The sequence below is a fragment of the Salmo salar genome, chromosome 27, assembly GCF_965601325.2.
Source record: "Salmo salar chromosome 27, fSalSal1, whole genome shotgun sequence".
NCBI lineage: Eukaryota > Metazoa > Chordata > Actinopteri > Salmoniformes > Salmonidae > Salmo > Salmo salar.
This window is the reverse complement of record NC_138317.1, coordinates 30,529,723-30,601,811: the sequence shown is the minus strand read 5'-3', so window position 1 is coordinate 30,601,811 and position 72,089 is coordinate 30,529,723. Positions and strand designations below refer to the sequence as shown.

General features: G+C 42.8%; 3 protein-coding genes across 5 annotated transcripts in view; all 3 read right to left on the bottom strand.

The window, feature by feature from the left end:
- LOC106588844 (sorting nexin-10B) overlaps nucleotides 1-6,001 on the bottom strand; it is an 18,766-nt gene extending 12,765 nt beyond the window's left edge. Inside the window, exon 1 of the mRNA XM_014178324.3 lies at nucleotides 5,664-6,001. The gene's annotated coding sequence lies outside the window, so the exon portion shown is untranslated. The remainder of the gene's footprint in view (nucleotides 1-5,663) is intronic.
- A 12,762-nt stretch (nucleotides 6,002-18,763) lies between these two features.
- LOC106588845 (chromobox protein homolog 3) lies at nucleotides 18,764-22,624 on the bottom strand. 2 transcript variants are annotated; one of them, XM_014178326.3, is made up of 5 exons: nucleotides 22,445-22,624; nucleotides 20,320-20,498; nucleotides 19,921-20,089; nucleotides 19,663-19,757; nucleotides 18,764-19,370 (listed from the first exon to the last, which is right to left on the bottom strand). In XM_014178326.3, the coding sequence occupies exons 2-5, from the start codon at nucleotides 20,496-20,498 to the stop codon at nucleotides 19,244-19,246; spliced, it is 570 nt and encodes a 189-aa protein (XP_014033801.1). In that variant the 5' UTR covers nucleotides 22,445-22,624; the 3' UTR covers nucleotides 18,764-19,243. The 2 variants fall into 2 exon arrangements, with proteins under 2 accessions (XP_014033801.1, XP_014033802.1); XM_014178327.3 differs by having other exon boundaries at nucleotides 20,320-20,468; nucleotides 22,445-22,574.
- An 8,906-nt stretch (nucleotides 22,625-31,530) lies between these two features.
- LOC106588843 (endoplasmic reticulum membrane sensor NFE2L1) lies at nucleotides 31,531-43,120 on the bottom strand. 2 transcript variants are annotated; one of them, XM_014178321.3, is made up of 5 exons: nucleotides 42,229-43,120; nucleotides 39,256-39,360; nucleotides 38,906-39,013; nucleotides 38,186-38,642; nucleotides 31,531-34,063 (listed from the first exon to the last, which is right to left on the bottom strand). In XM_014178321.3, the coding sequence occupies exons 1-5, from the start codon at nucleotides 42,742-42,744 to the stop codon at nucleotides 33,291-33,293; spliced, it is 1,959 nt and encodes a 652-aa protein (XP_014033796.1). In that variant the 5' UTR covers nucleotides 42,745-43,120; the 3' UTR covers nucleotides 31,531-33,290. The 2 variants fall into 2 exon arrangements, with proteins under 2 accessions (XP_014033796.1, XP_014033798.1); XM_014178323.3 differs by having other exon boundaries at nucleotides 38,186-38,639.
- Nucleotides 43,121-72,089: the final 28,969 nt, after the last annotated feature.

Below are 72,089 nucleotides of genomic sequence, written 5' to 3'. Positions count from 1 at the left end.
AGACAGACCTGGCAGTGTTGACAACCTCTCCCTCAATGTCAGCAAGACAAAGCAGCTGATCGTGGTCTAGAGGAATTTTATTAGTCACATGTGCTAGGGCTGGGCGATATGTCGATATAAAAAATATCGATATATTTTAAATGTGATATGAAATTTGACCATTTCGCATATATCGATATAGTTCAAATTTGCGCTTTGATCCTTGCTCCAAGCAAGCTGCAGACCCGGAGCTCTCTGCGCTGCTCCCCGCCCCTCCTCTTTCATGCACAGAGGGGGGAGGGGCAGGAACAGACACTTCAACAAACATGGAGGAAGCAACAGCGTCTGCGGAGCGTTTTGAGGAGGAATTGGTTAGTAAAAGAAAAAGCATTGGCTCAGTAATTTGGAGAGGGTTCGGATTCAAAGTATCAGATGAGCAACAAAATCACGTTATATGTAGGCAGTGCCATAAAAAAAAAGTTACAGCCAGGGGTGGAAGCACTACAAATATTTTTCACCACCTAAAACAGTGGCACAAACTGCAATACGAAGAGTGTGTGAAACTGCGCGCTGCAGAAGCCCCAGCCGCAAGCCGTCGACAACCCGAAAAAGCTCCAGCCCCGAAACAAAGCTCACGGCAAACTTCATTTTCCCGCAGTGTGCCTAATGTCTACCTCAAGACAGCATTACTGTTTATCAAAGTAAAAAAAGAGGGGGAAAATCTTTGAGTTGATAGTCTGTTTCTTGTGCAACATGTTGAGGCTGTTCAGATAAGAAATTGAGTTAACAAAAAGCAAATGGTAATCTCAGGCTGATGTTTAAAAAACATTCTCAAACTGAGCACTTTATTTATATATAATTGCTGCCCTTACTAGGGTTTGTCAAATTTTATAATGTTCGTTATTTGCATCTGTGGATTTGTTAGAAAGGAGAAGAAATCTGTAATTTGATTTTAATAAGCCATTTAAAGTTGTCAAACTAAAAAAAAGTTGACTTCTCATACATTTTTATTTAAATGTGCACCTATTGGAGCTTTGATTTCAAAAAAGGTACTCCTGTTAGAACAGTGTTTATGTTTACATGTTATTGGTATTTGAACAGCTGAGCATTTAATCTGAACCAGGTGAAGAGCCCTGTTTATCATTTATTCATTTGATTTTTCAACTGTTCACTGAAATAGCTGCTTTCAATAAAACTACTTGAGACATGTCATATCTGGCTTTGACTGAACATTTGCTCTCACTTTGCGGAAAAAAAAAAATAGGGATATATATATATATATATATATATCTTATATCGATCTTCAGCCTAAATATAGTCGGGATATGACTTTTGGTCCATATCGCCCAGCCCTAACATGTGCCAAACACTACAGTGAAATACATACTTACGAGCCCCTAACCAACAGTGCAGTTTCCAAAAAAATAGGGAGAAGAATAAGAGATAAAACTACTAAAGAGCAGCAGTAAAAAAAACGTTTTTTAAATACATACACAGGGGGTGCCGGTACAGAGTCAATGTGTGGGGGCACCGGTTAGTTGAGGTACATGTAGGTAGAGTTATTAAAGTGACTATGCATAGAAGACAACAGTGGAGAGGGGAGGGGCAATGTAAATAGTCTGGGAAGCCATTTGACTAGATGGTCAGGAGTCTTATGGCTTGGGGGTAGAAGCTGTTTAGAAGCCTCTTGGACCTAGACTTGGCGCTCCGGTACCGCTTGCCGTGCAGTAGCAGAGAGAACAGTCTATGACTAGGGTGGCTGGAGTCGATTTAGGGCCTTCCTCTGACACCGCCTGGTATAGAAATCCTGGATGGCAGGGAACTTGGCCCCAGTATGTACTGGGCTGTACGCACTACCCTCTGTAGTGCCTTGCGGTCAGAGGCTGAGCAGTTGCCATACCAGGCAGTGATGCAACCAGTTAGGATGCTCTCGATGGTGCAGCTGTAGAACCTTTTGAGGATCTGAGGATTCATGCTAAATCTTTTATGTCTCCTGAGGGGGAGCGGCTGGTAGACAGTGTCCTTTGCCCCAGCCTGTCAGGCACCATTTTCCCACAGTTCTGTAAATGACATTGAGGGCAAAGTATAACACTTATTCCCCTTTGACACATGCAAAAGAGCCACAAGTATGACTACGTCACAGTCGGCAGGAGGGGGGGGGGCAGTTCATGCAGGAACCAATGGGATGCTCAGGGGGGCTCGAATTGTGGGCTGCATTTGCACAAATTAATCCTGATCCCATAACCCTCACAGCTATGCTCCAATCACAAGGATTAACCAAATATTGGAACTAATTCTCACCACCAAACACGTAAATATCCAGTTGCTAAGCAAGTTTGTCTAGAGGAAACCAGTGTCAAAAGAAGCTAGCTCACGTCTAAATTCTCTAATTAAATATACTGCAATTCCAACCTCTGCTTTGATTTTAAGCCTCAAATCTTGCCTAGCTAACTGTTTACTTTGTTAGAATTCTAATTAAATTTGAGGCTACATGTCACGGAACATTTTATTTCCAACAGTCAACTCCACAATAAATCCAGCTGCATATCCATGGTTTGCACCCGTCACAACGTTGCCCTTGTTATCAATGCCGCAGCCATATTGATGCGCAAAAGTAGAACATGGGCTAATGACTCATTTAAATGACACTATAGAGGCTTGGGAATACGATGACATTACTAAAGTAGGCACATATTTGGTAAGAAACAACTTCGCCATCATGTTGTGAAATTGACTTTAGATGGCAATGTTTTCATTAGCTAGCAAAGTTAATCAAATAGCTAGCAATGCTTGTATTGTAAGCATTTCACCATAAATCCACACCAGTTGTTTACAAAGCATGTGACAAAGATTGTTATTTCATCCCAAGTATACCAAACCGCCAGACCCCAGAAATCGTTCACCCCCACCATAAATCTGAACTATATGAAATGTAAATTTATCCGATCCACAGTTTGTGAAACTGCTCATGATTTACATTGTTGAATGTATACTGCTCAAAAAAATAAAGGGAACACTTAAACAACACATCCTAGATCTGAATGAAATAAATAATTTTATTAAATACTTTTTTCTTTACATAGTTGAATGTGCTGACAACAAAAATCACAAAAAGAATCAATGGAAATCCAATTAATCAACCCATGGAGGTCTGGATTTGGAGTCACACTCAAAATTAAAGAGGAAAACCACACTACAGGCTGATCCAACTTTGATGTAATGTCCTTAAAACAAGTCAAAATGAGGCTCAGTAGTGTGTGGCCTCCACGTGCCTGTATGACCTCCCTACAACACCTGGGCATGCTCCTGATGAGGTGGCGGATGATCTCCTGAGGGATCTCCTCCCAGGCCTGGACTAAAGCATCCGCCAACTCCTGGACAGTCTGTGGTGCAACGTGGCGTTGGTGGATGGAGCGAGACATGATGTCCCAGATGTGCTCAATTGGATTCAGGTCTAGGGAACGGGCGGGCCAGTCCATAGCATCAATGCCTTCTTCTTGCAGGAACTGCTGACACACTCCAGCCACATGAGGTCTAGCATTGTCTTGCATTAGGAGGAACCCAGGGCCAACCGCACCAGAATATTGTCTCACAAGGGGTCTGAGGATCTCACCTTGGTACCTAATGGCAGTCAGGCTACCTCTGGCGAGCACATGGAGGGCTGTGCGGCCCCCCAAAGAAATTCCACCCCATGACTGACCCACCGCCAAACCGGTCATGCTGGAGGATGTTGCAGGCAGCAGAACGTTCTCCACGGCGTCTCCAGACTCTGTCAGACTGTCACATATGCTCAGTGTGAACCTGCTTTCATCTGTGAAGAGCACAGGGCGCCAGTGGCGAATTTGCCAATCTTGGTATTCTCTGGCAAATGCCAAACGTCCTGCACGGTGTTGGGCTGTAAGCACAACCCCCACCTGTGGACGTCGGGCCCTCATACCACCCTCATGGAGTCTGTTTCTGACCGTTTGAGCAGACACATGCACATTTGTGGCCTGCTGGAGGTCCTTTTTCAGGGCTCTGGCAGTGCTTCTCCTGCTCCTCCTTGCACAAAGGCGGAGGTAGCGGTCCTGCTGCTGGGTTGTTGCCCTCCTACGGCCTCCTCCACGTCTCCTGATGTACTCGCCTGTCTCCTGGTAGCGCCTCCATGCTCTGGACACTACGCTGACAGACACAGCAAACCTTCGCCACAGCTCGCATTGATGTGCCATCCTGGATGAGCTGCACTACCTGAGCCACTTGTGTGGGTTGTAGACTCCGTCTCATGCTACCACTAGAGTGAAAGCACCGCCAGCATTCAAAAGTGACCAAAACATCAGCTAGGAAGCATAGGAACTGAGAAGTGGTCTGTGGTCCCCACCTGCAGAACCACTCCTTTATTGGGGGTGTCTTGCTAATTGCCTATAATTTCCACCTGTTGTCTATTCCATTCGCACAACAGCATGTGAAATGTATTGTCAATCAGTGTTGCTTCCTAAGTGGACAGTTTGATTTCACAGAAGTGTGATTGACTTGGAGTTACATTGTGTTGTTTAAGTGTTCCCTTTATTTTTTTGAGCAGTGTATTTATGCACTATATGTGGGGATGTTGTGTTATGTTTGAGATTGGAGAAAAATTTCCCAAAAGGGACAGTGTTCAACCAAAGACACCCAACAGCGCAGACCAGGCATATTTTGTCACAACAGCAAACCTCAACTGCTTAGAGAAGAACCTAAAAAGTAAACGCTCATGTGGCACCCTACTAAAGTGACCCTACTACACATTGCAAAATATACCAGCACGCCTCTCCACAGGTAAACAATGGGGGGAGCTCAGCGGTCCAAGTGCAGAGGGTATTTCAGAGCTAGCGTTTGACAACGGAGTACACTGCCCAGCCTTACATAATTAGGAGATAGTCATGATTAAAATGGTGTCCAATTTAAAAAAAATCTACACACAGCGAGATTTGGCAAAATACAGACATACTTATATTTTCCTATAGGAAACAATGAGACAACCTCAGAGTTCCATGAGTAATTGTTGTTTACATTTCAGCTAGCAGCAACGTGGGCAGGTCTCATTTCCAACAATAGCAAAGCAGGCATTGTGACGTAGAACAATAGGCTGGGAATAGAAAGTTCAGAAGGCGAGATGGTGCCACAGTGACCAATAGCACTAATAGCTGGCAGGGAGGGGGGAATTCCCTAAGGCCTGTTTTTTCATTATCACTTAAACTACATCAAGCAGCTGGGATATAACATATTAGGAAACTGGGCTACATGCCAGATGAAATGAACTACCTTTTATCAGAAATAAACATTTTTAAAAATGTAATGTGTTCAGCCTAGCTTAGGTTGACCCCAAAAGGCTAGGGCCAGCTCTGACTACATGTGTGGGTATGGATTTGAAGATCCTTGAACCACTGCAGCCCCTCATGAGTTCCTTTTGAGGCCCCTAGGCTGAAACGAAATTGAGGAAGCCGAGAGATTAGACCGCCTGCAATAAATACATTTTGCAAACAGAGACAAAATGGTCACGCTCTTGAAATACAGAACAATACTGAGAAATGGTGATTGCATTCCACAGGTTTGTTTGGCATTTGAACCGTTGCAAACGCACCAGAGTCAATATAGTAAACTTTACTTTTTCACAACATTAAAAGCATGTTTATCTCTAATAAAAGGCATAGTAAGTCTACGTGTTTTACCTTTGGTATCGCTTTATTTATCCTTTCGGCTGGTAATTCGTTAGTGCCGCATGAGCAGGATATTCTTCGCTGACTGCTCTGTTTCGTGGGTCTGACGACTGCAGTTTGATTGAATATGATAATGATGCGCGCGCTCTGTTTCCTTTGGTACGTGCACGCTCCTGGTCTGAAATCGTGTGATTTTTTTGGACCTGTTAAAACTGGTGTACAACCAAACCTCGCATTAAAAATAATAAATGAAACAATTATTTGACTGCGCTATAGGAGCGGATGTGTCTTTCTTTGCTGACTTCCCCCCACAGACAGCATGTATTGTTTACTGGTAAAATAACCGCTGAATAGCTGACTTTAGTCAGTTTTAGTTCCAGTGCACACCTGCCCCTAATCGCAATTAGCGGCTAGTACCTGGCAAGGCGATTGGCAATATTGGGTGCATCTCAATAGTCAGCTTGCTTCCCCCCTTGTATTATTTTCCATCATTAAGGACAACTTTTCTGTTAAAATAACGATTTATCAACGATCATATGCAGACAAAAATAAGAAAATGGATGAGAGCAAATCCCCCTCATAAATTTCTGTCATATCGCTGCAATCTATCTGTCCTGTATTTTCAGATCAGTGCAGCTGAAGAAAACACATTAAAGGAAAGGAGCCAGGAAGAGGAAGCCATTTAGACTATTGAGGCCTCTTATGACAACCACAAGACTTGGATGTAGGCTATAGAAGTACATGTTGACTCTGATCCGTATAACTTAATCTATGGCTGTCCCATGGAGATCCTATTAAATTACGAGAGGGGCTACTCTCTTGCCGGACAGTCTTTATTTCGCCCGGTGGGCGGTGCCATACGTCGCAGTGGGCGTGGGATTCTAAGTGAACTACTGTCCAATGCGCGTCCTCGTTCAACCAAGAACCTCAGCCTGGGACATTTTCATAACTTCTTCGTCGACATCACTATGGTATGTTTATCATTGTCAGCTTCATATTATTACATCATTTTGCTTTAGGCTATTTGAACTAAGGATAGCTAGCTGGCAAGTGTCTGGAGCAGTTTTCCCAAAAGTAAACGATGTGTAACGTCAAGTTTTGCTTGCTAGCCAATCAACAACGTCAATGCCGCTGTCAAACCAATCTAGTAAATGTACATGATTGGAATATATGAAACTGATCATGACTATATTTAATCTAATTTCACTGCGATTGGTTAGTCAACATGCAATAATACCTGTAAACTTTGAATCACAGAGATACATTATTTGGGTTTAGATGAACAAAATCAAATTAACTGAGTCTACCCTTTCCCCCGTGACTGTGATGCAAACCAATACTAAAGGTCAGTATGATCAGTGATTATGCCTATATACATTGATATTCATGTTATGTGTGTGAGTTGTACAGTAGTAGAACTAGCTGCATAAGCTGTATGTGAGTGGGCATCTCTCTCTCTCTCTTTCACACAGTCCTCTCAATTCAATTCAAGCGGCTTTATTGGCATGGGAAACATATGTTAACATTAGCCAAAGCAAGTGAGGTAGATAATATACAAAAGTTAAATAAACAATAAATATAAACAGTAAACATTCCACTCACTGAAGTTCCAAAATAATAAAGACATTACAAATGTCATTATGTATAAATACAGTATTGTAATGATGTACAAATGGTTAAAGTACAAAAGGGAAAATAAATAAGCATAAATATGGGTTGTATTTACAATGGTGTTTGTTCTTCACTGATTGACCTCCCACTCTCTCTTTCACACGTCCCTCTCTCTCTTTCACACGTCTCTCTCTCTCTTTCACACGTCCCTCTCTCTCTTTCACACGTCTCTCCTCTCTCTTTCACACGTCCCTCTCTCTCTTTCACACGTCCCTCTCTCTCTTTCACACGTCCCTCTCTCTCTTTCATACGTCTCTCTCTCTCTTTCACACGCCCCTCTCTCTCTTTCACACGTCTCTCTCTCTCTTTCACACGTCCCTCTCTCTCTTTCACACGTCCCTCTCTCTCTTTCACACGTCTCTCTCTCTCTTTCACACGTCTCTCTCTTTCACACGTCTCTCTCTCTCTCTTTCACACGTCTCTCTCTCTCTTTCACACGTCTCTCTCTCTTTCACATGTCTCTCTCTCTCTTTCACATGTCTCTCTCTCTTTCACACGTCTCTCTCTCTCTTTCACACGTCTCTCTCTCTCTTTCACACGTCTCTCTTTCACATGTCTCTCTCCCTCTCTCTCTTTCACACGTCTCTCTCCCTCTCTCTCTCTTTCACACGTCTCTCTCCCTCTCTCTCTCTTTCACACAGTCTCTCTCTCCCAATGTGCTAACATTACATTTTTTTATGAATTTGGTATCAGCTTTGCAGGTTTAATAAAAAATTGTTTATCTGATGGATTTTGGATGACCTTGGACTTATTTATTTGTTTGAGGGCTTATACTATCTTGTTGATAAACAAGGACAACTTTACCATATTATTCTGGAGGCATACTTACAGTCTCATTACTTTGTGGAAATATCTCTCAACTTTAAAAAAATGCAAAATTAGAATACGACATTATTTGTTTAGCGACTAATTCAGCAGTGACATGTGTTTACTTAATCTCTGTGGCTCCCTGATGAAACATTAGGCCTAACATCCATTACTGTAGTTAGGCATAACCTGTCATTCAGGACACCTGTTTTGAGCCCTACATTTTTAGCAAAAATGTGTTTTTTTTGGGGGGGGGGGGCTTGCCTGTTTTGCATGTTATTTTGGCATTAATACATGTCACATATCAGTTTGCAAACAATGTAAAAAATATATACACTACCGGTCAAAAGTTTTAGAACACCTACTCATTCAAGGGTTTTTCTTTATTTTTTACTATTTTCTACATTGTAGTATAATAGTGAAGACATCAAAACTATGAAATTACACCTATGGAATCATGTAGTAACCAAAAAAGTGTTAAACAAATCAAAATATATTTTAGATTTGAGATTATTCAAATAGGCACCCTTTGCCTTGATGACAGCTTTGCACACTCTAGGTGTTCTAAAACTTTTGACCGGTAGTGTATATCATTGAGTTAATAAGCCGCAGCTCCAAAATGAGTAAGGCAGCTCCAAAATGCAGGTTTTTCTGCATAGCTCAGTGCTTTCTGTGGTGGTGGGGCAAGCCAGCAGAAAATACGGAGCGTTGCGCCATGATTGGCTCAGTGTTCTGTCACTCATGGGGATTCTAGTCCATTGGGTGCTGCCATATATTATTTAGTTACATTAGAAGTGCCCATCCAAGAAGGCTCAAGGTTATTGGCCACAGATAAAGTGATGTCAAATCACATTGTATGTACAGTAGCTTTGATTGGACTGATTATTTCAACATCATACTTTAAACATTTTAGCTAGCAGTCATCATTATGAATCAAGTCGACAATCTACTAGCAAATCCTTTTTAATCCTTGTTATATGAAGAGAATTAATGAAGAGAAATTATAGATAAAACGTATCGGTGCTCATCAGCCATTGGACATAAACATTACACAACAAGTTGGAAATCGCAAATTCAACAATGAGTGGTTTGGAAGGAATCAGTGACAGTGGCTGTGTGGTCCCAAATCTGAGATTAAGGGGCTCTTTTCCAAATGATAAACATTCAACGTTGGCCATGTTGTCAATGAAGCATGATTTGTACTGCGCTCAAAACAACTGTTAACTCAGAACTACGAAAACTTGACTTCAGTGAGTTCAAGGAAACTGGGAAGTCGAGAATAATCGAGCTCCGACTGGGGAAAATACGTTTTGAACGGTCATCCAACTTGGAATTGTGAATCCGTCCTCTTTCTAGAGCTACGACCTCAAGATCAATGACGTCATCATGATTCAACCTTGTTTTTCTCCGAGCTCCCAGTTGTTTTGAAAGCACCATAAATCCAGAGAATGCCAGACTGATGACAAAAGTTGCCCACGAAGGACTGCCGCACCACCTTCCTGTTCAAGTGAGCACAGCACAACAATGTGAGTCCAAACATGTCTTGTATGCTGCTGCATAAATTATGTAATATGCCAGGGAGATATGTATACTGCTAAGAAAGTAATACTACGTGTATGTTGTGTAGTAAGATGTTAGTTGCCCATGTACCTCACCCTAATAATTTGGTCTATTTATCCCTCTTAATTTCGCCTAAAGTTCTGGCTGTTCTACTGTAACATTAGCCTCTAGCCTGTTTTAGAGAAATGTAATCATCGAATATTGTAAGCGCTTTCATTGTCTCCTTATATGCCCCTTTTTATTTATCCTATGGTTCTGACTTGGTGTACAGGGAGAACACTGTAAGAACGGCCCATGTTCTGAATTCTGTTGCTGTACATTTCAAAAGTGCTAAACAAGTAGTTATATTGACTACGTCCATCCTAGCTCGCTCATTGATGTCTTTAATCAAAATGACGGATTGCCACTTATCCTCTTCTCGTCCCCTTATGCCATAGTTTGTTCATCGCAATTGCCATTAGATACTACATTTGTTTAAGCAAGTCAGCCATATCATCTTTTTAAAGTAAATTAGTCTGAATGAACTGTTTCGCTGCCAGACAAGGCTCCGCTGATAGCCAGGTGTAGCATTGGTAATATGTTGGGACTGCTGTCTTGACAGCTTTATGTAGGCTTTAACAGTTTGTGTACTGTTTGTCACCGTTATAGTGCAATTAATGTATTATTTCATGTTGTGTTGTGGAGTGGCTTTGCTGGCATGCATCCCACTTTTACATTTTTTTTATTCCCACCAAGATTGACATGCTAAAATCACCACTGGGCATAACTAGATTTACTCTAGGTAACCTATAGCAGGATCATCAACTAGATTCCATGATCTGGATTTGAGCAAGTGCTCGGCTCGTTCTCAACACTGTTGCCGCGTTCAAAAGAACTGGGAACTTGGAAATGGGAACTCGTAAATATACAACTTCCGACTTACAGTTGAAGTCGATAGTTTACATACACTTAGGTTGGAGTCATTAAAACTCGTTTTTCAACCACTCCACAAATTTCTTGTTAAGAAACTATAGTTTTGGCAAGTCGGTTAGGACATCTACTTTGTGCATGACACAAGTAATTTTTCCAACAATTGTTTACAGACAGATTATTTCACTTATAATTCACTGTATCACAATTCCAGTGGGTCAGAAGTTTACATACACTAAGTTGACTGTGCCTTCAAACAGCTTGGATAATTCCAGAAAAATTATGTCATGGCTTTAGAAGCGTCTTATAGGCTAATTGACATCATTTGAGTCAATTGGAGGTGTACCTGTGGATGTATTTCAAGGCCTACCTTCAAACTCAGTGCCTCTTTGCTTGATATCATGGGAAAATCATAAGAAATCAACCAAGAAATGAGCCAAAACATCAGAAAAACAATTATAGACCTCCACAAGTCTGGTTCATCCTTGGGAGCAATTTCCAAATGCCTGAAGGTACCACGTTCATCTGTACAAACAATAGTACGCAAGTATAAACACCATGGGACCACGCAGCCATCATACCGCTCAGGAAGGAGATGCGTACTGTCTCCTAGAGATGAATATACTTTGGTGCGAAAAGTGCAAATCAATCCCAGAACAACAGCAAAGGACCTTGTGAAGATGCTGGAGGAAACAGGTACAAAGTATCTATATCCACAGTAAAAAGAGTCCTATATCAACATAACCTGAGTGGCCGCTCAGCAAGGAAGAAGCCACTGCTCCAAAACCGCCATAAAAAGCCAGACTACGGTTTGCAACTGCACATGGGGACAAAGATCGTACCTTTTGGAGAAATGTCCTCTGGTCTGATGAAACAAAAATAGAACTGTTTGGGCATAATGACCATCGTTATGTTTGGATGAAAAGGGGGAGGCTTGCAAGCCAAAGAACACCATCCCAGCCGTGAAGCACGGGGGTGGCAGCATCATGTTGTGGGGATGCTTTGCTGCAGGAGGGACTGGTGCGCTTCACAAAATAGATGGGGTCATGAGGGAGGAAAAGTATGTGGATATATTGAAGCAACATCTCAAGGCATCAGTCAGGAACAATGACCCCAAGCATACTTCCAATGTTGTGGCAAAATGGCCTAAGGACAACAAAGTCAAGGTATTGGAGTGGCCATCACAAAGCCCTGACCTCAATCCTATAGAACATTTGTGGGCAGAACTGAAAAAGCGTGTGCGAGCAAAGGAGGTCTTCAAACCTGACTCAGTTACACCAGCTCTGTCAGGAGGAATAGGCCAAAATTCACCCAACTTATTGTGGGAAGCTTGTGGAAGGCTACCTGAAACGTTTGACCCAAGTTAAACAATTTAAAGGCAATGCTACCAAATACTAATTGAGTGTATGTAAACTTCTGACCCACTGGGAATGTGATGAAAGAAATAAAAGCTGAATAAATCATTCTCTCTACTATTATTCTGACATTTCACATTCTTAAGATAAAGTGGTGATACTAAGTGACCTAAGACAGGGAGTTTTTACTAGGATTAAATGTCAGCAATTGTGAAAAACTGAGTTTAAATGTATTTGGATAAGGTGTATGTAAACTTCCAACTTCAACTGTAAGTGCGTTCAAAACAACTGGGAACTTTGGGTGGAAAAAATGAATTCCGACTGGGAAAAATCGATTTGAACGGTCATCCAACTCGATATTCCAAATCAGGGAACTCTGGCCTCTTACTGGAGCTCTGACTTTCTGACCGGAAGATTACTGACGTCATGATTTGACCTCGTTTTTCCGAATTCCCAGTCGTTTTGAACGCAGCATAAGTGCAACAGTATGTGCGCTTAAATCTACACACACTGTGACGTATAGCATCGCCCACTGGGAAAAATGGAGTGAAAAGTGTCTGTGTGTCATTAACCCTCAAAGTTCCAGAATGGTATAAATGGCAGCCATATTGGTCAGGGAGAAATCCAAACCAGTCTAATTAGAATCAATGGCAGTGGAGGCATAATCCTGATTTTAAATGTCTACATTTTTTTTTCTTGGAAAGCTGTGAGTGCCATTATATGATACAATAGCAGCACTGGTTGCATTTGCAACTTGTTTAAGTCCTGTCATTAACTGATTTGAGCCAGTGAATGGCTATGGATTGACTGTATTGCTTAAATGGAATATTGGCAAATTGGCAGTTAATTTTACAGTCAACTTCTGGAATCATTCCTCTAAAACTGTCTGGCTAGCTAGCTAACAAACATACAGTGCTGATAAATTCTCTAAATTATCAATATTTGTCTAATAATGAGGGTCTTAAGGAAAAATTGGCCATTGTGGGGTCCTCTAGAAAAAACATGGGCTGCTAGCTAACTAAACTATATTGACCTGATTGAGCATAGGACTGTCTGACCCCGAGCTGCAACCTGGAAGCCTGGATGCCATTGTGATGCTGCAACACAACATCAACATTCTATGTATAGCCCAGACAGAATGCACTTGCCTATCCTAAATAATCATCTATCTCTCGTAACATATAGAAAGTATGTTGTGGACGTAGAGAACTTGTTGACGTTAACAAAAGTGTCCATATGGAATGTTATCAATGCTTCTAGAAAAAAAGCAAGTGAAATACATAAGCAAAAAATGAACAGTTGTCATTACACTCACAAAGGTTTCAAAGGAATAGAGACATTTCAAATGCCACATTAGGGCTACATACAGTGTTGTAGTGATGTGCAAATAGTTAAAGTACGAAAGGGAAAATAAATAAACGTGTGGTATTTACAATGGCGTTTGTTCTTCACCGGTTGCCCTTTTCTTGTGGCAACAGTTTACAAATATTGCTGCTGTGATGGCACACTGTGGTATTTCACCCAGTAGATATGGGAGTTTATCAAAATTGGATTTGTTTTCAAATTCTTTGTGGGTCTGTGTAATCTGAGGGAAATATGTGTCTAATATGGTCATACATTTGGCAGGAGATTAGGAATTGCATCTCCGTTTCCACCTCAAGAGCCTGTTTTCTCTTGAGAGCCAGGTCTGCCACTGTGTTTACATTTATGTCATTTAGCAGACGCTCTTATCCAGAGCGACTTACAGTAGTGAATGCATACATTTCATATTTTTTTTCTTCTCCGTACTGGTCCCCCATGGGAATCAAACCCACAACCCTGGCGTTGCAAACACCATGCTCTACCAACTGAACCACACGGGTGTTCTCTCTGTTTAGTACCAAATAGCATTCTAGTTTGCTCAGTGTTTTTGTTAATTACTTGACACATTGGAAAGAATTATATTTTTGTTTTCTCTTGATTTGGTTGGGTCTAATTGTGTTGATGTCCTGGGGCTCTGTGGGGTGTGTTTGTGTTTGTGAACGTGAACAGAGCTCCAGTACCAGCTTGCTTAGGGGACTCTTCTCCTTGTTCATCTCTCTGTAGGTGATGGCTTTGTTATGGAAGGTTTGGGAATCACTTCCTTTTAGGTGGTTGTAGAATTTAATGGCTCTTTTCAAAATTTGATCATTAGCAGGTATCGGCCTAATTCTGCATGCATTATTTGTTGTTTTACGTTGTACACAGAGGATATTTTTGCAGAATTCTGCATGCACAGTTTCAATTTGGTGTTTGTCCCATTTTGTGAATTATTGGAGGGTGGGCGGACCCCAGACCTCAAAACCATAAAGGGCAATTAGCCAGATCCTAATTGGTATGTCAAATTTTATGTTCCTTTTGATGGCGTAGAATGCCCTTCATGCCTTGTCTCTCAGATCGTTCACAGCTTTGTGGAAGTTACCTGTGGGGCTGATGTTTAGGCCGAGGTATGTATAGTTTTTTGTGTGCTCTAGGGCAACGGTGTCTAGATGGAATTTGTATTTGTGGTCCTGGCAACAAGACCTTTTTTGGAACACCGTTATTTTTGTCTTATTGAGATTCACTGTCAGGGCCCAGGTCTGACAGAATCTGTGTAGAAGATCTAGGTCCTGCTGTAGGCCCTCCTTGGTTGGGGATAGAAGCACCAGATCATCAGCAAACAGTAGACATTTGACTTCAGATTCTAGTAGGGTGAGGCCGGGTGCTGCAGACTGTTCTAGTGCCCTCGACAATTCGTTGATATACAGTGCATTCGGAAAGTATTCAGGCCCCTTGGACTTTTTACACATTTTGTTACCTTACAGCCTTATTCTAAAATTAATTAAATAGTTGTTTTCCCCTCATCACACAATACCCCATAATTTTTGCTAATTTATTACAAATACAATTTACGTAATTATCCAGACCCTTTACTCAGTACTTTGCTTAAGCACCTTTGGCAGTGATTTACAGCCTCAAGTCTTCTTGGGTATGATGCTACAAGCTTTGCACACCTGCATTTGGGGAGTTTCTCCCATTCTTCTTTGCAGATCCTCTCAAGCTCTGTCAGGTTGGATGAGGAGCGTCACTGCACAGCTATTTTTAGGTCTCCAGAGATTTTAGATCGGGTTTAAGTCCGGGCTCTGGCTGTGCCACTCAAGGACATTCAGAGACTTGTCCCGAAGCCACTCCTGCGTTGTCTTGGCTGTGTGCTTACGGTCGTTGTCCTGTTGGAAGGTGAACCTTCGCCCCAGTCTGAGGTCCTTAGAGCTCTGGAGCAGGTCAAGGATCTCTCTGTACTTTATTCCATTCATCTTTGCCTCAATCCTGACTAGTGGAGTGCTGCATGGTTGTCCTTCTGAAATGTTCTCCCATCTCCACAGAGGAACTCTCGAGCTCTGTCAGAGAGACCATCGGGTTCTTGGTCACCTCCCTGACCAAGGCCTTTCTCCCCTTAATGCTCAGTTTGGCCGGTCGGCCAGCTCTAGGAAGAGTCTTAGTGGTTCCAAACTTCTTCCATTGAAGAATGATGGAGGCCACTGTGTTCTTGGGGACCTTCACTGCTGCAGAAATTGTTTGGTACCCTTCCCCAGATCTGTGCCTAGACACAATCCTGTCTCGGAGCTCTACGGACCATTCCTTCGACCTCATGGCTTGTTTTTTGATCTGACATGCATTGTCAACTGTGGGACCTTATATAGACAGGTGTGTGCCTTTCCAAATCATGTCCAATCAATTGAATTTACCACAGATGGATCAAGTTGTAGAAACATCTCATGGATGACCAATGGGAACAGGATGCACCTGAGCTCAATTTTGAGTCTCATAGCAAAGGGTCTGAATACTTATGTAAATAAGGTATTTCTGTGTTTTATTTTTAATACATTTGCACAAATGTATAAAAAACAGTTTTTTTTCACTTTGTTATTATGGGGTATTGTGTGTAGATTGCTGAGGATTATATATATATATTTTTATACATTTTAGAATAAGGCTGTAATGTAACAAAACTTGGAAAAAGTCAAGGGGTCTGAATACTTTCCGAAGGCACTGTAGATAATATACAATATATTATACACACATATAGATAATATACAATATATTTGTCACATAGATAATATACAATATATTACACACACACATAGATAATATACAATATATTACACACACACACACTGAATTACAGTTTATTGACATCTACATTTGTCGTGTGGTCCTGTGTAGCTCAGCTGCTAAAATAGTGGCACTAGCAATGCCAGTATAATGGGTTTGATTCCTGCTGGGGTCACACATATTACAATGTATGCACTCCAATGTATTTGTAAGTCGCTTTGTTTAAAAGTGTCCGCTAAATGGCATATCCATATCTGTCTAACTCTGTGGTCTTGTGGTTAGTGTCCACCCTAAGATTGGTAGGGAAACAATATTGTTGGATAGAATACCCTTCGGTCTCATGACAGAATGGAATAGAAGGCTTGAGAATCTAGACTAGAAGAGATTCCAGGAATCCCATTGATAAAGCATTCCTATTGAGTTATTGTCTCAACGTGTCTTCAATGACCTTCACTCTTTCAATCAGCTGATCTTTGATCATCTGACAGTCCCCAGTGATTAGGAATCAATGGTATTCTTTGTAAACTGGTCAGAGTGCATTGTGAAAGAACTGATAGATAAGGTACAATGAGCTGTACCTAGAACCTACCCAACACAATCTGTTTACATGTTCTACAATGTGTATGTGTTATGTCTCAACACAAGTCTTGTGTGGTTGAGTTACATCCCTGTGAGATTAACACCTGATAAAGGTTGAGATGCAATCAGAAGCTCCAACATTCTGAATGAAAGGCTTAAATAGTGGAAAATGTGTGGAAACTATTTTTCTCTTGCTTGCTCTCTCTGTCACTTTGTCTTGCCTTCTCTTTGTTTGTGACCACAGCTGATCACAAATCAGGTTCTCCGTCTACCCTTCCATTCCATTATTTGCCCGTCACTCTTCCAACAGCCTCTCTGACACCAAGGTCCCATTGACAGTGTGACTGTGTTGCATCCCAAATGGAACCCTATTCTAAAAGTAGTACTCTATGTAGGGAATGGTGTGCCATTTAGAACACAACCTGTGAGATTCCACAACCGGTTGAATGGGGTAAGATATGAGGAACTTTCTCTGTTATATATTTCCCACGGGGCACAGACAATTCAACGTAATTTCATTGAAATGGCATGGAAAGAATGCTGATTCAACTAGTGTGTGCCCAGTGGGTGTTGTTCCTCCCTCTGAGTGATAAATTGTCTATGAGTACGACTCTGACCTATGACCCCTTAGGTAAGAGTAATGATCAAAGAGCAGTGTCACACAGCAAATATGCTGGGACACTTCAACACACGCACACACCTGCCCAGCAGAGGGGTTTTCTACAAAGCAGAATCAATGAGTTAGCCAGCTAACTTTGATAAGCAACCAGGAATAATGATTGATTTTATGGTTCATTAAAAAAGCTAAACTTAGATGGGTTTTTTCTTCGTTTAAATCAATTAGACCATGCCCATTTTAAGCTTCTCTTTCTACAAAATATTTAGGCAAGTTAGCTGGTGAACACCTTGATCCTGTTTTGTAGTCTCTCCTGAGGGGTATACTAAGTCTATATCTTGATATGACAAACGCTGACACTTGAAACATCCTCGAGAGCTATTACAACTCAAGCTGCCTGTATTTGTGTCCTTATCACCTCAGCAGTGGCATCAGTGGGGTCTGTCTTTCAGCTAGGGTCTGTCATTTTTGAAAAAAATAGTTGCATGAACGAAGCCCCAGTGTTGAGGATGTTGCTTCGGAAGCTTCCAGAGGCCAGAGAAAGATGCTTTGGAAACTCCCTGTATTGTATCATTGAGGTCTAAAGTCCATCTGTAGTGCCCCAATGCCAGTCATGGGACCCCTAACCACAGAAAACACATCAGAACAGCACTGGCATGTGTCTGTGGGATTCTATCAATCTTTCGTGCGGGACATTCCCTAATTTGGCTTTGTGAACCTGTGACTGTCACTTCCTGAAGACTATTGAAGTCTGAAGAGAAGGCCAACTTCCAAGTCAGTGTATTCTAGAATGTTCAATTACTCCAATGCATTGTATTATGCATATTTACGATGAGCCTGCTAAACATCCAATAAGAACCAAGAATTACAGCAGGCCCATGTTTCCATTTTTATTTTAGTATTCATAGGTCAGAGGTTCAAAGCATGATTCTAAATAGTCAATCATAACGCCATCAGCAGTGAGAAATCTGCCTCGTTTAACCCTGAGACAGTTCTATCTGGAAACGTCAAAGTTGGGTGTCAAGTTCAGATGCTTAAAACAAAAAGCCGCACCAGTATGAGAACTTCGGCCAAGCTAAATGCGATTTAAAATGTTGGTTTTCCCAAATGGAGCAAGCTGCATGTATTTTGAACGTAACAGCGATTAAAATAGCTTAACATTTCACTGTAGGGTCCAGTGTGTATGGTCGTCAGAGTAGGCCAACAGTCTATCCACAAATCACACTTTCATGTCTTCTGTAATATTGCTTTTCAGACTTGTGTATTTCCAATGGGAACACCAACAGTAAACACATGATCACAACTTTCAAAATCAGCTTCCCTAGTATCAATGACTGACTGCTGTCAACTACTGGTATAATTTCACCACGCACATGTTGAGTCAGTAGGTCGAACAATGAATCTGGCAGAGTCTATGGTTACAATTGGTTGAAGTCAGGGTGCATAAGTGACAACCAGTGTTGTCAGCGCTATGTAACAAACCTCAGCACAGGCAGAGGGGGTGGTAAAATGAAGCATATAAACCTTTATTGAACAGCTTTTTGAAAAAATATTTACAAAGTGAATATACAGCAAAAGACATACTGTTCAAGGGATTCAAGTATGCAACATGGGGGGGATGAAAAAAAAAAACTAGCTGAATGGGAGGAAGAAGATGTCAAACTACATGGATTATACAAGGTGTACATTTCCAACAGTAACTACATATCAGTTGAGGAACCAGTCCCTACCAGTACTGGATGAGGAATAGGTTCATTAAAAAGCGACAAATTACCCATCCATTTCTCGGTCTTATTCCCAGTAAATATCATCCTATCACTAAAAATGTGTACAAAAGCACAGACTTTCACCTGACCGCTCTGCACTAATACTATGGCTAAACATGCTGTAAATGACAAAAAAAGTGGAGACATGAACAGTCCTGAGAGGCAGGAACAGGGACGGGGGGGGCCCACAAGGGACGTCAGTTGGCTGAGGAAGGGGTGCTATTGGGCCTCGTCCTCGGGACAGGAGTGCCAGGTCAGCCTCTCCTCGTAGAAGGAGATGACCACCTGAGGGCAGCGGGTGTTGGCCTCACGGGCCGGGACCAGGTCCGCCTCATCTGAGTCTTTCCTGTAGAGCGGAGGGACAGTGGTTGGTGTTTATTAGTGGCTATTGATCAGAATAATAAGACTCACCTACTTAGCAAGTAGCACTGTTCAGGATAATAAAGTTCAGGTGCACATCTAGAAAACTACAATGTGGCGGTTACAAAGGCACATGTACAGTAACTTTAGGAGGTGAACAACGTTATACCAGGGAAGATAAATTATGAGGAATGGCTCTTGGGCTGTGCAACCCTGGAAAGGGGTGATATGAGAGCAACAGTACAGGTGAAGAGTTTATTTCGCAATTTGAAACTCACCACTTCATCAAGAACATAAGTTCTCCACTGCTGTCTGTAGCACCGATTATCCTCTCTGGATCCAGGCTCCTGGCGAAGCCCCGTGGCTTGTCACTCTGAAACACACAGTAGTCAACACAGCTCCCATGCAACAAGTCTGGAAACCACAAACTGATAAAATAACTATTGCACACTAGCCTATAGACAAAAAAGGACTACAAAAATAAAATCCTACAACATTGATTTGAAACAAAGGTCCAGGTTAATTCAGACACTCACCACATCCTTCTTCTTCTTGGCTTTGTTTCCCTCCGTCTCTGGCTCATCTGTTGAAGACTTCCTCTTGTTGGAGTCAGGATTCTCCACCACGGTCTTCTGTGCTTCCAAGAAAGCTGAGATCAGCTCTGGACAATCCAGGTTATCCTCTGGCTCCCAAGTGTTATCCGCTCTGAAAGGAAAGATATAGCCACTGACTTTTTCTTCTCCTGCGTATTTCAAGACTATCAGCATACTGTTAAGAGTAAAACATGCTCTAGAAATGCAGCAAATTTCACAAGAGGTATATCTGTAACTAAAATGTCAGTCTTTGAAATTCAATTCAAATGCAGATTTCAACTAGCTAGGTTCTCCAGGATAAGTATGCCACACAGGCAGAGGCCCCCGGAACTGTGCACTCACTCTGTAAATCCCTTCCACTTGAGGAAGAATTCCACCTTCCCGTTGACAATGCGCTGGTCCATCACCTTCTCCACAACATACTCCTCTGGCGGCTCTGCCTCCAGCACCTCCTTCTTCCCTTTGCCATTCTGCTTTTTACCCATGTTAGGCTGCGAAACAAGAGGGGAGGAGGTTTTCATCTTTTTAAAGAGACGAATTTGGGTTTTAATAACATGACAATGCTTACACAGACTAGCAATACAATATTAATATCAGATTGTTTTTCAAGTGATACTTTGACACCTAACGTGCCATTCCCTTATAGGGGATGAGCTAGTCAATCAGCAGTCTACTTGCAAAAATATTTTTGGGGCCTGGTATACAACCACATCATAGAGATCACAAGCTTGTAAGTCCTAAAATCCAGCATTTTCTACCCCTGGTTCATTGGTCATTCCTATGGGGGAAATTAATGGGTTTTTGCTCTATACCCCAAAATATGTTTATTTAACCAGGCAAGTTAGTTAAGAACAAATTCTTATTTACAACGACGGCCTACATGTAGACCCCTCCCCTAACAACGCTGGGCCAATTGTGCACTGCCCTATGGGACTCCCGATCACAGCTGTTTGGGATACAGCCCGGGATCGAACCCAGGTCTGTAGTGACACCTATCGAACTAGAACTACAACATTAGTTGCAAAATTTCTCATGGCACTACGTCGACCACGCATCTAGTCTGCCAAAAATCTAGTTAGCTTTCTGATTACCAGCGTGAACTAAAACACAAGGATGGTATATTGTTTTGCTCAAGGCTGCAAACAACTCTTCAGTGGGAAGGTGCTTGTTTTATTGGTTACCAAACAATGTTTAGGAAACTTTGGGGTCGGTCTGATAATGTAAGCTAAGCCTGTTAGGTAGAAGCCAAAAGGTATACACCCCAAGGTGGTTTTATTTTACATATCAGGTAATATGATATGTATAGTGTTACCCATCGTTTTCTGTAATTATCCTTAACTAGTTAGCTATGATGAACATGTTTCTTTGATAGGTGTTTATTGCCAAGCAACAGATCATGCTCACATGCTAAAAGTGGAGGGGAATCGCTTATGGAAATAGACTAGGCAGCCGACAGTGCAGATCTTGCGCCCTCTATAGTCTAGGATTGATGTGCATCCCCGGTGAACCGGCTCGTGCATAAAGAACCATCCATTCAAGCGCCAATACATAATTTCCCTCCTTAACCATCTAAAGGCGAGCCGTCGGGAAAAAATACGTGAAAATGTGCACAGTCTTAAAATAATTTCAACCACTATATAGTGCAGATCCAGCGCCCACTATAGGCTGCCTAGGCTGTATGGAGCTCGTGCGTTTTTCACTTCATCAATCATTCCTATTCTGGCAGACAATGGTAACAAAATAACTTTGTTAGCTAAATAAAACGGGCGCATAGGTTGTCATTTTATTTTCTGTAACGTTACTGTTAGCTATATTGGCTTCTAGCCAACGTTAACTGTTTATTTACATCTACAGAATCTAACGTTTTAGTTCCAGATTCCGCTAGGCCCCCTCGTTTCTCCCCCCCATCTAGAATCTATTTTTTACAGGCCTAGGGGCTAGTCTAATGCTTGCATTGATTGTACACAAGCGAAGTAGTTCCTCAAAGCTAACTACTCAATTGAACACAACTAAACTGTGTGCTAACGTTAGTTAACTATACATCTTGTGTTAGTTTGCTAGCGAAGCGGAATTTGCCATCTTAGTTAGCAAACTTCCCAGGCTTAGCTAGCTACTAGACATTAAGGTTGGCACAATGGCCGGTCAAATTGTGATTGCAAGGCCCAAAAGCTGCAAATTGAGTATCCCATTAGCACTTGTTATTTGATTAGGCAGTGAGAATCAGATATTCCTTTGATTAAAAAGGGCAGCTAGCTGACTATCAACCGAACTTATAGTTAAGCGTGCTAGTTAACAAGCTAGCGCAATGAAATCCCTTTGTCAGCGTAGCTTTGGTAACATTAGCTAGCAAAACTGTAACGTTAGTAACTAAATTGGCTACCGTGGCTAGACACATATGCATAACATCAATTATCAGTCTACACTACACCTTGCATAATAATTCGAAGTTGGATCTTGAGGGACTCACCTTGCAAATCAATAAAAAGCTGATGTAGAATGAACGACGGAAAGCGAGCAAGCAACTTCGTTCTCTTCTCACCCGCGTGTGGTGCAGAATATTGCTGCTGCGCGAGCGCCAAAAAAAAACCTCTGCCTTTTTCTACGGGTGCCGCTAGGGTAACTATTAACTCAACTTCGTACTCTGGATGTTTCCATAGAAATCGTTGAATCCTGTCCCAAACAAGGAACTTTAAATACACATTCTGTAATATTTCCAGTAATGACAATTAATGGCATAGGCGTCGCTTTTGAAGAATATATACAAAGTGGTGAAATGATCGGAATTCAGAATAAACTTTATTCGCCAAGTAGGTTACATTTGCACATACTCTGAATTTTACTTTGTGGTAATATGGTGCTGCTAGTGATATACAACATTTAGATACAGAAGACAGACAAAGGAGTTTGCATATATTATGCAAAAATTGGTAGAGTGAGCATAAAACTATAATAAAATGAGCAGTTGACATACAAATATACAGTGGATGACACAGTTGATATAGGATGCATTATGAAAAAGTGGGCCATTACTGGGACAGTTTAATCCTGAAGCGTTTATTTAATTGTATGACAAGTAAAAATCGGAATTATTGTTACTGATGCCGCGTTCAAATACAACTGGGAACTCGGAAATACGAGGTCAAATCATGACCCGGTGATCTTCAGGTCTGATAATCAAAGCTCTAAAAATAGTCCCAGTTTCCGCGTTGAAATTTCGAGTTGGGGAAGAGCAAGCTTCAAACAGGGAGCTCACACCGCCAGGCACTGTGCAAAATTGTGATGTAAATGTGTTCTACTATGTACTGGTTCATCAAAATAAATAAACAAGTTGCCAATATTATGTTACAATTTTGTAATTCAGTCAGTTGTCCCGCTTTACCAACCATAGCTAGCTAAAATTGGACAGCATGGCGTAGCTAAAGTGGGACAATCTGATAGGCTTTTCCAATGGAGGAAAGATATCCAGTCTACATTAGGGACCCCTGTACTTAGGTTAGGCAGGGCTCTGCTTCTTGTAATGCTGTTATTTTGTTAATTTTTGGCACCAAGCAGAACTACAGCAGGGTGAATTCAGAAAAAGTGGGAAACTTTTTGCATTTCCGTCTGCTGTAACCACTTATGTAAAGTTTGTCGGTCCTGTTTTTTTTTATATAAAAAACACCTACCAACGCATGTGAAGCTTGGTTATGTACGATATTCTGTAAGAGCTTTCGTCTCCAAACCACTGCAGTGTAAACATTTTTGGGGATTTGGCCATGTTTTAAGTGTGTGCAGACAGACAGAGTATACTGAAGAACGGTGTGTAATAAAAGGATGGCCATGTTACAATTGTGGTGGGGATCATGATCCCGAATTCCTGGAGTGCCCTGTAAGGGTGAAGGAGATTGAGGTGTCAAAAGTTACAGGCCAATCGAATCTCCTATGCAGAGGTAATTAAAATAGTTGAGAAACAGTGGAGGACCCTCAGTGGAGGAAGGGGAGGACCATCCTCCCCAGGAATTATAAAAATAAAATAGTGAAACTTTAAAAAAATATATCCTTTTTAGATAAAACTATACTAAATATATTAACGTCACCAAATAATTGATTGAAACACAATGTTTTGAAATGAAGGTCTACAGAAGCCTCAACAGCACTCTGTAGGGTAGCACAATTTTGTAGCCGGAGGACAGCTAGTTTCCATCCTCCTCTGGGTACATTGACTTCAATACAAAATGTAGAAGGCTCATGGTTCTCACCCCTTTCCGTAGACATTACTGCATGATTGTAGCAGGTTTACTAACACGTTAGTTGTAGTACCTACACTACCGTTCAAAAGTTTGGGGTCACTTAGAAATGTCCTTGTTTTTGAAAGAAAAGCACATTTTTTTGTCCATTTAAAATAACATCAAACTGATCAGAAATACAGTGTAGACACTGTTAATGTTGTAAATGACTATTGTAGCAGGAAACACCTGATTTTTTTAATGGAATATCTACATAGGCGTACAAAGGCCCATTATCAGCAACCATCACTCCTGTGTTCAAAATGACACGTTTTGTTAGCTAATCCAAGTTTATCATTTTAAAAGGCTAATTGATCATTAGAAAACCCTTTTGCAATTATGTTAGCACAGCTGAAAACTGTTGTCCTGATTAAAGAAGCAATAAAACTGGCCTTCTTTAGACTAGTTGAGTATCTAGAGCATTAGCATTTGTGGGTTCGATTACAGGCTCAAAATGGCCAGAAACAAAGAACTTTCTTCTGAAACTTGTCAGTCTATTCTTGTTCTGAGAAATGAAGACTATTCCATGCGAGAAATTTTCAAGAAACTGAAGATCTCGTAAAACGCTCTGTACTACTCCCTTCACAGAACAGCGCAAACTAGTTCTAACCAGAATAGAAAGAGGAGTGGGAGGCCCCGGTGCACAACTGAGCAAGAGGACAAGTACATTAGAGTGTCTAATTTGAGAAACAGATGCCTCACAAGTCCTCAACTGACAGCTACATTAAATAGTACCCGCAAAACACCAGTCTCAACGTCAACAGTGAAGAGGCGACTCCGGGATGCTGGCCTTCTAGGCAGAGTTGCAAAGAAAAATACATATCTCAGACTGGCCAATAAAAATAAAGATTGAGATGGGCAAAAGAACACAGACACTGGACAGAGGAAGATTGGAAAAGGTGTTATGGACAGACGAATCTCAGTTTGAGGTGTTCGGATCACAAAGAAGAACATTCGTGAGATGCAGAAAAAATGAAAAGATGCTGGAAGAGTGCTTGACGCCATCTGTCAAGCATAGTGGAGGCAATGTGATGGTCTGGGGGTACTTTGGTGGTGGTAAAGTGGGAGATTTGTTCAGGGTTAAAGGGATCTTGAAGAAGGAAGGCTATCACTCCATTTTGCAAAGCCATGCCATACCCTGTAGACGGCGGTTAATTGGAGCATATTTCCTCCTACAACAGGACAATGACCCAAAGCACAGCTCCAAACTATGCAATAACTAGTTAGGGAAAAAGCAGCCAGCTGGTATTCTGTCTATAATGGAGTGGCCAGCACAGTCACCGGATCTCAACCTTATTGAGCTGTTGTGGGAGCAGCTTGACCGTATGGTATGTAAGAAGTGCCCATCAAGCCAATCCAACTTGTGGGAGGTGCTTCAGGAAGCATGGGGTGAAATCTCTTCAGATTACCTCAACAAATTGACAACTAGAATGCCAAAGGTCTGCAAAGCTGTAATTGCTGCAAATGGAGGATTATTTGACAAGAGCAAAGTTTGAAGGACACAATTATTATTTAAATTAAAAATCATTATTTATAACCTTGTCAAAGTCTTGACTATATTTTCTATTCATTTTGCAACTCATTTCATGTATGTTTTCATGAAAAACAAGGACATTTCTAAGTGACCCCACACTTTTGAACGGTAGTGTATGTTGACTATGATGTTACTAACATCGATGGCTAATATGGTGATAACAATGTAAGCTGTGTGTAGCGGTTAGCGGTAATGATATAAAGGTTTGGCTTGGAAAGGTTTTTTGCTTGGCCACAGAGAGCTCATGTGTTGTGCACTGAAGTCCATAAGCGAAGGGAAAAGGTGAGAAAAGGACAGCGCGTAGATGCGACAAGTAATAATACAACAAGCAAAATGTTCATGCTGTTTATATGTATGTGGCTGCTATGAAAGTGAACCGTTTTTGCATGCGATCAGGGGTATATTCATTCCACTGATTCTGTTGAAAAACATTTCTTAAACAAAAGCAAACTGATCGAAACGGGGATAAACATACCTGAATTTGTCCAAAAGAAACTCTTGTTTGCAACTGTTGGACTAATGATTACACCCTAGATCAGCTAGATGCAGGCAAGTGTGTTCATGGCGGTATTGAATGTGTCACTGTCTGTCACCTTGATTACAAAATTCTCTCGCACCTATGCTGTACATTTTCATTCATAGGACAGGTTGTAGCAACCCCAGCTGAGTGAATGGAATATAAATGACAGTCATCCAACATGCTGTAATAAAAATAAGGCCATGTTCATAATTGTTTTTATCTGAAACGTCACCGACTGCCACTGGTATCAAGAATGGTCCACCACCTAAAGGACATCCAGCCAACTTGACACAACTGTGGGAAGCATTGGAGTCAACATGGGCCAGCATCCCTGTGGAACGTCGGAGTCCATGCCCCGACGAATTGAGGCTGTTCTGAGGGCAAAAGGAGGGGGTGCAACTCAATATTAGGAAGGTGTTCCTAATGTTTGGTATATTCAGTGTATAACTAAATGCTGAGAGATGATCAGAGTGCAAATGCAGGATAGTGCAATGTTTTTTTTGTGCAGTTCAGATGTCTTGATGTGGTGTGCAGCATAGAGTGCATGGTCCTTTAGTCTCTATTGGCTAGATGGCTGCTAGGTGAGGGCCACAGCACAGGGAAAGAAAATGTTCAGTTGGTGGATGGTTTTGACTATGATTTACCTGAACCGCCTGCCACAGGTTAGTTTTTGTAAAAGGGAGTGATTGGGGTAGGGTTTGGCAATTATTTTTTCTGCATACTTCCTTGCTCTGGAGTTGTGCAGGACCTCGGTGGATGGCAGCTGATGTCCCTCCCTGCAGACCGGACAATGCATTGCAGCATGCCCTTGGAGCGTGGGCAGACCCAAACCATACAGTGATTCGTTTTGGAAGCCCTAATGGGGGTCCGGGGTCATGCATCCCTAGAGAAACAATGAGATTTGAACAATGTAACTGTCTTACCTTATCGTAAAGCAAATAATCTATGAATTACTACATTGTTTGTTTTTATCATATAAGTCGCAGCCGCACCGAAGGATGCTAAAACAAATGTTCCCTTACAGCGGATATTTCATTGCAAGGTTGTGGTTCTCCTGATCATGTCTTATACCTAAATAGTGATGTGTTGGCTAAGGTTTCAGAATGTATCTCAATTACTAAGCAAAACCTTGAAGTCATAGTTCTTCTAACAGATATGAAGAAAATGTCATTTGATTTGTCATTCTGTTTTTACAACAAACTCCTATCACTCAGTTTCTCTTATCACGCAGTTTAATTCTACCGATTTTAATATGGACCTGCTCCAGTAGAGAAGCCGGTGTGGATATTCAGTGTGGATTCCAGGTTATTCTTGAGAGGTGGGATAAACGTACAGTAGACAGGATTCCACATAGAAGTGTTCAACCTAAAGACCTACCAGAGACCAAACGCAGGCAACTTCATTCTTTTTTTCATTTGATTTATTTTCTTAGGAAAGAATCATGTCACCAAGAACATCATTAGTGCTCTTAGAAAAATGTAATTTAAGTCGCATCAGTTTCATATCCTTCCCCATACAGCTTTAACACAATCAATCCCAGTTGAGCAACAACTAAACTAAAGAAAATTTGGAAAAATCCAAATAACTTCACAGATCTTCATTGTAAAGGGTTTCCCATGCTTGTTCAATGAACCATAAACAATTAATGAACATGCACCTGTGGAACGGTTGTTAAGACACTAAAAGCTTACAGACGGTAGGCAATTAAGGTCACAGTTATGAAAACTTAGGACACCAAAAAGGCCTTTCTACTGACTCTGAAAAACACCAAAAGAAAGATGCCCAGGGTCCCTGCTCATCTGCGTGAACGTGCCTTAGGCATGCTGCAAGAAGGCATGAGGACTGCAGATGTGGCCAGGGAAATAAATTGCAATGTCCGTACTGTGAGACGCCTAAGACAGCGCTACAGGGAGACAGGACGGACAGCTGATCGTCCTCGCAGTGGCAGACCACGTGTAACAACACCTGCACAGGATCGGTACATCTGAACATCACACCTGCGTGACAGGTACAGGTACACCGGCAACAACGTCGCCTATGGGCACAAACCCACCGTTGCTGGACCAGACAGGACTGGCAAAAAGTGCTCTTCACTGACGAGTCGTGGTTTTGTCTCACCAGGGGTGATGGTCGGATTCGTATTTATCGTAGAAGGAATGAGCCTTACACCGAGGTCTGTACTCTGGAGCGGGATTCATTTGGAGGTGGAGGGTCTGTCATGGTCTGGGGCGGTGTGTCACAGCATCATCGGACTGAGCTTGTTGTCATTACAGGCAATCTCAACGCTGTGCGTTACAGGGAAGTCATCCTCCTCCCTCATGTGGTACCCTTCCTGCAGGTTCATCCTGACATGACCCTCCAGCATGACAATGCCAACAGCCATACTGCTCGTTCTGTGCGTGATTTCCTGCAAGACAGGAATGTCAGTGTTCTGCCATGGCCAGCAAAGAACCCGGACCTCAATCCCATTGAGAACATCTGGGACCTGTTGGATTAGAGGGTGAGGGTAGGCCCATTCCCCCCAGAAATGTCTGGGAACTTGCAGATGCCTTGGTGGAAGAGGGAGGTAACATCTCCCAGCAAGAACTGGCAAATCTGGTGCAGTCCATGAGACGCACTGCAGTATTTAATGCAGCTGGTGGCCACACCAGATACTGACTGTTACTTTTGATTTTGACCCCCACTTTGATCAGGGACACATTCAATTTTGGTTAGTTACATGTCTGTGGAACTTGTTCAGTTTATGTCTGTTGTTGAATCTTATTATGCTCATACAAATATTTACACGTTAAGTTTGCTGAAAATAAAACGCAGTTGACAGTGAGGACGTTTCTTTTTTTGCTGAGTTTATATATTTTTATATACACACACACGGTCAAAAAATGTTGAACATCTACTCATTCAAGGGTTTTCTTTATTTTTACTATTTTCTACATTGTAGAATAATAGAGAAGACAAACTATGAAATAACACCTATGGAATCATGTAGTAACCAAAAAAGTGTTAAACAAATTCAGATTCTTCAAATAGCCACCCTTTGCCTTGATAACAGCTTTGCACACTCTTGGCATTCTCTCAACCAGCTTCACCTGGAATGCTTTTCCAACAGTCTTGGATTTCCCACATATATGCTGAGCACTTGTTGGCTTCTTTTCCTTCACTCTTGACTCATCCCAAACTATCTCAATTTGGTTGAGGTCGGGGGGATTTTGGAGGCCAGGTCATCTGATGCAGCACTCCATCACTCTCCTTCTTGGTAAAATAGCCCTTACAAAGCCTGGTGGTGTGTTGGGTCATTGTCCTGTTGAAAAACAAATGAGTCTTACTATGCCCAAACCAGATGGGATGGCGTATCGCTGAAGAATGCTGTGGTAGCCATGCTGGTTAAATGTGCCTTAAAGTCTAAATAAAACACTGACTGTCACCAGCAAAGCACCCCCACACCATCACACCTCCTCCTCCTCCATGCTTTACGGTGGGAAATAAACATGCGGAGATCATCCATTCACACACACTCCAAATTAGAAATTTCCAATGGTCTAATGTCCATTGCTGGTGTTTCTTGGCCCAAGCAAGTCTCTTCTTCTTATTGGTGCCATTTAGTAATGGTTTCTTTGCAGCAATTTGACCATGAAGGCCTGATTCACACAGTCTCCTCTGAACAGTTGATGTTGAGATGTGTCTGTTACTTTAACTCTGTGAAGCATTTATATGGGCTGCAATTTCTGAGGCTGGTATCTCTAATGAACTTATCCTCTGCAGCAGAGTTAAACTCGGGGTCTTCCATTCATGTGGCGGTCCTCATGAGTGCCAGTTTAACTATAGTGCTTGATGGTTCTTGAAATGTTACTTATTGACTGACCTTCATGTCTTAAAGTAATGGACTGTCATTTCTCTTTGCGTATTTGAGCTGTTCTTGCCATAATATGGACTTGATCTTTTCCCAAATAGGGCCATCTTCTGTATACCCCGCCTAGCTTGTCACAATAGAATTGATTGGCTCAAACGCATTAAGAAGGAAATAAATTCCACAAATGAGGCATACCTCAAAGCTGGTTGAGAGAATACCAAGAGTGTACAAAGCTGTCATCAAGTCAAAGGGTGGCTATTTGAAGAATCTCAAATATAAAATATATTTTTATTTCTTTAACACTTTTGGTTACTACATGATTCCATATGTTTTATTTCATAGTTTGTCTTCACTATTATTCTACAATGTAGAAAAGAGTAAAAAAAAAGTAAAACCCTGTTCTAAAACTTTTCACCGGTGGAGTGTGTGTATATATATATATATATACCTGCTCGTTGAACATCTCATTCCAACACCATGGGCATGAATATGGCTTTGGTCCCCCCCGGCTGCTTTAACAGCCTCTACTCTTCTGGGAAGGCTTTCCACTAGCCGTTGGAACATTGCTGCAGGGACTTGCTTCCATTCAGCCACAAGAGCATTAGTGAGGTCGGGAAATGATGTTGAGCGATTAGGCCTGGCTCGCAGTCGGCATTCCAATTCATCCCAAAGGTGTTGCGATCAGGGCTCTGCGCAGGCTAGTCAAGTTCTTCCACACCAATCTCAACAAACCATTTCTGTATGGAACTCGCTTTGTGCACGAGGGCATTGTCATGCTGAAATAGGAAAGGGCCTTCCCCAAACTGTTGCCACAAAGTTGGAAGCACAGAATCGTGTAGAATTATTACTCCTCCTCCACCAAACTTTACAGTTGGCACTATGCATTTGGGAAGGTTGCGTTCGACTGGCATCCACCAAAACCAGATTGGTCCATTGGACTGCCAGATGGTGACGCACGATTCATCACTCCAGAGAACGTGTTTCCATTGCTCCAATGGCAGCAAGCTTTACACCACTCCAGCCAACTTTTGGCATTGCTCATGGTGATTTTAGGCTTGGGTGCCGTTTTTACACGATTCACCGGTCCTGTTCTGTGAGCTTGTGTGGCCTACCACTTCCCGGCTGAGCCGTTGTTGCTTCTAGACGTTTCCACTTCCCAATAACAGCACTTACAGTTGACCAGGGCAGTTCTAGCAGGGCAGAAAGGTGACATCCTAGGACAGTGCCATGTTAAAATTCACAGAGCTCTTTAGTAAGGCCATTCTACTATCAATGTTTGGCTATGGAGATTGCATGGCTGTGTGCTCAATTTTTATCCACCTGTCAGCAACAGGTACAGCTGAAATAGCCAAACACACTCATTTGAAGGGGTGTCCACATACTCTTGTATATATAGTGTATATTTTATGGTCAAACAAATTAAGGATTTGTAAAAATTCATTCAGCCTCATTTACTCCCACACACAGCAAAAAAAAAAAAAAAAATAGAAGTGACTAAGAAAAAAATAAATAGAAAATGAAAAATAACTGTTCAGTGTATCTTGGAATCTGATTGGTTTTGTCCAAGGCAAAACTAACTTCTGAGGTATAAAGAACATTTTCAATATTTATCTAAATAAAAGGACAACTGAATAGGTGCTTTCAATTGCTTGAAGTAGGTACTATAGCCTACCTCTGTTTCTTGTAGAACTCTGTAGTGTTTTTTCCTGTTTTATCTTCCACTACACTTCTTCAATCTCGAAGTAATTCTCAAATAATATAAACATACATACATACATACATACATACATACATACATACTATACTTCTGAACACAAAAGCAGGTGAATGCATTGCTTCACTAAGTGGATGAGGGTTACATCAGTTTTATCATCAACATTGACCTACTACAGTGAAGCATTTGCAGTGGCTTAGGTGCACTTGTGTACCTCAACCAACCCTCTCCCCATGCAATAAAAAAAAAAGATCGCTTCTACAATCTGCCCAAACCCTCCATATAGATCTGCTGTAGTTGAGGTAGAATGAAGTCAAAGCCCTGCTTCATATCAGAGAAAAGCATAGTGCTTAAAAAAAACAAACATTATTTAGATTTTTTTTCTATTTTTTTTTTAAACATACAAAAATTGATCATACATAAAGCAATAGCCATGTACATCTGTGGATCACCAATACACAACTACCAAAACATGATTCAAAATTAAATTAAGGCCTTTCAAATGACATGTCTAACATATCGCCAGTTAGATTGAGTTTTGAAACATTTCAACTTTAACTTCAACTTAGTATCTATTGATAAAGATTTCTAAAATTCTGACCTATGTTCCCTCATAGACCTTAGTTCTGGAGTTTAAGGGGTACTTCAGGATTTTGGCAATGAAGCCTTTTATCTACTTCCCCAGAGTCAGATGAACTCGGGGATACCATTTCTATGTCTTTACGTGCAGTCTGAAGTTAGCCGCTAACTAGCGCTAGCCGCTAACTAGCGCTAGCGTAATTGCTAACGAGTCTATGGGTATCTGTTAGTATAGACTTCCAGTCATTGAGCTAACACTAGTTAGAGATAGTTTCACAAGCCAATGCGAACTTCCTTCATACAGGACACAGATATACACATGGTATCCACGAGCTGGTCTGACTATGGAGAAGTAGATGTATTTTATTTTCTCAGATAGATATATGGCCTCATTGCCAAAATCCCAAAGTGTCCCTTTAAGATATAGAATTGGCATTTTGTTTTTCATTTTAACTGGCCTACAATTTATTTTTGTAGGAACTATACAAATGATACTGCAGCCTGACATCCTCAGGACAACAATATATCCTCCTTGTAAGAAATGCTTTAATGATAATACAACCCTTTCCTTTACATAGTGAGGAAAACGTTAAGAGTCCAGTGTTTGAGGTACGTTTCTTTTTCTAGAAAAGAAAATCTCCATTCTGTAATATTTGTATTTACATGTACGTTTTTGGGTGTATTTATTTAAACATAAGTATCTGCCCTTTTAGGCTCCCAAGGTCGGAGAGTCCAGACAAGGAGGAAGAGAAAGATCCGGAAACAGTCACAAGACCAGAATCTGGCCTGTAAGTTCAGAAAAAAACCAATAACACCCCTTAAAGTATCAAGCGCCAGCAGCCCTTGCTGCATCAAGGCTTCTTCTCCTTCTTCCTTTTGTCCGGTTTACCTCCAGCTGACGTCGTGGCAACACTAGGCCGCCTGATATGCTGCACCACGACCCTCCCGTTGGCCTCGCACTGCAAGGTGTATCTCTCTGGGGTCAGGGGTCGTCCTGAGCCGTCCCTCAGCCTGGAGAAGATGTCCCTGGAGAGGTGCTCCATGCGCTGGCCCGCGGCACCAAGAGCCTTGGCCGTGTGCTGCCTCTCCCTGAGCAACCTGCTCCTCTGGGCCTGCAGCCTCTCCACCTCCTCCTGGAGCCCCGTGATGGCATCCAGCTTGCGCTTGCGGCAGTTCTGCGCCGCCAGCTTGTTCTTCCCTCGCCGCCGGATGTCCCTCAGGAAGGCAACCTGGGCGGGCGAGAGGCCACGCCCCTCCAAGACCTCCAGGAACTCCTCCACAGGCATGCTGACGATTTCCGCCGCAGAGAACGGGACATGCAGGGCCCGGGTGCGGAGTTCGTCGCGGCTAAGCTCCCGGTCTTCGTCATCTTCCCCGTCTTCGTCGCTGAAAGGCTCCTCTTTGATGGCTTTGTGGGGGAACGTGGTGGCTGACGGTTGGGAGAAGGCTGCGGAGGAGTAGCTGTGGTCGTGCCACACACTCTCGCTGAAATCCACAGGCGACCATGTGTCATAGTTGGCGATGCTCTTGGAGGGGAGGGAGTCCACCTCACTGCTGTAGCCCGTAGCTCCACCCTCGTCCTCAAAAAACGAACTGGAAGACGATGATGACACCTCAGACGCACCTGGGGAGTCAAGTGTACATACGAATATGTAAACTAATTTACAATGTTTAGAATGTTGCAGATATGTGATATACAGTGCCTTCGGAAAGTATTCAGACCTCTTGACTTTTTTCCACATTGTTATGTTACAGCTTTCTTTTAAAATGGAAATCCTCAGCAATCTACACACAATATCCCATAATGACAAAATGAAAACAGGTTAAGAAATTTGTGCAAATGAATAAAAAAATAACACACAAATACCTAATTTACTTAAGTATTCAGACCTAGGGTTGCAAAGCGTTGGAAATTTTCCAGTACATTGGCTTAACTTTCCATGGAAAATTCTGGAAGAGAATTTTGCTTAAATTCATTTAAAAAAAAGTTAGCTTACAACAGTGAAACTTTTTTGTGGGATACACAAAGGCAATTCTAGGTCTTGTGGCATATTTTGGTTAAACTATCCCCAATTCAATGGAATTGCAACCCTCTGCATGCACAGTGCATTCTTCCATCACATGTGCAGCTGATTCTCAAGATCTTGCACACTAATGAGATGCTATTGAGCCCACACTACAACGCTGTCTGAGCCCAGGACTACATGCTTTCTGGTAAGTTTTGATTACAATACTGGTTAGGGTGAATATATTTTATATGACATACATGATTTTTTGTTAACTAGTAAATAGTAGACTGCATCAAAGTGTTTAAATAATTTAGAACTTGTTAACAATTTCTGCTAGTTAGTTTTTGCTACCATGTGGGTTTTAGCTTGCATGAGCCTGCTAACTGTTAATTCAACTGTTTCCATACACGTTTCATTTAAAAACATTTATCTCACAAAGGAGTTGTTTAATCTAACTGCTTAACTATTTATCTGTACTTATATTTACTCATTTGTTTCTAATCTTTACAGGAAAATGCCACGGGCACTATCTGATGTGTGGAGACATTTCACTGCAGCTAATGTAGAAGGAAAAGCTGTGTACATTTGCAAATACTGTGCCAAATCATATGTGAAGAATGCAACAGAGCTGCAGAATCATCTGGCCAAGTGCATGAAGTTCCCTAAACTCTCACAACAAGCAACCTCTGACAAAAGTCCCTCTACTTCCATTAGAGGTGAAAATGATGAATCAGACACCTTATCGATAGCAACAGCTCATGGTCTTCCTGGAATCAGAAGTTATTTTTTACTCAATGGAGGAATGTAGTGGGAGAAATGCTGAAGAATGGCTTGCTCGAGCTGTGTATGCAACTGGTTCACCTCTGATGCTCACAGGCAATGTGTATTGGAAGAGATTTCTGAATGTTCTTCGCCCAGGATACACCACTCCAACCAGACATGCTTTATCTACTCATTTGTTGGATGCAGAGTTCAAGTGAAGGTCAAGCAAATCAGAGAAAGCAAAGAGAAAGCAAAATAATGAACTACATCATCTCCACCCCTCAACCAGGATTCTACAAGAGCAGACACAAGGGACAACAGACACACCGGTCTCTACATTGCAGATGTACTGAAGGCACCACAGAAGGTATTTGCACTGGTGAACATGAAGGCTGCTTGGTCTAAAGTGGAGGAGTCCTACCTTCACATCACACCCATTGGCTGTGCTGCTCATGCATTGAATCTGCTCCTCAAGGACATCATGGCACTAAAAACAATGGATACACTCTACAAGAGAGCCAAGGATATGGTTAGGTATGTGAAGGGTCATCAAGTTATAGCAGCAATCTACCTCACCAAGCAAAGTGAGAAGAATATGAGCACCACATTGAAGCTGCCCAGCAACACCCGTTGGGGTGGTGTTATCATCATGTTTGACAGTCTCTTGGAGGGGAAGGAGTCTCTCCAAGAAATGGCCATATCACAGTCTGCCGATATGGACAGCCCCATCAAGAGGATCCTCCTGGATGATGCATTTTGGGAGAGAGTGGTAAGCAGCCCGAAACTCCTGAAACCTATAGCAGTAGCCATTGCATGGATTGAGGGAGACTATGCCATCCTGACTGATGTTCAGACACTGCTTGCAGATGTAAGGGAAGAAATCCGTACTGCCCTGCCCACTTCACTGTTGCTCCAAGCAGAGGAAACTGCAGTTCTGAAATACATCAAAAACCGTGAAGACTTCTGCCTGAAGCCCTGGAAATTGAGCTCAGATGTATCCTGTTTCCATTGATCATCTTTGAGATGTTTCTACAACTTGATTGGACTCCACCTGTGGTAAATTCAATTAATTGGACATGATTTGGAAAGGCACACACTTGTCTATATAAGGTCCCTCAGTTGACAGTGCATGTCAGAGCAAAAACCAAGCCATGAGGTCGAAGGAATTGTCCGTAGAGCTCTGAGACAGGATTGTGCCGAGGCACAGATCTGGGGAATGGTACCAAACAATTTCTGCAGCAGTGAAGGTCCCCAAGATCACAGTGGCCTCCATCATTCTTAAAGGGAAGAAGTTTGGAGCCACCAAGACTCTTCCTAGAACTGAGAAATCAGGGGAGAAGGGCCTTGGTCAGGGAGGTGGCCAAGAACCTGATGGTCACTCTGACAGAGCACCAGAGTTCCTCTGTGGAGATGGGATAACCTTCCAGAAGGACAACCATCTCTGCAACACTCCACCAATCAGGCCTTTATGGTAAAGTGGCCAGACGGAAGCCACTCCTCAGTAAAAGGCACATGACAGCCCGCTTAGAGTTTGCCAATAGGCACCTAAACACTCTCAGACCATGAGAAACAAGACTCTCTGGTCTGATGAAACCAAGATTGAACTCTTTGGCCTGAATGCCAAGCATTACGTCTGGAAGAAACCTGGCACCATCCCTATGGTGAAGCATGGTGGTGGTAGCATCATGCTGTGGAGATGTTTTTCAGCGTCAGGGACTGGGAGACTAGCCAGGATCGAGGCAAAGATGGACGGAGCACAGAGAGAGTACAGAGAGATCCTTCATGGAAACCTGCTTCAGAGCGCTCAGGAAAAAGTTCACCTTCCAACAGGACAACGATCCTAAGCACACAGCCAAGACAACGCAGGAGTGGCTTTGGGACAAGTCTCAATGTCCTTGAGTGGCCCAGCTAGAGCCCGAACTTGAACCCGATCGAACATCTCTGACAATAGCTGTGCAGCGACGCTCCCCATCCAACCTGACAGAGCTTGAGAGGATCTGCAGAGAAGAATGGAAGAAACTCCCCAAATCAACTCCCCAAATACAGGTGTGCCAAGCTTGTAGTGTCATACCCAAGAAGACTCGAGGCTGTAATCGCTGCCAAAGGCGCTTCCAACAAATACTGAGTGTAAAGGGTCTGAATACTTATATAACTGTGATCTGTTTTTTTTGTTCTGTTTTTTTTTAAATACATTTGAAAAAATGTCTAAACCTGTTTTTGCTTTGTCATTATGGCGTATTGTGTGTAGATTGATGAGGGGGAAAAAAAGTGGTATCCATTTTAGAATAAGGCTGTAACGTAACAAAATGTAAAGGGTCTGAATCCTTTCCTTAGGCACTGTATATAGCACAACAGAGGATCATCATGTCCCCTCTCCGCAATGCATTACTATCTCCACCAGTGTTAACCCTATTCTTTTTAAGCAGTGGTTGCAACTGTCCTGGAAGGGAGGGTTTGTGGGTGTGGCTTAAATCAGTCAGGAATTGGTGGAAGAGAGAAGTGTGCTGTTTTTCAGCTAATTTCCTGCAATTCTATAATTTATTTCCATGGAACTTTAAGAATTTTGCAGTTTGAATGATAATTTCCTACAATTCTACATCACTTGCCATGGCTATTTCTGTGTTCTTATGCTCAAACATAACAAAACCAATGGGGACCCCGATCAGGGCCCCTGGGATGTACCCTGTGTGGCCAGTCAGTAATCCAGCCATGGCAAAAAAAAACTCCTAAATTCATTGATTTTTGAATTTTCAATTCTCCCCTACAGTGTAGCTTTAATTTGACTTATTTCTAGTTCAAGGATTATATTATTTAGAAATATCTAGGTCAATTATCTTTTCTATATACTTTGTCTGGGTTTAGTCATTTAAGTATTTTTTATTTTTTTGGTGTGGCGGCAACAATTTAGCAGCAGTACAGGGGAAACACTGAACATTGCACCTCCCTAAAGCAGCCCCACAAGTCTTCCAACTCACTTGGGGAGTCTGGGCCTCGAGAGCTGCTCTCCAGAGAAAGGCCGGAGTCTGAGTCGAGGTCCTCCAGGACACGAGGGTCGATGCCCTGTAGAATCCCCAGCAGCTGTGCGTCCATGGTTTCCAAGCAGCCACCCAGCCCCAGGAGGTTTATCTGGTCAAACACTGCCTCATCCAAACAGCCTTCCAGTGCACCATGGGACGATGACCCATTTCGTGTTCCGTTGACCACCGCAGCGTTCGGTAGTGCTGCCAGCCCTGTCGTCATACCAGGCGACGAGTTGGAGGAGTTTGTGGACTCGAGTCGGAAGAGGGGCCCTCTTGGTTGCCGTGCCACCAGGGTCCTGACTCCACCCCTTGGGGGGATCATGTCGTAGACGGAGCCTGTTACCATGGCATCACGGAGACTGACATCCTGGCTGATGGCGCTGGAGATGTCGGTGTCGAGGTCAGACAGCTGCTGAGGAACCACACACACACACACACACACACACATTATAAAAGGCACGGACATAGACACACCCTGACATACACAGTAGCTCACAGGTAAATCACAGTAGCTCACAGGTAAATCACAGTAGCTCACAGGTAAATCACAGTAGCTCACAGGTAAATCATAAAACCCTTGGAGTTCGAAACCAATATTCGATAACTGACATTTTCAAATCGCCTTCTCTTTTCACAAATAGTACCAAGACATCATTATCAAGGGATACCACTTACGTCAAATTCATAGATGGGCAGGGACAGGAATTGGCTCCAGTGCTGGTCGATGTCAGGGGGATGGTGGTCCTCAGGGCTGGAGAGAGGGGCTCCGCTACTTAACAAACCCTGGAATCAACAACACACAGTCAAATCGTCACACACTGTGGAAAATCTGTGATGAAAAACATGGCAAGGCAAGCACAGCGCCTATTACAAACACACAAAACATGAGGGCCATCAAACACTGAGCAAAAGGTATGTTAAACAAAGGCACGCCTACAGAGCTGAACGTTTAATCTAGCTAGCTAGCCTATTCCAAGACAGAATAAAAAAAAGAATGACTTGTTCTATGTCATCGCTGTATGTACCTCATGTTCTAGTGTGGAACTGAGAGCCAGCTGGGTCAGAGAAACAGGTTCCTCTCTGCCTTCATCACCATACTCTTGGATTCGCCCCTTCAGTTCCTCAACCTCCTGATAACAGGAAAGACAGATAGAAAGAAGGGTGGACCAGAATACATTTAGGTACGGATCATGTTTCCATACCGTATACAAAAACAATTACGACAGCTATGATGGAAACAGGAAGTGTCGGTACAATTTTATAAATGCAGACAGATCATTTTTTTGTTCGACATGGTGGGATATTTGTGTCTAAAATTGGGGAAGAAATGGAGGTGGAAACGCCTTTATGCAGAGAAATATTGATCAAGTATAAAATGCAACATGTAAAGTGTTGGTCCCATGTTTCTGGAGTGAAAATAAAATATCCCAGAAATTTTCCATATGCACAAAAAGCTTATTTCTCTCAAATTTTGGGCACAAATTTGTTTACATCCCTGTTAGTGAGCATTTCTCCTTTGCCAAGATAATCCACCTGACAGGTGTGGCATATCAAGAAGCTGATTAAACAGCATAATCATTACACAGGTGCACCTTGTGCTGGGGGAAAAAGGCCACACGTGCAGTTTTGTCACACAATGCCACAAATGTCTAAAGTTAAGGGAGCGTGCAATTGGCTTGCTGACTGAAGGAATGTCCAACAGAGCTGTTGCCAGAGAAGTAATGCTTATTTCTCTACCATAAGCTGCCTCCAGTGTCGTTTTAGAGAATTTGGCAGTATGTCCAACCGGCCTCAAAACCGAAGACCACGTATAACCACGCCAGCCGAGAACCTCCACATCCGGCATCTTCATCTGCGGGATGGTCTGAGACCAGCCACCCAGACAGCTGATGAAACTGAGGAGTATTTATGTCTGTAATAAAGCCCTTTTGTGATTGGCTGGGCCTGTCACCCAATTGACTATGCCCCTGCAGGCCCACCCATTGCTGCTCCCCTGCCCAGTCTTGTGAAATCCATAGATTAGTGCCTAATAAATGCATTTCAGGTGACAGAAGGAAATCAATTAACTGTAACTCAGTAAAACCTTAGAAATAGTTGCATGTTGAATTCATATTTTTGTTCAGTATAATAAACATCATATTGAAGTAAACTTGGAGTCATGCGATGATCCGTTGTGTTCCTCCCACTAGGACTCGGGAAAACACGCAGTTTATTAAGTTCCAGATGAAATAAATTCTGAACTTCACAGGGCGGTGAAAGTGCACAGCGATCTTGATGTTCCTTTCCAAAACATAGCAGGGGTCTTATTCTGGTGACATGACGATCGATGTTTGACTGCCTTACCCATAATCTCATCATGTAGACTAGCCTACCCACACTATCTGTGAGCTGTTGGCTAGAGCGCACGTGCTAAGACCCGAGTATTTAACGCAACAGTTTGTGACAAAACTACTACTGGGGTTGAAAATGCGATGGACACTTAAGCAACAAAAAAAAGTACATTTTGTGCACTACTTCATCACCCACTGATTTTTATCCACAAGTCAATTTGGTGGCAACACACCACTGGTGGGAAAAGTAGAATATTTTATTTATGTGGATTCTAGAATTTTGGAGTGAAAATATGTCACCAATTGAATGCAAAACTAGCTATTGATAGGCAGAGAGAAAGAAAAATGTGTGAAGATAATGAGGCAGTCCAGAGAAAAGGGGTAAAAGATGGGGAGAAGGAGAGAATGGGACAAAGACAGCTTTGTAAGCAGTGTCAGCCATTGTGATTAAACCAACTGTTACAGGCCTATTCAAGGTTGAGGGAGTCTGAAAAACCCGGAAAAAAACCGTTAACTTACATGGGCTAGTTGATCTGGACATTTCTGACAACTTATAAATACTTCTCTAAAGTATGCAATGACCTAACATGACAAGAGGAGCTGATAATGCTCTACCCAATTTCAAAATTGCACTTGTCTGGGACTTTGTAGGTGTGTCAATCCCAGAAGTTTAATTTACTACTTACCATTAGCCTAATGTTGTAGGTTTCAGCTGTGTGTTTGTAGGGCTGTGACCGTAATGGAATTTTGGAAACCCTGTTAAGTGGGGGGAATTTAATACTATTCTCCTTTGGTCCTTGGGTGAGTTTTTGTGGGGCAAAGGCTCCTTATAGTTCAGGAGTGTCTAATGGTGAAGGCTGTGTTATCTTATCGACCAAGAATTCACTTGCTGCTTTTGGGAGACTTGTATTGTGTAACACCCCATTTATATAGGCTACACTCACACACACCTGCTCATACACATTCCTGGGTCTAAATCATATTGTGGCTCTAGACACAGTTGAAACAAGTTCATGCATCAACCTGTTGAACTACCCCAACCACCGTTGTCAGATTGATAACGTTGTGGTTAACAGCAGTGCAGTAACAGTTAAGTGAAGCCTCAGTCATTTAATGGTCACAATTGGTTCATTGTAGCAGAAAGCAGATGCCTAAGCCGTTCCTCCTATAAAGCTACAATATAAGGGGCATTGTTGCAATGTTTAAGACATTCTTCTTAGGAGAAGATTGCTGGGCTGCTGCATTCCAGACCAAATACTGTTGTAATTCTTTAGTCACTCAAATATCACGACTAACATTAGACATAGCAAAACGTAAAGAATTGCAGGAAATAAGTTTTAAAAATGCAAAAATTCTCTCTACCAAGATGAGGGTAGTGAACAGTTTCATGAACACTGCTTGTGCCCCTAGAAATAAAGGTGGCGCGTGCGCACCCGCGGGGCGCTGGATGTTCCCCAGTGCTGGAAGGGGGGCCCGATTGAAACAGTTTGGGAACCCATGAGTTAGCCAAATAGTATAGGCCTATCAGAATACACTTCTCAGTCCCACCGTCAGTTTGCTATACTTGTTGAGTAGTTAAAGGCCTGGGGGTTAGCATTTCGTCACAATAACTTCACATTAGGTAGCTTTTAGCAAAATTAGCTAATGCCATCTCGCTGCAGCACTCGCCTCATTGGGTATCTCGCAGGCTCCAGTGCTGGGATAAGGCCCCGGCTCACTTAGCTGGGCGGCAGTATGGCTTTCGTCGACGGCGAGAAGTTCAGTGTCGTTGGCCTCTTCTCCGGTACTCTCTGACAACAGCCCCGCGCTAACATTACTGTCACTCGTGCTGTTTGGTGGCTCTCGGAGCTCCGAGCTGTCAGGTACTTGGTGTACGAGCCACGCGCTCAACTGCGTAGGGAACCGGATGGGCGACCCAAGCGCCCTCACCTCATCCAGGAGCCGACGGCAGGCGAAGAAATAATCCAACTCGGGACATTTGGGGTGCACGCTGTACCCGTCCCAATTGTCCCTTAAACTGTGAAACGGTGTCTGGATGTAGGCTGAGCTAGGACCGTCGTTAATCTCTAGCGGTGAGTAGGGGCCGTTCAAGTAACTGTCGACATCCACGCGAACTCCGATCAAACTGAGTAAGATCGTAAATTGGATCAGTCCTTCTGTGAAGTATTTCTTCACGTTTTGCATCTTTTTCACACTTTTGGAAAAACGTCCGTGGAGAAACGCTGGTCCCAGAGTTCACTTTAGACGACTAAACAAAGAAAATGCCAAACAAAAGACCACGCTTTCCCAGTCAGACAAAGAGGTCCGCCTGACTGTACGCGGCCGGCGAAAGCTTTAGATAGCTAGCTACTGCACTACCTGTTTCTGATAACTTCCTGACAGAGACATGTCCTCAAACGAAGAACTGTACCACAATCGCATACAATAAATCATTTAAACCTAAATAAAACTATGATCTATGGGAATATCCCGTGTTAGAAACGAATTATAATACAAAGTAAATATCCCGAACCTGTTCTTTCACTCCCTATCAGCTGCAAGGAGACTTGGGGAGGGATTTGCATAATTCACATAAAATAGGCCCAAAGCTTCCATCGCAACAGGGTCCGATTGGTTGAAAAGGTATTATGTTATGGAGGGAGCCAATCGTAGCGTCCCACCGGCTGTTTGTTGGATGCAAAATGTCACCCCATTCATTGGATTTCCGCTACAAACAAGACACACAGCCGTATGTACATACATTTATACTTAGAAATGGTGCTTAAAACATATTGTATTCAATCTTAGACTGTTTCAGTTAATTCGTCACAAGAACACTACCATTATTTTAAAACGGAACCTTGTTGTCAGGGGCGGGACCGGGACGGTACTTCTGGTGACTTAAAAAAAGAAGTTTGGCCCACTGACCTACTTCGAGTCCAGTAGACCAGACCTACCATATCAATGAATAAACCATTTTTGAATGAATGGAGAAGTTAGAAGCCACCCAACTACAAGATATCAAAATACCTTTAGGCCTTTTAAACTCAACATTACACAATATGTACAGGACAGTGTGTTCCCATCCATGTACCAACAGTAGTGATGGGGGGAAAATAGATCGTTACATATTGTGATATTATTTTTGACTATATCAAATTATAATGTATTGACAATATTGCAATATTATTTTTGCGATGGTTGGCTATACCTGCACCAAATCTCCAGTATTTTTCCTTCATAGCTTGTTCTCTATTTAAAAAATAAAAAAAGGGGGGTCCTTTTAGTTCCAATACTAATGCTCACCAATACTGATCAAAACTCGTTTTCTCATGGCTCTCTCTTGTCCCTCTGCAGTAGACATATGGTGAGCATTATGTTGTGAACATCGAATTGCAATAAACTCACAGTATCGAATCGCAATACATATAGAATCGTGAGAATCACAATACATATCCTATTGGCACCAAAGTATCGTTATAACATTGTATTGTGAGGACCCTGGCAATTCCCAGCCCTAACCAACAGGTCCTGTTGATCTTGGGTAGTCAACTTATGCAATCCATTCAAACATGCTTCAATAAAGTCTTAGTTATGAACGACAATGACTTAATCCTCTTCATACCTATGTGGAACATAAGGCTTCCACTTGTTCTATAGTCTCTGTTGACAATCTTTTGTCTGTCAAAATTCGCTAGGCCTGTATAAAATCTTGAATAAGTGCATGACAAGTTCCTCTTTAAAGGTAGAGACAGGGTAATAGTAGGCCTAACTACTGCAAGTAGAATAGTCAAAAGTTTGGTTTGAAAGTACCACACTGCCTAGTGCCATCCTCTCTTGCTTGGTCAGTCTAGCCCAGCCCTGACAACAGGGTCATCCCTAGTAACCACCAATGATTTATATATACACTAGATGACTGACAGGGGGCGTCATGTTGAAACCGCAGTGCCTCCATCTTGCCCCCCACCCCCAACAATGTCTACATTCGTTTCTGCCACATTTATTCTATTAGACACATTAGCGCATACTTGTATATTATATTATGTGAGCTAAACATAGGGACCGAATGGCACAGCGTTCTAAGGCACTGCATTGCAGTGTTAGAGGCGTCACTACAGACCCGTGTTCGATCCCGATTTGTATCACAACCGGCCGTGATCTGAAGTCCCATACGGCAGCGCACAATTGGTCCAGCGTCGTCCGGGTTAGGGGAGGGTTTGGCCGTCCATCTAAATAAGAATTTGTTTTAAACTGATTTTCCTAGTTAAATAAAATAAAAAATAAACATAATAAATAAATAAAAAACGACATCACCAAAAACAACATTGTTATGTGTAATTGCGGGCTATTCTTTGGATGCTGAAATCAGTAGTTTTTGATAAACATAATTTTATGTAACATTGGATCTCCGGTCTACCCACAGTAGTCACCGCTCAACTCTATCGTAAATCGTGGAGTTGAGTTTAGTCGGCTACACTAGACCACTTGTTCTATAGTCTTTTGGAAAACCATAAACATAGGATGTTTTCCCTTATTATTTTACCAGGTAAGTTGACATTCGCTTTTACAGCACAGACCTGGGGAATAGTTACAGCGGGATGAATGAGCCAATTGGAAGCTGGGGATGGTTGCCATGATGGCATGAGGGCCAGATTGGGAATTTAGCCAGGACACCGGGGTAACACCAATAATCATACAATAAGTGCCTTGGGCTCTTTAGTGACCACAGAGAGACAGCAGATCTGTTTAACATCCCATCCAAAAGAAGGCACTCTATCCAGGGCAATGTCCCCATTCACTGCTCTGGGGCATTGAGATCTCCTTAGACCAGTGCCCCCTACTGGCCCTCCAACACCACTTTCAGCAGCATCTGGTCTCCAATCCAGGGACAGACCAGGACCAACCCTGCTTAGATTCATGAAAGTGATATAGAACAAAACAAAACATTACTTTTGGTCATATGGCTCATACACACCCCCTGCTGGTAGTTAAAGGTATACTGCGAGATTCGGGCATTTATAATTTTATGTTTCTGTGTGCAGTATGGAAGAAGTTAGTGGTAGTTTCGAGAGCCAATTCTAACTAGCGTTAGCGAAATTCCTGGAAGTCTACAGGTACGTTAACATTGCTTTAAATGCCAGAATCTGCTATCCCTGGAACGTCATATTCTATGGAACACAGGGGGTTTTGCATGGGGGTTTGCCATCACTTTCATGGAGGACCATACACGACCTAGGTATAGACCTAGGGTGAAAAAACAAAACACTTCGGTATAGATGAACAATATTATACTTATTACTGCATATTATGATATTTCCTCACCAAAAGATCCCATCTTTCCATTCCATATTCCATAGCCTATACAGCAAGTGTGTCTACAGGCCCACTCTGTTAATCACCTCTTTTGATCCCATTGATTTAATTTTGTGCCATTGATAAATCCTGCTGTTTACTAAATGCTCCAATGTATTAAAATGCTTCCCCCCCCAAAAGCCTGTAGTTGTATTCATTTCTTAAATGTGAACAACTGTCTATTTCCCCCTTTAGTCATTATGAAGAGTTCCCCCGTTTTTGCCCATTTAAATGTATTTTTACCTTTTATTTAACTAAGCAAGTCAGTTAAGAGCAAATTCTTACTTACAATGACGGCCTAGCGGGGAACAGCTCGGGGATTGGGTTACTAGCTCTAACCACTAGGCTACCTGCCGCCCAATTTAAGGACTCAATAATACTTTTTTCAAGCATGTAGGGAAATTTGATTGGCTATTGATTTGGGCTATTTTACTTTTGAAACAGTCACTTTGTTGAAGACTTTTAAACATTTATTTCTGAAGTGATGATTATGAATTTATGTCTCTAGAATAATCACTATTTATCTTAAGTAATTGGTCAATATAAATATATACAATATGATACATATAAATAACGTTAGGCTATTCTTTTGTCAATAATTGCCTGTAAATGTTGTTTGCTTAAAACCATAGGATCATAAAGTTTCCCTGAAATTCCTTCACATCACTGACGTTCTTTTCTGTAGAAAACTGTGGTATTTGAGGCAGAGATGACAAAATAGGGCAGGAGAACATCTCAATCGCGCCCACTGACTGCTTCTTCGATTTGTCATTGGTTAAATTTAGTTCTGACCTCGCCCAGGGGTTGGAAAATATTATTAAGACCACTCCCACATCACCCTCTGATTGGTTTAACTGTATACTAGGACTGCCCAGCTGTTGAATATTATGTGACCTACTTAACCACTTCGATGCTGGCGTCATCCTGTCCAGGAATTCATAAAGCATATAAATGTACATATTTCCGTTAGTTTTGCTCAATAATAAATACGTGTATTTGCATGTAAAATTGAAATTGTCTTTCCTGAAAATGTCTCCAATATATTCCCCATGTTTCTGTAACCTAAATAGGTTTACTAAACAGGCCTATATTGTTATAGCTTTTGTGGTGCAGAACTACTTACCCAAAAATGTTTAGGCAAAAATGAATGCATAAAAATACCTGCAAACTCAGCTAGGCCTTAATGTGGAATACAAAACATTATTAGAAATATTATTACAAATGAATTACTACACAATAGACTACAAGTGTGTAAAATTACATATTTTAGTCCATGACTTTTGCTAAAACATTTTCATAATGTAAAATTGATGACTGACAAAATAATATAAGCCTACAATTTTAATAGGAACGCAGCACATAATACATAGGCCTAATTTACCTTATCTTACATGAATGACCTGGAATTAAATTACACTTAGGCCTAAGGCTATTAATCACATCGGAAAAAAAACAATAATAACTTTGTTATTAACACTTTCATTTGATTAGTCTATTAGATTTTACTTCAGGGCCACTGCATGAACAACACACAGAAAACAAGTATGAATTAAGTAATTCAAGTAAAGAAAACTAATTGTTTTGACTCAAACAGCTTCAATGAGTTGCCCTGCTAGGCTATAACAACTCAAGCGCAACAGTTTGTCAAAGAAGAGTGACATTTAAGATAGCCTATGTCAATAGAGAACGTGCCAGTTTTACAAATCGACCAGGTGGGACATGTCAGAAATGCGTAGAGGCACGATCAAGTTGTGGAGCTTAGCTTTGAAATCCACTGAAGAATGATACGAGCTAGTTGATCTAACGCCAGCATCCAGGGCTTGATTAATCCATAAGTATTTTCATAACGACGCAAAATACATTTAAATCACTTCTGAGACATTCTGGACAGATTTATTGGGTAAATCTCTTAAATCACAACCGGAGCTGCTCGTAGAGAGAAGGTGATTGGCCGGCAAGCAAGTGACGTCTTGAAGACTGACATGAACCATAGAGCATGCGCAGAAGTTGGACATTGCCGCAAGGCATCGTGGGATCTCAAGAGTAACAAATTGTAGAGAGGAAGTAGAATTCAGTGCGCCTTTGGACTTCACTTCGGCTTCGGCTAACTTCCTAAATGTTTTCATACCAAGTTGTGGGGCCACTGAGATGTGAAAAGACACATTTTGTAAAATGATGGATGAAAGGCCTACATTGCAGAAAATCTGTCTTGATTTTTTCATATGCTATGTATAATAGAGTAATAGGCCTATAATAAACAGTCTATGCCAGTTGAGGGGAATAATGAATGCATACATGTCTGTAACTATTGACTGAGAGAAACAGAAACCATAGGCTATAATATAAACAATCGATGAAAGCATGTGAAAATAACAGCAAATGTTCAATATTTTATCATTTTCTATTATTGATTATTTAGGCTAATTGCCCAAATAAAAATAACTTATTATACTAAACAACTTACTTCCAATGCTGATTGTGGTGACAATGTGGTGATTTTATGATAACATATAATTTCATTAAATATGAATACATATTCTGATTTATTTAATATGTTTTCAAAATCTATTTCAGAATGTATTTTATCTCAATATTTAAAAACATTGCATTTTAACCTATAGCCTAGTTTCCCCTAAGCATGATTCTACTTATTGTGACAATTTTAGTTCAAATAGATCAGTGGCCAATATTTGTGTTGTTATCTGGAATACGCTTTTTATTTTCAAATGAATCAATCTATTAATCAAGATTAGATTCATTTTAAAACAATAATAAATAGCGACCCTCCCATTCTCATCTGTTAATTGTGTATGCATTGTTTATGCATGCAGATTGCAATTTGGTGCATAAACATCAATGAAAAAAATAAGCTATTTATAGCTAATATTCTTGACGTAATGTTTTATCGCATACAACATAAGTTTTCCCATATCTTTCCAGTCCTCGGAGCTCCGTCGCCCAAAGCTCCAAACATCGAACTGGCGGCTCTCCCCCTCGATAACCACAACTGCTACTTGATTGACAGCAAGCGCCATCCAGTAAAACAAGTGTGATTCAGATAAAAACATTTCATTGGAAAAGTATTACTTTCGTCAGAGGTGAACTAAACCAATCACACATGGTATATTACCATAGTTTCAAGGCCACATTTCTGGCAAGCTCCGTGGCGCCCCGCCGTGGACATATGGAGACAATTTTGAAGCGCTGTTCTTTTCTCCGAAATGAGTAATAACAGTGAAAAATGTTGAGCAGTTTTCATTCCTTTATTTATTTCCCTTTCAATACTGGTCTTTGTTTTATGTTGATGGAAGAAGCAGCCCTCTTAACTTAATGTTTCCCAACGGTCTCTAGGAAATTGATTGAACATGCTTTAGGTTTCTTTCAATTAGGATAAAATGTAGAGAACTACAGCGCTTTTGCGATAATATATATTTTTCCCCAACAGTTTATCCCAGGGTAATTGAATAATTGACAAAAACAGACGTTTATCATCATCAGCCTATCTGTCATGCTGTTTGATAAATGCTTGCGATGTACTGACTAATTCAAATATCTAACAAGGCTACTGGGAAACATCATCTTTTTTTCGACAACTGCATTATTTTTGTTACCACAAGGGAGCGCTAGCCTACTAACCAATACCAAAACCAACCAAGGCCCTCAAACTGAGAATGATCACACTTTTGCAACCCCCATTCAAATAATTAATGAATTAAACTCTGCACCAATGCACTATATTTGTTGTGTTACTATGGAGTTAAAATACAAAGAATGACAACCACTACACAATTAATGATAGTCCTATAAGAGCAATGAATGAAAAAGCTAAACTGGTTGAGTCCAGCATCTCTCTCTCTCTCTCTCTCTCTCTCTTCTCTCTCTCTCTCTCTCTCTCTCTCTCTCCTCTTTTCCCTCTCTCTCCTCTTTTCCCTCATCCCTCCCTCCCTCCCTTCTGTGGGCCTCTAGAGTTGTGGACGCCAGCACTCGCGCCAGGCGTTGAAAGAAGTTTTTTCAGCCTGGGCAGCGGCTGTGGATTTGATGTGGGACTGTGAGATGGCTGCCTTGATAAAGCTTGTCTGGCTCACAGAGATTGGCAGCTTTCTCCCTGGAAAATAAAATAAAAACCTCTTATGTAAATAGCAGAAAATGTCCCGACCTCGCAGGAAAACAGCCATATGTGCCGTGATCTGTGGTGCTGTGGAGTTATGTCAATTATAAATACACATCACACGCACACGCACACACACACACACACACACACACACACACACACACACACACACACACACACACACACACACACACACACACACACACACACACACACACACACACACACACACACACACACACACACACACACACACACACAGTTCATGAAGGGTAATGTCATTTCAGTGCTGACCAGGGTCAGTGAAGCAGATGCCAGCTGTATCACTATCATAAGCTTCTAGAATACAGAACATCAGACACTTCAGAGTGTTCTAGAATACAGAACATCAGACATCTCAGAATGTTCTAGAATACAGAACATCAGACATCTCAAAATGTTCTAGGTTACAGAACACCAGACACCTCAGAATGTTCTAGAATACAGAACATCAGACATCTCAGAATGTTCTAGAATACAGAACATCAGACATCTCAGAATGTTCTAGAAGCACAAGGAGCCTTTCTTCCCCAGGAGCTGAATGGTGTGTAATACGTCTGTTATAAAATGTGTGTTTATTGATGTAACGGTGCCTATATGGAATCGCTGTATATGTCTGTGGCTACCGTGTCTGTTCCACTAATGGACACTCCTAACCCCCCCTCCCTCCCCCTCACCCCATATCATATGCATGTACTCCCATGGGATCTGATTAAAAGGGTTTCCAGTCAGAGAGAGGAGGGGAGGAAGGGGTATGGGACAGTGTGAGAGTGGTCCTCATGACCCCCTGTCTGTGTCCTAAATGGCAACCTATTCCTTATATAGTGCACTACTTTTTTACCAGAGCCCTACAAAAGGGAATAGGCTGCCATTTGGGATGCACGCCTATGTCGGGATTGAGGGTAGAAGGGGTGGGGTGGGTACTCTCCTTCTTGCTAATCAATACAGATACCCCACCCCCAGGTCTGCTCTCTTTCCCTTCCACACTAGACTAATGTGTCTGGTACTGAGGCTACAGTATTACACAGGGATTCTATATCAGTGCAAACAGAATGGGAAATATTCCCAGATACAGATGACTCCTAGTCCTGAACTAAAAACACCATCTCTGGTCTAAACGATTGCACTATAAAGATAACAGAGGGCCTTGTAAACATTGCTATGGTGCTTTCCATTGCATTCTAGCCTCAGTCAGTATTATTCCATTGTTGACCTGGAGGAAGGGGTTACCACCATCTCCCCTGCCCGAGGGTTGCCTGGGTGTCACCCTACAGGACCCAAAGGGCCCAAGACCAAGAGCCGGAAACTTCTGAGGGATGCCTAGGGTGTCTTTGTAGGATGACCTTTAATCTCTGTGACCTCCTGACCTGGGGTCAGAGAGGGTGTGGTGTTGGGGGAGGTGGGGTGGGGGTAGAGGAGAGGGAGTAATTGATGGGGTGATGGAGGGAGGCCTGGGGGTATGGGGAGGAGGGGAGAGCTAGGACATGGACACCAGGGATGGGAGTGGTGTGTATGAGTGTGTGTGTGTGTGTGTGTGCGTGTGCGCGTGCGCGTGTGCGTGTGCGTGTGTGTGTGTGTGTATATGACTCAATCTGAGAAAGGTCCAGTTCGATGGCCAGTGTCTGGTCTGTGTGTACATATGCACGTATCTCCCAGGATAAAATATATATTCGGCACGAATCAATGAATATTCCTATTGTTCTTGAGTTATCTGTTAGAATCATATAAGCCACTCAGTATAACTCAGAGTTGCATTATTTTTGGTTTGAGGTCAAAGGGCAGGCTGAATTGCTGGAGTCATGGAGGGGGGAGAGAGAAAGTGGGGGGGAGAAAAAGACATCGGGGGAGGGACAAGGGGGGAGTCTGTAATGGCTGACAGATGTTTACAGGGGCCTGACTGCACCTCTGATTAGGGGGAGGGGTGAGGTAGTGTGTGTGTGTCTGTGTGTATGCAAGTGTGTGTAAGTGAGGGGTAGTCACAACCCCCCAAAATTACATCCCCACCCCTGTCAGCCATGGAGACACCATGAATGCCCCTCTTTTCTGCAGCTCAAACACCCTAACACTAGCCTCCCCTGTCAGTCTCTTCAGCCCAACTTTGTCTAGATGGCTCAGGTCTAGCTAGCTCGGGGCCCAGGGCCCGGTGGTACTGGGTGGGCCTCCTATCCCCCACACTCTGGTCAGAACCACCACTCTGACTGGACCCTTTCACACAGATGGGATTCCAGGATTCCTCTGCGCTCTGTATTCTACCCTGGTGTTCTCGGGTTACCAGCGGCCCAGTGTGGGTCGTGCCAAAGCTGTTATTTTAGAGAGTTGGACCTGGAGAGAGTGTTGTATGTGTGTGTGTGGTGTGTGTGTGTGTGTGTGTGTGAGTGTGTGTGTGTGTGTGTGTGTGTGGTGTGTGTGTGTGTGTGTGTGGTGTGTGTGTGTGTGTGGAGTGTGTGTGTGTGTGTGTGTGTGTGTGTGAGTGTGTGTGTGTGTGTGTGTGTGTGTGTGTGTGTGTGTGTGTGTGTGTGTGTGTGTGAGTGTGTGTGTGAGTGTGTGTGTGTGTGTGTGTGTGAGTGTGCGTGTGTGTGTGTGTGTGTGTGTGTGTGTGTGGTTGACCATAATAAGTGCCTTTCCATCTAGTCTGTCTACATCACAGTAATCCACAATGTTCTGGCAACCACATAGAGAATCTGTCACACTGTGAAACATCTACATGCTCTCCACAAATAATCAAAACAAGGCAGATGAAAATGTTTTTCAATGTTCAAAATCGCTGATTCACTGTTCAGTGAAGTATATGATTCTATCCATAATGCAAAGCTTCCCTATGTGGTTCTTTTAAAGAAAACAAACCTGGAATGGTAATAAATGTATTTATAGTCAGCGTTAACAGTGTTATACTTGCTTGTGAATGGAGAACTTTCCCATCTGATTCCCCTCTACATCAACCATGCAATAGGCTTATGGGTCTCAGTTGGTCCATCTGTCAGCCCTGAAGGAGGCACTTTCCACAGATTTTTTTGTTTTTATCCTTCATTTAACTAGGCAAGTCAGTTAAGAACAAATTTTTATTTTCAATGACAGCTTAACTGCCTTGTTCAGGGACAGAACGACAGATTTTTACCTTGTCAGCTCAGGGATTCAATCTTGCAACCTTTCAGTTACTAGTCCAACACTCTAACCACTAGGCTACCTGCCACATTGGTGCTTTCTTCATGTTAACATTGGGAGCATGGACTGAGTGTGCAACATTTTTTCATCTGTCAAACTGAAAATGAATACATTCATCCTCACCTCAATGTTTTCCCATGGTGGACTTTTTCAAATTCCCAATCATCGCTGCGGCTGTTTCCTATTTACCCAAAACAGCCAGTGGATTGACATAATGACATACCGGAATTAAAAATCAAAGTATTGCCATTTTACATAAACTCCTAATGTATACTTGAATAAATGTGTTTAGAAGGTTGTTATGAATGATAACATTCATGAAGGTGTCATAACTGCTTTCATCAAGGTGTTATGAATGCCGTACGTATACCCCCTTCAAGTAAAGTGTTCCCTAGAAAGAAATCATCACAATATCAAGTGGAGACTTCTGGGTATTTCCATGTCGTCGAGGGGGAATGGGATTTAGCAAACACACATACTAATGCTGATGACCCTTGATTTGCAACGCTTGGCTGAGAGAAAACAGACAGTGTTATGAGAGAAACGGTCTGGCGTGTAGATCTGTTCTCTCCTCCAGGACCAACGGGAAGTCAACCCACAGAGAGAGAGAGAGAGAGAGAGAGAGAGAGGGGATTCAGTTTACACAAATTTTAGTCCATTTACTCCTGTCTGAATCATAAACACTTACAAACAAGCAAAAGCTAATTGAGGAACAGGGGAAGCATCCCAAATGGCAGCTTATTCCCTATATAGTGCACTACTTTAGACCAGGGCCCCATAGGGATCTGGTCTAAAGTAGTGCACTATAAAAGGAATAGGGTGCCATTTGGGACATAAGAAGGGTTTCTTGACCAGCGTTCCCACTTACTGAAATATTAATGCAATGTTGTGTAACTTCTCCAAACAATGTTTTTTTACATTTCCCTAGAAGACTACAGAGACACAAGCTACCCAAAACCCAAATACTAAGATGTATGGAACACTCATTTAAATAATAGGGTTTTCTTTATTTTGACTATTTTCTACATTGTAGAATAATAGTGAAGCCATCAAAACTATGAAATAACACATATGGAATCATGTAGTAACCAAAAAAGTGTTATGCAATTCAAAATATATATTATATTTGAGATTCTTCAAATAGCCACCCTTTGCCTTGATGACAGCTTTGCACACTCTTGGCATTCTCTCAACCGCTTCATCTGGAATGCTTTTCCAACAGTCTTGAAGGAGTTCCCACATATGCTGAGCACTTGTTGGCTGCTTTTCCTTCACTCTGCGGTCCAACTCATCTCAATTTGGTTGAGGTTTGGGGATTGTGGAGGCCAGGTCATCTGATGCAGCACTCCATCACTCTCCTTCTTGGTCAAATAGCCCTTACACAGCCTGGAGGTGTGTTGGGTCATTGTCCTGTTGAAAAACAAATGATAGTCCCACTAAGCCCAAACCAGATGGGATGGCGTATCGCTGCATCATTGGTTATTACATGATTCCATATGTGTTATTTCATAGTTTTGATGTCTTCATTATTATTCTACAACGTAGAAAATAGTCAAAATGAAGAAAAACCTCTTGAATTAGTTGTTTTAAAACTTTTGACCGGTAGTGAATATATATATATATATATCTTTTTGCTTTTTGAAAGAGTGTGTTACAATATGGTGATTCAAGTGATTCAACATAGTCATCATCATAGTCATATACTCTAAATATCCATCTGTTGCTACATGATGAGCCACAAAGGCCCTCCTCCACCCCTCTCTCTCTTTGGAGTGGACCGGTCCATGTAGCAAATATCCATGTTGGACCAATCAATGTGTCCTGCCGTCTGAGTGAGAGATACCACTGTTGGGGGGAGGAGTGGGGTCTGGGCATGGTGTTGTATTCACAGGGGTGTGACTGGTGGATTGCAACGCTGATGAAGACGTAATCAACTCTGACGTGAGAGACTGACCCCATCCTCTGTCAACACTCTCTCTCTCTCTTTCTCTCTCTCTCTCTCTCTCTCTCTCTCTTTCTCTCTCTCTTTCTCTCTCTCTCTCTCTCTCTTTCTCTCTCTCTTTCTCTCTCTCTTTCTCTCTCTCTTTCTCTCTCTCTCTCTCTCTTTCTTTCTCTCTTTCTTTCTCTCTCTCTCTCTCTCTCTCTCTCTCTCTCTCTCTCTCTCTCTCTCTTTCTCTCTCTCTTTCTCTCTCTCTCTCTCTCTCTCTCTCTCTCTCTCTCTCTCTCTCTCTCTCTCTCTTTCTCTCTCTCTTTCTCTCTCTCTTTCTCTCTCCTCTCTCTCTCTCTCTCTCTCTCTCTTTCTCTCTCTCTTTCTCTCTCTCTTTCTCTCTCTCTTTCTCTCTCTCTTTCTCTCACAATTCAAGGGGCTTTATTGGCATGGGAAACATATGTTAACATTGCCAAAGCAAGTGAAGTAGATAATAAACAAAAGTGAAATAAACAATAAAAATGAACATTATACATTCTCTCTCTCTCTCTCTCTCTCTCTCTCTCTCTCTCTCTCTTTCACACACACACACACACACACACACACACACACACACACACACACACACACACACACACACACACACACACACACACACACACACACACACACACACACACACACACACACACACACACACACACACACACACACCACTATATAAAATGCCCTGTCTTTGTTTGTGAATGACGATGCAGTCCTTCTGAAAAAGCACAGAGGGAATAGAGTGGGAATAGAGAGCGGATTTTGGGGTTGTTAAACGGTGCATTAAAGGGCTTGTGACTGGCAGTTATAGCTATAAAAGCTACATGTTTTAGTGTATTGGCTCAGAAGCAGACAGCTCTGCTGTTTAAACGTCATTTAGGGCATAGTTTAGTGTCTGTGTGTGTGTGTGTGTGTGTGTGTGTGTGTTTACACTGTTCGTTGAGCTTTGGGCCATTTCAGGACAGTGCAGAAGGGTGATTTAGAGATAGCTGTACACTCTGAACCTTCTTACATGGTACTTCTTCACCAATTTGAATGATATCAAACGTGGATACAAAACATACATCTGCTATTTTAATTTGATGACTATTGTCGCAGGTCATTTTCTATGCAAATTGTAGTGTATTCAAGGTTTAAAAATGCTTCTGGAGATTGTTATTTACAATTAACATTTCAGACTCGATTGTCCCTAATGAAAAATGTATCAACCCATACAAAAATGTCCATTATTTATAATGTACATAATAATTCACATTTCCTGTTGCTGCAGGATTATTTTCCTGCTTTTAGAAGCAGGGTCAAATTAAGGGCATCTGTATCAGACTAGGTCCAGGCTGTCTGTTGTTCAGTTTGTGATTTGCTGTACTTTCGATTTGCCAACTTGTAGGTCAGATTTCTTATATTTAGGACAGAGGCACATTTACACACACACTCGCACGCACACACACACACACACACACACACACACACACACACACACACACACACACACACACACACACACACACACACACACACACACACACACACACACACACACACACACACACACACACACAGAGAGAGGTTTAATCCCACTCCCCCATGGTCCCAAGCACACACACTCTCCTATCTTTCATAAACACTATTTCCTATCCACAGCATGTCTGGAGGTAATTCTGGGGAGCAGCGTAACTGATCTGCGGGTTGTAATGATGGCCGCCTGCTGACATAGTTTCATATTTTAAACAAAGTACCCCATCCTTCTGCTTTCCTTAGATTAGAAGCAACCTGCAGGTAACCCTAACCATACACCTCTGTGGAAAGGGTTCTACATGGAACACAAAAGGGTTCTTCAAAGGGTTCTCCTAAGGGGACAGCCGAAGAACCCTTTTAGGTTCTAGATAGCACCTTTTTTTCAAAGATTGTAGGAGCCGTTGGTTCAGTCCATTGGTCTTTGACTGATGCTGAACAGACTCCATGACAATGATGCTGTGGGTTTGTGTGTGTGTATGTGTGTATGTGTATGCGTGCTTGTGTGTGGCACACGGAGAGCTCTCAGACACAGCCTGACCTGACTGTAAACGTAAGCAACCGTATCCTACAACCTTCTAAGAGCCTGTCTTGCATTCTAAGAATGTCCTCTTGGCTGTTTCCGCCATTGGGCAAAGCTGTCAACATGAAAACATATTGAGAGCTATAGCAGATACGGACGGACGGACGGACGGACGGACGGACGGACGGACGGACGGACGGACGGACGGACGGACGGACGGACGGACGGACGGACGGACGGACGGACGGACGGACGGACGGACGGACGGACGGACGGACAGACAGACAGACAGACAGACAGACAGACAGACAGACAGACAGACAGACAGACAGACAGACAGACAGACAGACAGACAGACAGACAGACAGACAGACAGACAGAGAGCGAGAGAACAGACAGACAGACAGACAGACAGACAGACAGACAGACAGACAGACAGACAGACAGACAGACAGACAGACAGACAGACAGACAGACAGACAGACAGACAGACAGACAGACAGACAGACACAGGTCTCACCGTGGTACTCGTGAGATCCATGGGAGAAGTTCTTCCGAGCGATGTTCATCCCAAATAAGTGTGAGACAGAGCTCCATATTGAACAATTTTCTTGAGGTTTTTAGAGACTACTATTGACTAAAGCCTGAAATGCACTCACAAATGTCAAATGTCAGTGTCAAAAAATAAAAAGTTTAACAATTTGTTTAGACCAAGAACTCTACTCCAAATTTGTTTAGACCAAGAACTCTACTCCATGATAATTGAATTATACATTTGACATGTTTAGGCACTTAAAAATCTATAAAGCTTTTTTTTTTTAAGATGCAATAAGTTGGTGTCTTAACAACGTTGATTAAATGAATCACCTCGTCTACATGCACGGCCGGTCGAGGGTTTTGGAGCACTTGCTCATTCAAGGGTTTTTCTTTATGTTTGCTATTTTCTGCATTGTAGAGTGGTGGTGGAGGCATCAAAACGATGAAATAGCACATAGCACAGAGAGGAATAGCAGAAACAGGTGCAGACACAGACATACAACAGACAGTCCACTCCTTCCAACAAGCTCCAGACTGCAGTAGTGGTGGGTATTCTTACTTCTTTTGCCTGCTGATTTTTGATTGGTGGTTAGGGTTGCTAACTTCTTGAATGTACAGTAACTGCACATCGTGTAGCTATGAGTTGTATTCACCCCTTCTGTGTGTACCAGTCAAGACTTTAACTCCATTTTCATGGAGTTGTACTCCCGAGTGACGCAGCGCTCTACATCTCAGTGCAAGAGGCAAGACGCAACAGTCCCTGGTTCGAATCCAGGCTGAATCACATCCGGCTGTGATTGGGAGTCCCATAGGGCAGCGCACAATTGGCCCAGCTTCGTCCGGGTTTGGCTGGGGTAGGCTGTCATTGTAAATAAGAATTTGTTCTTAACTGACTTGCCAAGTTAAATAAAGGTTAAATGTATAAATATTTTTAAATGGTATGTGTGTGTGTGCACGTGCGGGTGTGTAGTCAAAGCTCTTTCTACCAAAAAACCCTTCTAAACTTCCCTTATGACCCTAGCTAATGCAGTTGAACACTGGTGATGATATTGCCAGGTGGTGGGTGAGGGGTGAGTAGGGAAACAGGGCGGCTCGGCTCAGGGAGAGGAGGTGAGGAGGGAGACAGGGCGGCTCGGCTCAGGGAGAGGAGGTGAGGAGGGAGACAGGGCGGCTCGGCTCAGGGAGAGGAGAGGAGGGGTGAGGAGGGAGACAGGGCGGCTCGGCTCAGGGAGAGGAGAGGAGGGATGAGGAGGGAGACAGGGCGGCTCGGCTCAGGGAGAGGAGAGGAGGAGGGAGACAGGGCGGCTCGGCTCAGGGAGAGGAGGTGAGGAGGGAGACAGGGCAGCTCGGCTCAGGGAGAGGAGGTGAGGGTGAGGAGGGAGACAGGGCGGCTCGGCTCAGGGAGAGGAGAGGAGGGGTGAAGAGGGAGACAGGGCGGCTCGGCTCAGGGAGAGGAGAGGAGGGGTGAGGAGGGAGACAGGGCAGCTCGGCTCAGGGAGAGGAGAGGAGGGGTGAGGAGGGAGACAGGGCGGCTCGGCTCAGGGAGAGGAGAGGAGAGGAGGGGTGAGGAGGGAGACAGGGCGGCTCGGCTCAGGGAGAGGAGAGGAGAGGAGGGGTGAGGAGGGAGACAGGGCAGCTCGGCTCAGGGAGAGGAGAGGAGGGGTGAGGAGGGAGACAGGGTGGCTCGGCTCAGGGAGAGGAGAGGAGAGGTGAGGAGGGAGACAGGGCGGCTCGGCTCAGGGAGAGGAGAGGAGGGGTGAGGAGGGAGACAGGGCGGCTCGGCTCAGGGAGAGGAGAGGAGAGGAGAGGAGGGGTGAGGAGGGAGAGGAGAGGAGGACTAGAGGAGGGGAAGAGAGTGATCTGATGAAGTGAGGGGGCCCTCTCTCTCTCTAAGATGATACAGTCATTTGTCATCCCAGCTGTCAAAACGATATGGATCAATGGCTCCCATTTCCCCACTTTGGTGTGTGTGACTATGTTTATGTGCGTGTGACTGTGTGCATGCGTGCAACTGTGTATGTGTGTGTGCCAGAGGAGGTTGGTGGGAGGAGCTATAGGAGGATGGGCTCATTGTAACAGCTGGAATGGAATATTGGAAAAGTATAAAATACATCAAATATGTGTAAACTACGTTTGATTCCGTTCCATTTATTCCATTCTAGCCATTACAATGAGCCTATCCTCATATTGCTTCTCCCACCAGCCTCCCCTGGTGTTTGCATGTGTGTGTGTGTGTCATTTTATGTATGCATATGTGCACGTCTCTGAACCGAGACATTCACACCAACGCTACTGTGGCACCAAGCTGTCTAACGATGATTATGATCGTTAATGGCTTTATGATGACAAAACCAACAAACAAACTTGTTTCCCTTTTGCAGTTATTTCAATTGTCTAATCACAATTAAGCCACATAAACAGATGACTCTATCAACATTCAGGAGATGTAAATGTCCTCCAGTTGACAGTGTCTTGCTTCATCATTATTATTCGCCCAGGGTTTTCTCCTATTTGTTTCACAGAATGTGTTAATTTAGCTCCGACCAGATGGAGTCTGTCTCCCTGCCAAGCATGTTAAAGAAGCCATGTGTGGGTTAGTCTCTCTCTCTCTCTCTCTCTCTCTCCCTCTCTCTCTCTCTCTCTCTCTCTCTCTCTCTCTCTCTCTGTCTCTCTGTCTCTCTGTCTCTCTCTCTCTCTCTCTCTCTCTCTCTTTCTCTCTCTCTCTGTCTCTCTCTCTCTCTCTCTCTCTTTCTCTCTCTCTCTGTCTCTCTCTTTCTCTCTCTCTCTCTCTCTCTCTCTCTCTGTCTCTCTCTCTCTCTCTCTCTGTGTGAGGGAGGGAGAGAGAGTGAGGGTGTTACCTATACATATACATACATATGCATATTACAACCTATGTGTTGTGATAATTGTGTTGTTTGCTCTATAACCTGTTAGTTCATATGCCTTGACACTGTGATATATAGGGTTAAGGCCAAGGCAATAAGAAGACACAGTGGCAGAATAAATTCAGCTACGCCTTTGTTTCGTCACAAAACCGGAGAGCAACATCTGTCCGGTGGAGTCCACAAAGCATATGTCTTGTAACGAATAGTTACATGACCTACAGGATGGTCAACGAGTTCATGTTAACAACATTTTGGGACGACTAAACAACTATTGATTTAGAACACCGGAGAAAGTAACAAAGAAAACAGGAGCTACCTCCAACATTCCAGCACCATTTACACTTCAACATTTCATCATCAAATCACCTCTGTTTAGTCTAATACAGTGGCAACTACAACAATTTTGTCCAATCAACGTAAGCTAAATATCATATGACTGTCCAGGGTACTGATTTATGTGTGTGTGTGTAAGTATGAAACACATGTTGACTCACCATACTAGTAGAGAAAAGCCAATGCCATCCTCCTCTCTTTCATGTTGGCAAAACGGTCTAGTACTCTGTCATACAGTACACAATGTTAGTTTTTGTTGTGCTAGGCTACCTGGCTAAAATGCTTGTTCGTTAGCCTATCTTCCATTCATGGGCAATGATTAGCCAGCTAGTTAACATTAGCCTACATCTAGCTACATATTGAACTTCCATCCTCTCAGAAAAGAGGCACAATGTATGAATTTATTGTTGGTTCAGTGGCCAGTAGAGAGAATTAAGTAAAACCACAAGTCAAAATCCCTATCTCCATTCAAGGCTAATTTAGGAAAGGGTCAATTTTAGCACACTAGCTAACCACAGGAGAACAACCCAACGAGATGCAACAATTCAAGTTAATTTTTCTGTCAGTGACCTTTGGCTTCTGATGTGATGTGATTGGTGTGAAGCCAAATCCAAACTGGCTTCCCTTGACACTTTGTTTTGGTGCGCCAGGACAATTCACAGTTGAGCTCACTCAGTTAAGCTCAACGCTGATTGACTATTATTGTATAATTTCTTATCAAGGGAGGCCAACTTTTCACTGGCTTCTCTTACATTCAATGCTACAATATCATACTATTTTTGATCAGACAGCATCAGATAGATGGGCTACACCTACTGAGACAAAGGGGTGCTGTTTCGCTTGCTCAGATGCTTTCTCAGATGCTTTCTCTCTTTGTACATTTTTTGGGGAAGCTTGGCTTCCCTGGGCATCCATGAATACATGCCACTGATGTGTGCATGCAGGTGTGTGTTTGTGAGTTAGTGTGTGCGTGATTAAACATACATTAGTGTACTATATACATTAGTCTACTATATATGAAACATACTGTACATTAGTGTACTATATATGAAACATACATTAGTCTACTATAAATAAAACATACATTAGTCTACTATATATGAAACATACTGTACATTAGTGTACTATATATGAAACATACATTAGTCTACTATAAATAAAACATGCATTAGTCTACTATATATGAAACATACATTAGTGTACTATATATGAAACATACATTTGTCTACTATATATGAAACATACTGTACATTAGTCTACTATATATGAAACATACATTAGTGTACTATATATGAAACATACATTAGTGTACTATATATGAAATATACATTAGTCTACTATATATGAACCATACATTAGTGTACTATATATGAAATATACATTAGTCTACTATATATGAAACATACATTAGTGTACTATATATGAAATATACATTAGTCTACTATATATGAACCATACATTAGTCTACTATACTGCTCAAAAAAATAAAGGGAACACTTAAACAACACATCCTAGATCTGAATGAAATAAATAATCTTATTAAATACTTTTTTCTTTACATAGTTGAATGTGCTGACAACAAAATCACACAAAAATAATCAATGGAAATCCAATTTATCAACCCATGGAGGTCTGGATTTGGAGTCACACTCAAAATTAAAGTGGAAAACCACACTACAGGCTGATCCAACTTTGATGTAATGTCCTTAAAACAAGTCAAAATGAGGCTCAGTAGTGTGTGTGGCCTCCACGTGCCTGTATGACCTCCCTACAATGCCTGGGCATGCTCCTTAGGAGGTGGCGGATGGTCTCCTGAGGGATCTCCTCCCAGACCTGGACTAAAGCATCCGCCAACTCCTGGACAGTCTGTGGTGCAACGTGACGTTGGTGGATGGAGCGAGACATGATGTCCCAGATGTGCTCAATTGGATTCAGGTCTGGGGAACGGGCGGGCCATTCCATAGCATCAATGCCTTCCTCTTGCAGGAACTGCTGACACACTCCAGCCACATGAGGTCTAGCATTGTCTTGCATTAGGAGGAACCCAGGGCCAACCGCACCAGCATATGGTCTCACAAGGGGTCTGAGGATCTCATCTCGGTACCTAATGGCAGTCAGGCTACCTCTGGCGAGCACATGGAGGGCTGTGCGGCCCCCCAAAGAAATGCCACCCCACACCATGACTGACCCACTGCCAAACCGGTCATGCTGAAGGATGTTGCAGGCAGCAGAACGTTCTCCACGGCGTCTCCAGACTCTGTCACGTCTGTCACGTGCTCAGTGTGAACCTGCTTTCATCTGTGAAGAGCACAGGGCGCCAGTGGCAAATTTGCCAATCTTGGTGTTCTCTGGCAAATGCCAAACGTCCTGCACGGTGTTGGGCTGTAAGCACAACCCCCACCTGTGGACGTCGGGCCCTCATACCACCCTCATGGAGTCTGTTTCTGACCGTTTGAGCAGGCACATGCACATTTGTGGCCTGCTGGAGGTCATTTTGCAGGGCTCTGGCAGTGCTTCTTCTGCTCCTCCTTGCACAAACGCGGAGGTAGCGGTCCTGCTGCTGGGTTGTTGCCCTCCTACGGCCTCCTCCACGTTTCCTGATGTACTGGCCTGTCTCCTGGTAGCGCCTCCATGCTCTGGACACTACGCTGACAGACACAGCAAACCTTCTTGCCACAGCTCGCATTGATGTGCCATCCTGGATGAGCTGCACTACCTGAGCCACTTGTGTGGGTTGTAGACTCCGTCTCATGCTACCACTAGAGTGAAAGCACCGCCAGCATTCAAAAGTGACCAAAACATCAGCCAGGAAGCATAGGAACTGAGAAATGGTCTGTGGTCCCCACCTGCAAAACCACTCCTTTATTGGGGGTGTCTTGCTAATTGCCTACAATTTCCACCTGTTGTCTATTCCATTTGCACAACAGCATGTGAAATGTATTGTCAATCAGTGTTGCTTCCTAAGTGGACAGTTTGATTTTACAGAAGTGTGATTGACTTGGAGTTACATTGTGTTGTTTAAGTGTTCCCTTTATTTTTTTGAGCAGTGTATATATGAAATATACATTAGTCTACTATATATGAAACATACATTAGTGTACTATATATGAAACACACATTAGTGTACTTTATGTAACAGCTGACTTCACTCTTTGTCTTTCTATATTGTCCAGCTGCTGTGTCGCATTGTGGTTTGATCTCTGCTGTACACATGTCCTGTCTGACCTGCCAGCAAAAAGGGTTTTTGGAGTGTTTGTCTCCGTGTGTGTGTCATGCCAGAGACGAGGGCTTTTGGACAGGCTCAGAGAGCAAAGTGGGGAGGGGAGGACATTCAGGGGGTAGGCAGGGACATGGGGTGCTGTCCACGGTGTGTGTGTGTGACTGTGTGAGCAGTACCAGACGATGTGTTGACAGGATCTATGGGGGAGCCATGGCGGTGGCGGCTGAGATCCAAACTCAATGTTCCCCTGTGTGTTTTCCTGTGTGTGTGTGTGTGTTCCTGTATGTGTGTGTGTGAGTTTGTGTGTTCCAAACCCTATTACTGGGTGATGTCATCACAGCTGCCAGGCGGCTAACAGAGAGTTTCCGTGCCGCAACATGGGGCCCAATGGTTCACCTGTCAGCCTGATTGACAGGTGAATGACACCAATGAGGGCCCGTCGTCCCTCCTCCTGGGAGACTGGGACTGAGTGACAACCAGAAAGAGCTTCTCTGAACCTTAAAGTAATCTCTTTAACTCACTCAATCGCTCATTCTGCGTTCCTCTCCCTTTTCAAGCATCTCTCACTTCTTTCTCTCCTGGAGTTTTCTGTCCCTTTCTATCATCTCTCTCTCTCTCTGTCTCTCTGTCTCTCTCTCTGTCTCTCTGTCTCTCTCTCTCTCTCTCTCTCTCTCTCCCTCTCTCTCGCTCTCTTCTCTCTCTCTCTCTCTCTCTCTCTCTCTCTCTCTCTCTCTCTCCTGTGTGCTGTTGTGTTTCATTGTGTCATAGAGAGGTAGCTTGACTTTACCTCTTCTATGCCTCTTAGTTAAAAATGTACAAGAAGTGGGTATAACCAAGTAGTATTCAAAAACATAAAAACAGTAGGGAGTTGGAAACAGACTCCACTGTGTGTTATTAGGCTGGGGTTGGCTAAGCTACAGGGGTAGCATCCCTCACACAAACCCAACAAGGACCGGTGTGTGTGTGTGTGTGTGTGTGTGTGTGTGTGTGTGTGTGTGTGTGTGTGTGTGTGTGTGTGTGTGTGTGTGTGTGTGTGTGTGTGTGTGTGTGTCTCTCTCTTTTTTACTCCAATCTGTCAGTCTCTTCCACTCTCTCTCCCCCCCTTGAATCTTGAATATCTGTCTCTCCTCCACTCCTCTACACTGGAAAACTGATCTGTTACACCGTCTCATTTGTTCATCACTCTCTTTCAATCTGCCTTTGTCTCACTCTCTAACTTACTCTATATCTCTCCTTAAATGTACGTATCTGCATTTGTCTCTCTCCCTGTGTATGCCTCTTTCTCTCTCTGTCCCTATCTATTAGGAACTCTTAATGGCCTTTGTCAGAACCACAATCACTCTCATGCCAACTAGTTGTGATTGATGTCTCTTCATCTGGTGGCCGGGACAAGTGTGTGTGCATGCGTGTGTGTGTGTGTTCTCCAGTGGATTCATTTGTCTTGTGGAGGGGTACTGTGATGTTTATCTCAGTGACATATACAAATAAAGCAGAGCCAGCCCAATCTAAACAGGGCAATCACTAACCAGCCTTCTACGGTCCTGTTGGTGTGTTTATACTGGGGTTTCCTTTTAATCTCTCCATGCTTGTGTAACCACAGAGAGAGAGGAGGGGAAGGAGTGGAGATGGAGAAGGAGAGAGAGAAAGAGAGAGAGAGAGGTGGGGGAGAGAGAGTTTAGAGAGAGAGAGAGAGAGAGAGAGAGAGAGAGAGAGAGAGAGAGAGAGAGAGAGAGAGAGAGAGAGAAGTGGTGGAGGGGGAAGAGCGAGGTGGATGTTGGAAGAGAGAGAGCGAGAGAGAGAGGTAAAGGGAAAGAGAGAGGTGGCGGTAGAAGGGAGGGGAGAGGTTGCTTTTCATGATGTCATGATAAGGGTCCTCTCACTCCCTCCTACAGTATATGAAAACAAGGGCCAAAATAAATCATCTCACTTTAGAAAAATATTGCATTCTAAAACTACTATAACTCCAGATGACAAATGAGGTGGTTTTACCACAGTTAGATAACCATTAGCTTTTAACTTTTGTGGCTGAGGATCCTGCTATTTTAGCAGTGGTCAGCCCCATCACCCACCTGCCAAAATAGAAAATCGGCATGTGAGTTCTTGGAAATTTGAAGTTCGAAGTGAAACAGAAGGAAGCTTTTATACAAGTATTTTGTTGTAATTATTTCAATCTTATATCTCGAAATACTCAAAAAGACTGCACTCTGCTCTTTATTTTGGCTCGACTTCTTGAACGTAGAGTTCATTTTTCTCTGTCAGCCATGAAAGAACTGACTTTCTGAGCTCTGATTCCAATCAAAATGATAACAAGCTTATATCTCACACTGGAATGGAAAGTATAATTGCTGTAATAAGAGGTTAAGCTAACAACCTATCATGGAAGGTTGAATGGCAACAGGGGGGTGGGACAGAAGGTGACCTTTTGATTGACAGGAGTCATGCGGTTTGACAGACAACCAGACAACCAGCCAGGCTCCGTGGAACTCGAGAATGTCGGTTTGAATTTAAACTAAAAACCTGTTAAGTTTAAAGCCCTCCCTCTTCTCTCAATCTCGGTGTGTCTGTGTATTGTCTCGACAATGGAAATATGTGTCTGTAAACTCCAAATCAACCCAACACAAACATCCACTCACTGGCAGGCAGAAACACTAGCCCATACAATAACACTAGCCGGAGAGTCAATGTCACAGTACAAGAGGGCCTGAACTGCTGCATAAACACGAACCATACAGACAACGCATGGATAGGGCAATTGAAATTATAGAGTACATTTCAGTGTCGATGATTGATTCAAATTCAATAATGAAATGTAGGAAGTAAATGTGGGTAGTTATTTGTCTACCTCATATTTGACACTACTGTTGTGGTCAGTTCATGTTCTGAAGCTGTAAACAGCAGGGAGAAAGAGAAAATGAAAGAGAGCGAGAGAGAGAGAAAAATAACATTATGGGGTCAAAGTAATGACCCTTGACCTTCATTCCAGCTGCATTCTGGGCGAGTGTGCCAGACCACACTAAGGGCAAAGGTCACAGTTAATCGAGGCCATTATACGCTACTATACCTCCATTTCTCCATCCCTCCATCGTTCCATTCCTCTATACCATCCCTCTATACCTACAGTGCATTCAGAAAGTATTCAGACCCCTTGACTTTTTCCACATTTTGTTACATTACAGCCTTATTCTAAAATGTAATACATTGCCCCCCCCATCAATCTACACACAATACCCCACAATGACAAAGCAAAAACTGTTTTTTATTAAAAATATCAAACTGAAATATCACATTTACATAAGTATTCAGACTCTTTTCTCTGTACTTTGTTGAAGCACCTTCGGCAGCGATTACAGCCTCGAGTCTTCTTGGGTAAGAAGCTACAAGCTTGACACACCTGTATATTTGGGGAGATTCTCCCATTCTTTTCTGCAGATCCTCTCAAGCTCTGTCAGGTTGGATGGGGAGAGAGAGAAAGATCTGGGGAAGGGTACCAAAAAATGTCTGCAGCTTTGAAGGTCCCCAAGAACAGATCTGTGCCTCAACACAATCCTGTCTCGGAGCTCTACGGACAATTCCTTCGACCTCATGGCTTGGTTTTTGCTCTGACATGCTGTCAACTGTTGGACTTTATATAGACAGGTGTGTGACTTTCCAAATCATGTCCAATCAAATGGATTTACCACAAGTGGACTACAATCAAGTTGTAGAAACATCTCAAGGATGATCAATGGAAACAGGATGCACCTGAGCTCAATTTCGAGTCCCAGAGCAAAGGGTCTGAATATGTATGTATTAATGTATTTATGTTTGTTATTTTTTTCATACATTTGCAAACATTTCTAATGCTTTGTCATTAGGGGGTATTGTGTGTAGATTGATTAGATGTTTTATTTATTTAATACATTTTAGAATAAGGCTGTAACGTAACAAAATATGGAAAAGTGAAGGGGTCTGAATACTACCACTATCCCTCCATACCTCCATACCTCCATCCTTCTACCTCTATCCCAGACAGACAGACAGACAGACAGACAGACAGACAGACAGACAGACAGACAGACAGACAGACAGACAGACAGACAGACAGACAGACAGACAGACAGACAGACAGACAGACAGACAGACAGACAGACAGACAGACAGACAGACAGACAGACAGTGTATTGTTATTGTTATCTATCCAAGGCGGTTTGAAGTTAACTGGAATTTTTATCCGACATTAAGTCATTAACCTTATTTATCTACCACAGAACAACTCACGGCCAATCAGAGAGAGGTAATGAGTGAATGAAAAAAAGACGAGTGTCACTGTTTCCGGAGTGTGACGACCTACGCTGGTATCCCTCTGAGCTCGCAATTATCTGAATGTTCTAATTGACTTTAATTGGTCATAATTGGCTTTAATTATGTTTAATTGGCTGTAATTGGTACGATGTGATAATCTGATCCTAGATCAGAGGCCCGGGGTCCTGTGTGGGTTGTGAGTGAGTATTCCCTTGCCCTGTCACTGACCCAAGACAGATGGATCAAACACACAATTCTGATCCACTGTTGATTGCTACAGTTGTTGCATTTGTTTGTGTATGTGTGTGTGCGTGCGTGTGTTGTAGTGAGTTTTCTGGCATACTCTTGCCTTCATATTGACATTCATAACAGCGTCTGAAAGCATAAAAAGTTGGGTCTGTTCTGCTTCAGTTGTTAAGGGAATTGTTGAACCCATATCCATAAAATTACAATGGCACTGTTATACTTGTACTCCCATGCACACGCATGCGCACACACACACACTCACTTTGAATCTGGGGAGGGTTAGAGACGACAGGAGAGATTCAAAGTAAACAGTAATGTAATACAGTACTGATTTGAATCTCATTCTCTTGCTCATAGCCGCTGAATTCCTAATTGGGCGTGAAGCTGTCCAGAAGTCATACAGAATTATAATATCCCTGACAGAAAGAGAAATGTGATGCTGCACCACCTTTAATTTGATCTGACGAATGGAGGGAGGAGGGGTGAGGAGGGGGAGAGGGGGCTGATGTGTTTGTATTGGAGATGGAAACCACTCATGGTACACACACACACACACACACACACACACACACACACACACACACACACACACACACACACACACACACACACACACACACACACCCCTCTCTTTCTTTATTTCTCTCTTTCTCCCTCTCCCCAATCACTTTCGTTCATTCTCACATTTCCCCTTTTTCTCGGTTTGTCGTTGGCTGGACATGCAGATGGGAGCGATTATCTCATAATAATAAACCGTGGGAGGAACAAGACGAGCGGAAGGAGAGGGAGAAAGAAAGAAAGAAAGAGGGATGACAGAAAGAAAGAGGGTCTCTGCGGAGTAGCTCATGGGCCAACACACGTGTCACTCCAGCACGGCACGGATCAACGCCAACGTTCATTCCCATCATCCTGATGTCTTGGACCTCCATCGGAACGCCGGGAATGGTGTGTGGAACGCAGAGTCTTTTCCCAGGATATAGAGTTCTATTCCCCCAGTTTGATCTAGCGTCTTTGATCAAATATTTATCGATTTTGATTTGCCAATCAGATTTTTGAGTTTGCAGTTTTGCAGGTGCTGTTCAAAGACGTGTCAACTGAATCTTACAATATAATGCCTTCTGTTTTTTCTTCCTCCTTTCACCTCTCTGTTTGTCCCTTTTTCAGCACGGAATCATGTCACATTTAAACAAGGTCTGAATTAATTCAGCCACCCTGGTAAGAGCAAAATACATGTCCTTCTCTCCTTTCTCCTCTCTCTCCTTCCTCCTCTCTCTCCTTCCTCATCTCTCTCCTTCCTCATCTCTCTCCTTCCTCCTCTCTCCTTCCTCCTCTCTCAGCCAGATGCTGTGTGTTTCTGTCAGTGTGATTATGGTTTGGCAGTAACTATGTGTCTTACGCTGCCTCCTCTCACTCACACAGTGTGTTTAGCATCTGCCCGTGGGCCTGAACCTCTCAGCACCCACTGCTGTCTGTCTGTCAGCCATTACGACTACCACAGTCGCACAGAAAGCACTCCACCAACCACTCACCCCCTGCAACTGCTCAGCTATGACAGAGACAGGGCAGTAAACAGAGGTACAGTTAAACCATGACCACGACACAGCACTTTGACAGACATGTAGCCCCTGAGAGAGAGAAAGAAGGGTCGGGAACAGTAGAGGAGGATGAGGGGTCAGGAACAGTAGAGGAGGAGGAGGGGTCGGGAACAGTAGAGGAGGAGGAGGGGTCAGGAACAGTAGAGGAGGATGAGGGGTCGGGAACAGTAGAGGAGGAGGAGGGGTCAGGAACAGTAGAGGAGGAGGAGGGGTCAGGAACAGTAGAGGAGGATGAGGGGTCAGGAACAGTAGAGGAGGAGGAGGGGTCAGGAACAGTAGAGGAGGAGGAGGGATCAGGAACAGTAGAGGAGGAGGAGGGGTCAGGAACAGTAGAGGAGGAGGAGGGGTCAGGAACAGTAGAGGAGGAGGAGGGGTCGGGAACAGTAGAGGAGGAGGAGGGGTCAGGAACAGTAGAGGAGGAGGAGGGGTCAGGAATAGTAGAGGAGGATGGGTGGGGGATAGAGGAGGAGGAGGAGGGGGGACAGAGGAGGGGGACAGAGGAGGTGGAGGAGGGGGACGGAGGAGGAGGAGGCGGGGAGGGGGACAGAGGAAGTGGAGGAGGGGAGGGGGACAAAAGAGGTGGAGGAGGAGGAGGGGAGGGGAACAGAAGAGGAGGAGGGGAGGGGGACAGAGGAGGAGGGGGATAGAGAGGGAGGATGGGTCTGGGACAGAGGAGGAGGAGGTGTGGGGGACAGTTGAGGAGGAGGTGAGGTTGGGGAACAGTGGAGAAGGTGGAGGAGGAGGAGGAGAGGGGGACAGTGGATGAAGAGGAGGGTGGGGGAGTGCGGGACAAGGTGTAGGGGGCATCAGGTGTGTGGAGAAGGACGGGCCGAAATCCAGAGATGAGGTTCCTCCCCCTCCACCTCCCACTACCTTATCGCTGACCCCTCACCCCCCAGCAGGAGAGGAGGGACAGGGGTGTGTGCTGGGTTTTCTGCTGGTGATAGCATTTATTGTGTCCTTATCATTGCCTTTGAAAACGCTGAACACTAAATTGTCTTGATCAATTGTCTTGTGCTCCATCTCCATCAGTCTCTCCATATTGTAGAATTATCTGATCTGGAATCAGAGCTGGAATAGCAGACAGATCACTCAAGAGTGAGTTTGAAATTGGATGTCTATCCATGTCCTTAGGACGTGGGGAAATACAGTGCCTTCAGAAAGTATTCATACCCCTTAACTTTTTCCACATTTTGTTGTGTTACAGCCGCAATTTTTAAACGGATTACATTTAAATTTTGTGTCAGTGGCCTAAATTCAACACCCCATGTAAAAATGGAATACATTTTTTTTTAAATGTCTTGAGTCAATAAGGATCAAATCCCTTTGTTATGACAAACGTAAATAAGTCAAGCAGTAAAAATGTTCTTAACAAGTTACATACTAAGTTGCATGGACTCATTCACTGTGTGCAATAATAGTGTCCCTGTATCCGACACATACAATGACAGAGCCTTCAGAAAGTATTCACACCCTTTGACTTTTTCCACATTTTGTTGTGTTACAGCCTGAATTCTAATTGGATTAAATACAATAACAATAATACAACAATTGCACCCATCTACAGACAGTACCCCATAATGACAAAGTGAAAACAGGTTTTTAGAAATTTTAGCACATTTATTGAAAATGAAATACAGTAATATCTAATTCACATAAGTATTTCACACCACTAAGTCAATACTTTGTAGAAGGACCTTGGCGATTACAGCTGTGAGTCTTTTTGGGTAAGTCTCTAAGAGCTTTGCACACCTGGATTGTACAATATTTGCCCCAAATTCT

What these genes read in the sequence shown, in the direction of transcription:
- LOC106588845 (XM_014178326.3), bottom strand. Translation starts at nt 20,498, where the DNA reads ATGAAAACCTCCTCCCCTCTTGTTTCGCAGCCTAACATGGGTAAAAAG. An exon ending in CCAAGAAGAAGAAGGATGTG is followed by an intron (nt 19,758 to 19,920) that starts GTGAGTGTCTGA and finishes TGTGTGTTTCAG; the next exon opens with AGTGACAAGCCACGGGGCTT. An exon ending in CTTATGTTCTTGATGAAGTG is followed by an intron (nt 19,371 to 19,662) that starts GTGAGTTTCAAA and finishes TCCGCTCTACAG; the next exon opens with GAAAGACTCAGATGAGGCGG.
- LOC106588843 (XM_014178321.3), bottom strand. Translation starts at nt 42,744, where the DNA reads ATGCAAAACGTGAAGAAATACTTCACAGAAGGACTGATCCAATTTACG. An exon ending in CCTGCGAGATACCCAATGAG is followed by an intron (nt 39,361 to 42,228) that starts GCGAGTGCTGCA and finishes TCCTGTTATCAG; the next exon opens with GAGGTTGAGGAACTGAAGGG. An exon ending in TCGAGGCCCAGACTCCCCAA is followed by an intron (nt 34,064 to 38,185) that starts GTGAGTTGGAAG and finishes TTGACTCCCCAG; the next exon opens with GTGCGTCTGAGGTGTCATCA.